Genomic DNA, 72,089 nt, shown 5'->3' on the forward strand with positions numbered 1-72,089 from the left:
TTCAAGAGATCCTATGTCTGCTAATGGTCCTTCAAGCTGGATAGATAGTTACTTTGAGGACAGTGCACCCCTGTACTCAGCAGGAGAGACATCCACCAGCCTACCTTAATGATTGTGAAGTTGGGTATCAATCAGAATTCCCAGACCTGTCAGGCCACAGCCAAGGCAAGTGCAACAGAAACTGTAGAAACTGTAGACACTGCTGGAGCTGGCAGATGCTCACTTTCCCAGTGGTCAGGTGCTGCCTCCCAGTGCAGCAGACCCAAGACAGGTGAGTGAGCATTCCTTATCAGGTCACTCCCCCACTGTAGGATTTCCAAGCAGCCATGTTGGAGGAGCAATTAAAACGTATTGTGACAGATTATCCAACTTTTCCTCTTTGCAAATCTGGTGTAGTTCCATAGAGGCCCATCAGACATTCACCTGCTCCTCACCATGCTCAAGACATCAGAGAGCGAGGCTCTCACCAACATGTCCCAGCTTATGGCCTCAGAGTGGTTTTGGGGAATCTTCAGTCTATATAACTTACTTGCTACAGTGGACCTTTATTCCAGCAAGATGATTCAGAGCTATTCTATCAGCTTCAAATGCAGCTGAGTTCGCTCTAGAACAATCAAAATTGCAATAACATTCCTACAGTCTGTAACTTGTTTTCTGTTCATTTGATCACTATCTGGAACAGCACCGGAAAAGATAAGATTAGCTTCTAGCAATTTATAAAACTTCTAATACTTTTTATGCTACTACTGTGCCTAGGTGAGGCAGAAGACAATTTTCAAGGCTTGCTTGAAGTTCTATTTTGTTCTATTATATTGTATTCTATTGTATTTTATATTGTAGTAGAACTTATTTGAATACTGTAAATTTTGTGGTAACATATTCAGTATATTACTTTGGCAGATTTCATGATTTGTGAAATTTTCTAATCAACATGATTTATAAACAAAGCCAAATTATTGTGAATGTTAAATATTACTTGGAATTTTTGTCATTTTTTTTTTTTTATTTTTCAATTTATACATTCAAGCGAATGCATATTTGACAAATATTGGGCCTTGTTTATAAACGGAATACACAAACAATTTGTATGAAAAGCGTTTATAAATTGCTGTCAACTTCATTTGTGCAATACGACCAAAAGGTTTGGATTTTCAAAACTCAGGGTATAGCTGTAACCTATGAAGTCCATATATGCTGTTTGCAAAATTTCATTGAGACATTGCATCAACTTTTCAGGTGAAATAGTGAAAAATAGGTTTTGCATAAAATTAAAAATGGCAAAAAAAGAAAAAAAAAACTATCATGGCATAAATGAATTGATTCTAGGCCTTGTTCAGGAGTTACTGTCCAAAATGTAAAGTTGCTTGTTATATCGCCACCATCTGGCCAATCAGTATAAAGTTTTTGCCTGAGTAGTGGGGGAGATTTGAAATCTATACCAAATGTCATTACTCTGCCGAGGTGAAGTGAAGGGGGGCATGTTAAATTACTAATGAAATGCAGCAATGGTCTCTGAGGTACAGATCATTTTAAGGCAGAAAAAGAAGTAGATTCTGGGGGTTCAGGCTCTAATGACTTCTATGCCCAATATGAGCTATAGGCCACACCTACATCACCAACTACCGCCAAATTTATGATTTTCACCAATGCTTCTGCCTTCAGCATATGTGACGCCCCCATTTGTGGATTTTAAAATCCCTGTGCAAACTTGGTTCAAAAACTGCTCTGAAGCTATGAACCAAGTTCCATGACAGGCTGGCTGGATAAACAATCGAGACATTATGACCAGTTTTGTACCAGGCCATACCTTTTTCCACATTGGTTGATGATGGCCATATTACAGTATGTATCTGATTTTGCTGGTTTTTACAAAGTGTATCTCAGCTCTCTCTTTAAGTTTGGTGCTGATAGGTCAAAAACTCAAAGTCTTAGAGAAAAAAATGTTTTTAAAATAATTCAAAATGGTGGAATTTCATTATGATGGACTTGATGGTCCAAGAGGCAAGTTTGTAGAGCAAGGACAGCTGGATCACTTTACCAAGTCTTTTGTTGATCTGACTTTCATCGCGTGAGATGTGACCTTTTGAATTTTGAAATGTCACTACAGTGCCCCATTCTGGCTAAGGTGCATGAAATTTCATACACATCTTTGAAATGCCTTTCCAGACAAGGCTGCAGAGTTTAATACCATTTTTTTAAAAGTCTCCTATTGACAGCCATCAGTCTCATAACTTCTTAATACATGCACTGGTCTATTCTAACAGCCAAATGGAGGCAGGAGGATCAGTCTCAGATGAGGGGAGACAGGCCAGCAGAGTTCAGGTGACTAAATCATGTAAAAGGTTATTATATTAATGAATGATATTTTGAGATGTTTTGAGTGACTTTTTTTGTCATGTCATGTTTCCTCTAGCAGGAGGAAGTTGAGGCAGTTTTGAGGGAAGTGGCAGAAAATATTAGTGAAAGCCATGCGTGATCACCTTCAAACGGGGAAATGCTAGTAAAATATGAAACAAATGAATTGTATTTTTTTAATGTTGTCCATTCTATCAATATCATAAGAAGAGATTCAGGGAGTCAGGGTCAGGGAGACAGCAGAGAGCAGCCACACCAAGCAAACCCCAAATACAGGCAGGACACTGCACCACCCATGACTTCACTACAGCCTTTTTTCTGTTTATTTTATGTATGCAGCTGTTAGTGCTAAGTGTGATGGAAATCTTCCATCAAATTATAATAATTATATAAAAGAACTCCACTCAAATATAATATAGAGGTATGTTATATGATCTTTAATTTGATCAATTTAAGATTCAAGTTAACAACTGTAGTGATATGTGCAGGGTACCTGTGGAAAGCTCTGTTTGGGGGTAATAAGGTCAAGGGTTAAATAATCACCTCTGGGAGAGCATGCCCCCGGACCCCCTAGGTGGGTTCCTCTAGTGAATTCTGGCCACTGACACCACTATCTATCACACTGACTATCACGTGAACCTCGGAAGTTGTGAGCTTGACTGTAGCTGTCAATTGTTTTGCACCAATGTTACAAAAATAAGATAAATTCCTTCACATTTATTTTACTTGAAAAATAATTGCTTCTAATAATGATGAGTGGAGGGAACAACATGATGCAATTCACTGAGCCAATCTACAGGCACATTAAATTACTTTTATTTTTAAATCCTCCATGTAATCCATCCATTTTCTCGCCCCCTATCTGGTCAGGGTTGTGCAACAGGGCAAGCAGAGCCCAGAGGTCCTTTTCCCCATCAGCCTCATCCAGCTCCTCATCAGCATCCCAAGACACTTTCAGGTCAGCTGGGAGATGTAATGCCTCCAGTGTGTCCTGGGTCTGCTCTGGGGTCTCCTTCCAGTCGGCCATGCCCGGTATACTTCGAACAGAAGGTGCCAGGCGGGCATCCTTACCAGGTCATTCCTGTAGCTCGGGCCACTGCCTTGTGGGCTCACCACCCACAAGATGAAGGGTAGAGGTCCAATGCAATGGCAAAGAGCAGGAGTGGAGTAGGCTTGGACATCATGCACCTCCATGTAATCCGATTGCCTAAATGTGTAATGAATGATTATATATATTGATTCTAAATGTGTCATGAGACATCTTATGACCATATTATGAATGTACTATGTAAACCCCTTGCGGGGTTTGAGTCTCAATACATTACTGATAATTTATGTTACATATGCATATCAACATTATACAGTAATTTTACAGTAAACGTATATATTCATACAAATGCAATACATAATGTATTTAATTAATAGGGTATCCTGGGGCAAAACAATTTGTTTTTGTGTAATTTATGCAGGACTTAATAAAGGAGATCCTGCACACTATAGGAGATGTTGACGTCCATTATTATCCCACACTTTTGTGCCCAGGTTGGGTCGGAGCAAAACTTATATAAGTGCTATTGAGTAATTGCTATTAGATGTATAAAGTCTATGTACCACTGTTCCCCGCCAAGGTGGATCGTCAGCACTAACACATTACCTCAAACAGAGTAGACAAGCAAATGGGAAGCCCCCCCACTGAATTCATCCTAAACTTGGCAGATTTTGTGTTAAGATGTCATGTTTGAGGAGGACTACTATCAATTGTTGTTCTATAGGCAGCACTGTAACGCCAAGCTATGCTAACTCATATGGTCTGTTTGAAGAAAGATTTATATGTAACCGCATTGAAAATCCATTTGAGAACAAAATCTTGAAACGGTATCACTACACTGATGATGTCTTCTGTCTGTTTCAGTTAAACAGAGAAGGACTGTGGCAATTCATGACTGCTAAATTAATTTGTTTACTATGGAATATGACATGACAAAAGTACATCTCCTTTTTTGTACAGAAAAAACATATAGGAACACTCCTAACCAGTAGTTGCCATCCAATGCTATTAAAAAGGTCTGCACTATAAGCTAAGTTTTTAGAATTCGACACGTCACACCACATCTGATAATATTTCGAAAACATCTGACATGAAAGGAGATTAATAGAACGGTGTTACCTCCTATATTGTGTCGAGGAAGCCTTTATGGCCTTGCCAAATATAGAGATAAGTTTGTTTAAAAAAAGTACTCCTAAAACTATAAGCAGCATTCATTCATGTTTAGCACAACTTACACTCCCAACTCTTTTAGATTGGGTCACATCATTAGGAAACACTGGCATATATTGTCGTCTGATCCAACAGTGACAAAAGAATTTAAAGATCCCCCTCAGATAGTTGAGGGCGTTAGGGTTATATGTGGTTATATGATAAAATGCTTTCTAACCACACTCATGCTGGTAAAAAATATTCCATTAATGATGTCATTACTTATTCCAGCTCACGTTATTTATATGATAAAATGTCCATATGGGTTAGCTTATATTGGCCAGACTTCACACCCTTTGAGACAGAGAATTAGTGAGCACAAGCACTCCATTGGGAGAAACTATCCAGTGGCAGTAGGTAGCATTTCAATGATTTCAAGTATGATATATCATTCATCATCAGCCACTGGAAAAATAACCATCCCAGACAGGGGAGGTAATATAGATAAAATCTTAAATAAAAGAGAAGTATATTGGATTTTTACCTTACAAACTCTGGGCATGAATGATGAAATTCCATGGCAAGTTATGCCATAACCAAAGGGGATTGGTATTCAGTAGATCAACTTATGATATGCTCTTCGACTCTATATACAAGAACGTCTATCTTTATTGTTGAGGATGTTTTAGGATGATTTATGAAAAGCTTTTAAAGCTGATGTTTTCATTCTGTAGTGGTGCAATATTTGTAAATAGTTTTGACACTAATTGTATTGGTTATTCAAATAGGGGGTGTTGACCGCCAATATTATTCCACACCTGTGTGCCGAGGCTGGGGCGGAGTATAATTTATATAAGACCCATTGTGCTATTGAGTACATACTCTGATGAAGGTCCTGGTGGATCTGAAACATTTGTACTAAATACGTTACCCTGATATGGGGTAAAAAAGCCCCCTATGGGAATCTTGGCCCACAGTGATATTTTGAATAACCTAGCCTATAGCTAATGTTTGATTTCTGAGGAAGTACAGTATCATACACCAAAATAACATAACAGCTATGGTAAGAAGTTTTCTGTCGAAAAAGCTAACTATGTTCAGAGAATATTGCAATAGCATAGCTGGCTAGGTACCTTGGATTTCTTTGCTACTGTAAGCATCCTGAGAGAAAAGAATGAGATAAGGCTTTGAATAATGATAATGATAATGATAATGATGATGATAATAATAATAATAATAATAATAATAATAATAATAATAATAATAATAGTCATCATAATAATAGTCATCATAATAATGATAATGAAATATGTCAGTATTTGAATATAAATATTTTCTTTATAAAATCCTCCAACTGTGATTTTTTTACAGACCAATCTTTTCAGAATTAATAGGTAATTATCAAACAATAAGGAAAACAAAGATTATTTTCTTATGTTAATGTTCTTTAGTGTTGATCTTAAACTAAGAGCAAGGTCAGAATTTGAAAATATGATTGATATTAACATAATCGGATGCATGAATATCAGGTTTGTATTTAAAACGTTATATTTATAGACTATTATAATTTAATCATCTTCTAAATGTTAAGCAAGCTTCTTGTGTACATATAATATTGATATTTATTAATGACGGAAAATGGGCACTGTTCTGAAGGGGGCGTCTTGCCGAGGCTTACCCGATTAAGTAATTTTCTGTTTCATATTTATAAATCGTATATCACTGATATCTCTTGTTAAGGAACTTTTGGGCTTGTTGAATTGTGCTTCTTTTACGGTAGTATTGCGGTGTCGCTTTAAAGGAAGGGGGAGTGTGGAAGAGGGACAGAGGAAAGAGATGAATAGAAGGCACTAGAAACAACCACCATGACCAAGTGCGCTGTAAATGTAGGACAAAAAATCGATTGGAATATAAACGGATCATCAAGCAATATATTCGAAGGAAAAATATGTGCCTTTCTTGATTCAAATATTTTTAAATATGGTATCACCTGCGCTCATGGGAACACAGGAAAAGTGTTTTTCCTCCCAAACATTTCTTGCATTTTGAAATGGAAAAGAAGAATGGCAGTAATCTCTCTTTTTAAATCTATTCCTCTTTTATTTCTCTCTGATTTTCAATGATAGGCATTGCATAATTCGCGTTTACCCATCGGAGCCATTTGGTTCCTTCTCCTTGGGAAGTGGGGGACGCCAGAAAAAACGACTACATTCAGTAGCTGCCTTCTTGGTGGTGCCTGCAATTGCTTAGCAATGCCCCGTTCTTTCTTGGGAAGGACTTGCAGACAGTAGCAGAAGAACAAGCAGGGGAAGGATGCATTTAAAGCTAGATGTGTGCTGCATTCAGGGAGATTCGGCAGTAATAGCAGCTAAAGCAGAAACAGCGAGTGCGGAGGGCCTGGGAAGCACCCACCCCCTCTCTCTCCTCTTTTTCCTCCCCCCCTGCAGGACCATGCTTGCGTGAGGGATGAGGCTGTGCACAGGGACACCAGGCCAGAGCTGCGGCCTACTTCTTCTCACAAGAGCCGGGCTCTCGACTGCAAGATCTGTGAACACATTGCCACCATCAAATCAGCATCTTTGGTAGGCAGCTCCCTCTCGCCACCGTTTGCATAAGAAATGTGTGTGTGTAGGTGTGTGTGCGTGTGTGTGTGTGTGTGTGTGTGTGTGTGTGTGTGTGTTGGGGGGGGGGGGGGGGTCTCTGTGTTCTCAGCTGTACATCTGTAGTCATGGCAACCAGATCCTGTTAATGGATGTCATTTTTTCCATCCTCTGTTTCCCTCTCTGCCTCTGCTTTATGTGTGTGCATTGCATTTATATGTATTCCATATAAATCTCTGCCTCTTGTGTTATTTTATGAAAAGATTTATTTTCTTTTTGTCATAGATTTTAAATTGTGCGCTTCCATACCTGTACCATTTCTAACCTTAGATAGTAGGCTTGCAGATTAGGCTGATAGGCTATATTGATAGTGATATCAGACAGATGTTACTTTCTCATCAAGAAATGTTAACCTAAAGGATTAGTATAATACTATATCACTTACTAATCTTCATCAAGTCTTTAGCTTATTATGGCTATATAGTAGCTAATCTGTATTTAGTTGTGTAAATTCATTTAGTACAGTCATAGTATTAGCATTTGTTATGAATTGTTGCTCAATTTGCTCAATAGCCACAGGGCCATGGCCCCTGACTTCACTTGCACAGTCTTCCTTCCAGTTTTTTGTCTCATCCTATGCTGCTGTTTCTCTCTGCCTGTTCTCTCACTTCCTGCTTCCTGTGTTCCTATGTCCAGGTCATCAGGTAGATCCAGGAGCATGAGCAGGACTTTGAGCTGCGGGAGCAGATGTCTGGGTATAAGCGCATGCGGCGGCAGCACCAGAAGCAGCTGATCGCCCTGGAGAACAGGCTAAAGGCCGAAATGGATGAGCATAGGCTCCGGCTGCAGAAGGAATTAGAGACACATGCTAACAACACTTACATTGAGCTGGAAAGACTGGCCAAACGCCACGCTGCTCAAACAGACAAAGAGGTATAGCCTCAATAGCAGGCCTTCTTCTTTTGCGGTCATAGCAAGATATTGATAGTAAATAGATAAAAAAAGAGTGCTAATTGAAATATTTTAATGTCCACTCACAGATGAAGTCAGCTGCAGCTGAGGAGAGGAGGATCCAGCAACAGATTGTTGCTCAGCAAAAGAAGGAGCTGACTACCTTCTTAGACAACCAGAAAAAGGAGTACAGGCATTGCAAAGATAAGATCAAAGAAGTAAATACAATGTTATGAACAAATACATCTATGTCTGCTAAGTTCTATACAATATTCAATATGCATTTTCTCAGACAATTGATGGGATTGTTTTCAGATACTACCCCCATTCATTCTGTTCATTCTGTTATGTTTGTGTTTGCTGTTTGTATGCGGGTGTGTTATAGGAGATGAATGAAGACCTTGATACACCCAAGGAGGAGAAGCAGGAACGTATGTCCAGGCACAAAGAAACAATGCAACGCTCTCAGGCTGAGGAGGAGGCCCATTTGCTGTCCCAGCAAAGGCTGGTCTACGACAGGAGTTGTAGGGCCCTCAAACGCCGGACATTGGTCAAGAGACATGAGTTTGAACAGGAACAAATGAGAGAGGTAATGTGCTTTTCTCACACACAATTATACAAAATGTAGAGAAACCAGACTAAGCAGACAGCCCTAAAAGAGATAATCCTATCATTTTAACCGTAACTAGAGCACCGATATGGAAATTCCAAATCAAATTAGATTCCACAGATATATTGATATATTGATTTATTTGTTCTATTGGGAAAGGCTCAGAGGAGTCGGCGAGTTAGTTGTTTGAGGTTCCCATTTGTATTGTTTTTTACAAAAGTATTATTCAGAGGCTAAACTAGTATATGTTGCTTACATTTCTATATGGTCATTTCAAATCAAATGTACTCCTTAAAATGCGTTTTCTTTATTTATAAAGTGCTTTGTCACAAAGTGCTGTAACTAATGTTAGACTAGCTAATTTAGACATGACAGTTGCCAAGTTTTGCTGGCTGAGTTTACTTGTTTAATATTGCCCTTGTGCGTTCAGGGGGTGTAATGTCACTTTTTTCGTACAGTTTTAACATACAAAATTTAAGCTATTCACTATTTGTTTGCATTATCCAAGTTTTAAATAAATAAAAAAACAAGTAAATAAACAAGTAGTCAGATAATTGTTTACATCCCTAGTCCATCTGTGTGTGTGTGTGTGTGTGTGTGTGTGTGTGTGTGTGTGTGTGTGTGTGTGTCCATGTGTGCATGTACCTATGTATGCACTGTATGTGTATGATGTGAGAGAATTCTGAGGCAACACACAGGATCTCAGATGGCCCATCTGTAGGGGAGGGATGGGAGGACAAAGTAATGGCTCGTAAGGTGGGAATTATGGTAGACCATATGCTGAATAAGCAGGTCTTGAGTCTGGACTTAAACATTGAGATTCCCTGAGCATGATTCCCTGACATTTACAGGAAGCTGGTTTTAAAGGGAGGAGTCCCGGTAAGAGAAAGCACTGCCCCAAGCTCATTTCTTTTAAATACCAAGTATTCATGAATCCTGTGAGTGGAGGGTTCAAGTGAATTCAAGGGAGTACGTAAATATGTTATATATTGTGGGGCAAGACCATGTAATGCCTTGTAAGTTAGAAATAGGTCTTTGTAATTAATTTGTTCTAAAACTGTGTGTTAATGAAGAGAGACTAAGACAAGGATAATGTGATCATGTTCACTGGTTTGCAAATTTGCAAGTCCTGGCCAAGTTGAGCAAGTTGAATGTTTTTGACTGTGAAGTTAAAAAAGCTAGACAATACCGCATTGCAGGAACCTATTTTAGATCAAATAAAAGCATGGATCAGTTTCTCTGAGTCAGAGGAGAAGGTAATGTTCTCGATCATGGGGAAGTCTATGAGATGAAAATGTTGTTATGGATATTACCTTGATATGAATTTCAGAAGGAAGGGAAAGATCAAAGATAACGTCAATATTTTTAATTGAATAATTTTACGTAACTGTACAACCAGTAAAATTGAGGAAGGGGTCTGATACATGAGTTCACTGGTGCTAAAATTATTATTTCAGTTGTGTCAGCATTTAGGCATAGAAAGTTAATTCTCATCCATCTTCTGGTATCTAGAATGCAGGATTCCATGTTTTTAACTGTGTTGTTTCACCAGGTTTTATTGCAATTTAAAGTTGTATGTCATCTGCATATGTGTGAAAGAGGACACCAAATTTACGGATAATATAACCAAAGGGAAGCATGTAAAGTGAAAAAAGAAGAGGACCTAAGACTGAACCTTGGGGGACACCAAAATGAACCTTAGAACGGGCAGAAGGATTTTCCATCAACTATGCCAAATTGGAATCTATCAGGGAGGTATGAACGGAACCAGTCAAGAGCTATACTGCACAGGCCAACAAGATTTTCTAAGCGGTCAAGAAGAATTTCATAATGAACTGTATCGAATGCAGCGCTCAGATCAACCAAAACAAGTACTGATTCAAGGCTCTGGTCGTTCATGCTTATTTTAACTGATACCAGTATCGTATCGGTGTCCACCACTAGTAGTAAATCATCCAGTAAGCCTTATAGAACGATGGAAAGCAGAATATGTGTGTGTTTGTCATTGAAATGGCGTTTAATAAAGATCCTGTCCCAGGAGCTGAACAAGAAGAGGACCCAGAAGGAGATGGAACATGCCCTGATGATCCGGCAGGATGAGTCCACCCAGGAGCTGGAGCGCAGGCAGCTGCAGACACTGCAGAGGCTACGTGTGGAACTCATCCGACTGCAGCACCAGACAGAGCTTGAAAACCAGGAGGAGTACAATGGCCGACGGCAGAGAGAACTACACAGGAAACACACTCTGGAGCAGCGGCAGCAGCCCAGAAACCTCAAGGTGCATGGAACTTTCACTTCGACTAGTCATTCAATTCTGCACATTACCATTGTCCTTAGACCACATTGAATGTAAGTTAGTGAGTCAATATCCAGTAAACCTCTTTATAAGAGGTTTTCAAAGCTTGTTTATAATAGGAACATGACATGTTTCATGACATTAAAGGACAACATTTACCAGGATTACATAATAAAATTAAAAAAATAAAAGTCCACCTCGACTAATACTTAAGTTAAAAATGTGCCTCTAGTGCCACTCTATTGGTACATCTGTTCACTCTACCTTTTTGTTCTTGTGACATTCATTTTGATGGAAATGTAAAGATTCTAAATTGCCCAATAGAAAAATATGATTATTAAGGAACATTAACATTATTACCTTATGTCACCACCAGAGTTGCTTCATCCAAAATATTCTCAAGCTATCCCATCTCAAACAAACTTCAATCTTCTCTGCTCCCTTCATCTATCTCACTTCATTTACTGAGAATATGTCTTATTTTGAGCTGCTGGCGAGAGAAGTGAATACTCACTTATGCAAACTGAAATGTTCAAAGGCATTGCAAACTCTTTTTAATACTGATATTCACTGAAATTCATATCCATTGAAAGAGTAGTCTGAGAACCAGGTGAAACTAAAATGCATAGTTTGGTTGAGTGATTGTGGCATATATTGTAATACAATTACTTTGGTCACATTTAAATCAACATAAATCAACAACAATTTGTTTTATTCCATGCAAGGATGACTTTGCCCAAAAATTTAAATATGTTGTCAATGCCCCTAAATTTTGCTGATGTTTGCATGATGATGACTAGAGAATCAAACCATGCATTCTAGTTTCACCTGGTTCGTGACTACTCTTGCAATGTACAAACATGAGATTTCCACTGAATATCAGTATTTAAATAGTTTGTCCATGCTATAGGTCAGCTCAGGTTCATTCTTTTAGTATAAGCACTGCCTACATTTTGTTGATGTTTGTATGGGTCTTTCCAAAGACCTAAACCATGCATTACATTTTCACATGGTTCTTAGACTACTCTTAGGCTAAAGAACCATCTGAATATAACATGAAAAAACAGGACATTAACATTTATTTCTGTTTTAACCCTCTGAAGATGCTGGAGATGCAGATTAAGAAACAGTTCCAGGATACATGCAAGGTGCAGAACAAGCAGTACAAAGCTCTTAGGAACCATCAGCTGGAGGTCTCTCCCAAAGGCGACCACAAGGCCATTCTGAAGACCCTAAAAGAGGAGCAGACACGCAAGCTGGCTGTGCTGGCTGAGCAGTATGAGCAGAGCATCAACGAGATGATGGCTTCACAAGCGGTACGAGGATCCTGAAGCACCTTGTAATGAATAGCAAAAGTGGGCCTCATTTATCAGTTTGTTTGTATATTGTATATTTGTGTGTAGAATACAGTTGCACTAAAAGCTTGCTCACATCAGCCTAACAGAAACAGTAGCAATATGTGTAAATGCTGTTGTCTTGTTAAATTTCAAATGTGTTTAAATGTGCATTCATGTGCACAACAAATTTATTGATATACATTAACATAACGTGCACTTATCTCGATATTGGGAATATATTGTGGGCACTTGAAATTGTTGTGATTGGTGGATAGTTCCCCTTTTGCGGATACTGCAGATAATTTAAGTTAATGCCATTACATTTCCTATAGGCCTACTGTGCAAATGTTTCAATAAAAACATCACTTTCAATGATGTATTACAAGAACATCTAGTTTCATGAAATCGTTACCACTTCAATAAGTAACTATAATTAAATAAAATTAAGACAATAATTAAACAGGAAAACTGCATAGGCCTACTTTTCAAGTTGAGTGCAAGGCCTAAATAGTCTTTAGAATATTCTGAAAGAATTAGCAATGGTTTACAGTTGGAGAGTAATACTGAAAATTGAATTCTCTCCTTTTGTTGGGATTGCAATGCTAAGCATATGAAGAAGTTGAGATTATATGCAAGTAATGTTGCCTATCTAGTCAGACATTCACAATTCATGCATTGAGAATGCTATTTTATGTTTATACATATTACAAAAATATACATGTAAATGTCATTAATGCTCGCATGTACTATGCAGTAACCTCTGAGTTTCCAACCCACGAGTCCATTGCCTGTCAGCACAATCAAAGACAGTGTTACCATTCAAGCTAATTCAAAAGCTGAAGGACTGTTTTTATTCCAGGGTAGCCTGTTTAACCAACTTCAGCTTCATTATATTTACCTCGCTAAACTCCAAACATCACAACAGCAGCTGAGAGGTCATAACCCAGTAGAGGGCAGGGCTCAGCATATAATGTGGGTCACAGCACCAATGCTACAGATGTCATTCATATTACTGTCAAAAAGACTATAGCTTCATCTCAGAGAAGGTTTTTATGGATTCCGGCATCCAGTAATCCTGTGTCTGGGGGCCTTGTAACCAATCAAGTTATTTCAAAGATGATCAAGCCAAAGGAGGATTAACTTCCAACTGTCTGCTCATCTCTCCCTGGAGATCAGAGGCTTAATTGTGAACCTATCTGAATCATTCAAGTTCCTGGGGACCACCATCACCAGCACCCTCAAATGGGATGAGAATATCTTCTGCTTAATCAAGAAAAACCGAAAGAGTATGTTCTTTCTGCAGTAAATGAGGAAGCTCAACATCTGGTCCAATTTTATAGATCAATAACCAAAACCACACTCACATCCTCTATCAGTGTGGTACAGTTCTGTCTTCTTCATTGGCTGTCAGCAGGCTTTTACCAAGAAGCTGCAAGAAACTGGGATGAATAAAAGGGCAGGAAGGATTTTCACCAACCCTGCCCACTCACAAAACCAACTGTTCTAAAAGCCTTCTTCTGGAAGATGGTACTGGTCCATTAAGATCAAGCCCACCAGTCACCTCAACAGCTTTTTCCCTGTCACCTGCTTCATATCTGGACATCTCACATTCCAATAGAATTTCTACACATTTACTGTTAATATATATTTCCATGCTATTATCACAGCCCACACAGCATTTTTATAATATTGCAAGACCCACAGTGTCCACACAACCCGGTGTAACTTAAGGCTGTAAACAAGGATGGCAGGAATATGTGTTCTCCAATGTTCATAATTTAACTGATTATATTCAGTATAACTTCACACAGTACACTGGACCAATGCACTACAGGACACTCCATACACTTCCCTCTACAGCTGAAACCAATCTGTATGCCATGCTGATTGAATCCAGATAGTAATTAATTTTTGACTGTTGCATGGGTATATGCATAATAGGTATATTCTACTATCTATAGAAGGTCTTGCACTGTATGTGACGTCATAATTTCCTTGCACCATATTTCTGTGCCACTGTTACAAAGAAAAACTCCTGTACATTTATTGTACTTGATGATTAAAGTGATTCTGTCCCTACCAGAGGAGTGAGTTGAACCAACTTCTTCAACTTCATCACACTCTCTAACAATCTCTCTTACAATCTCTACGAATTTGATAAATGCTATAATGCTTGTGTAAATCTTTTGTAAGGTGATTCAAGAAATGTTTGTATGTTGTTTGATAAATGAGGCCCAACATAGGCTTGTTGTTAATGTGTTGTGTAACTGCCTCTGTCTTGCCTGGTCTCTAGATACGTTTAGATGCAGAGCAGGAAACGGAGTGCCAAGCTCTGAAGCAGCAGCTGAAGCAAGAGATGGAGCTCCTGGACGCCTACCAGAGCAAAACCAAGTCACAGATGGAGACCCAACACGAGCGAGAGCAGCAGAAGCTTGAGCAGAAGGTCTCCATACGCAGAGCCCACCTTGAACAGAAGGTAGGTTTAAGATTGATGCCACACTTAAATAATTAAAATAAATGCCATACAGTGTCATATTGTATAAAATGACTTCAAGATAGGTTGGTAGGCAGATACAGATAGACAGACAAAAAATGACTTGAAGATAGATAGATATATAGACGGACACCTATATGATGACAAGAACAGATTGGGTAGCACAGTTTGTTGGAGTTTATACCGTTTAAAAAAGATGATCTTTCATTCTGTGACCATAATTTAACATAGTAAATGCCAAACAGTACATAATCCTTTTTCGATTATAGATTGAAGAGGAACTGGCCTCACTTCAGAAGGAACGTACTGAAAGGATCAAGCACCTGTTTGAACGCCAGGAGAGAGAAACGGATGGTTTTGATGCAGACAGTGCTAGGCTTGGGTTTGGAAGCTTGGGATCTCTGGACTTCCCCAAAGAGGACAACAGATGAAAGTGGATGTATCTTTAGAGGACAATGTACGGTACACATGTCCGTGCCCTTTCATGTCCACTTGATCATTGTCACATCCATGGTGACAAAGCTGGATAACTCTCTCTCTTGCTTTCTTCTCTCTTAGATATTGCATCTCAGAATCAAGGTGTTATGTGCAATGAGAACTTCTTTTGTGAAACTTGAAGGGGGAAAGCAAAACAAAATATTCTACAACATGTCAATAAAATCAAACCTAGTCAGTGTAACTCAAAACTTATGTGTTGGAAATAACAAATTTAACCACACAATTCTAACAGACTCTTTCCTCCATGCCATTTCCTCCTTTTGGTATGAATTGAATAAATCAGGAAATTTTAGTAAAAATGGGCACTTTGATATGTTTAAATATAAACCCATCATGTTCATATGATGCTTAATGCGTGTGTTACATTGAGGGACATTGTGGAATGTGAGCTGCGGACTCCCCCGTGGTGTTAAGCTGCTTTGTCAGTTTTTTTTTTTTTTTTCTCAGAATGTGAATAATAATGTACGGGGTCACTGGATAAAGTCAGAGCTTGTTCGTTTTTTGAGATTTTTTTTTTTGTCATACTTCCATATTGTGCTTATGCATACAGTATACTGTGGTCCCTCACTTTTTTAGGCAACAGTTCTTACCTTTTCATTATTTGGTATGTAGGATCAATTGGCATTAGTTTGATCAACCTGTTTATCTTATCACAATTCAAGATCCCACTTGGTAAAACTGCTTATTATTGCATGCACTTTAAGGACAAATTCAGGTTGTGAAGTGAAGCATGAATCTGTCAGAGATTTTAGCTGTTTGTAAATAAAAGTGGTCATAGCATTTTTGTTTTAAGCCTATGGATACTGGACATAAGCGCCATATTTGATATGATAATTTCACAAATGCCTTTATTTAAGTTGTGCCTATGAAGCAGATTTTAGTTATTTATGTGTTTTTTATACCTATATTTTATTTAACAAGGCCGGCACCATTTTTTTGTTCCATCTAAATTTGTGAATCATTTAATGTTCACTAATCAAAGTTCTTGTAAAGGAAAATGGTGAGAATTGTGCTGTATAACTTTTGATATGAATATTTGTACATGAGAATATAGCTAGAATATACAGAGACACTGGTCTACTACTGATAACAGAGCTTAATGATAAAGATTTTGCTTCATTTTTCTTTTGTTATAATATAGAGATATGGTCATACAATAGCTCAATATATTGCTAAGTCAAACCACTAGACTATCAGATTGTATAAATGCTGTTAAATGGAATCACAGACTTCCTATTAGTACACTGATCTTTTTAAGATCTGTGGTTATACAAAGTTAACCTAACAAGTGGTTGGTCTGGGTTGCATTCGAGTAATGTCTAATGATCAGATTTACATATTATTTGCAGTGTTCATTATTGTCATTGAACAGGTTGCACAATGTTTCCATTATACTGAATGGAAAGATAATTGTTTGGTGCTTAATTTCTAATACCACCTTTAGCCTTGTAGTTTTTTGTCTTGGAAAGAAGACTGGATTTTACAAAATGTAAAAGTGAAGCATTTTGAAACCCCTCTTGAGTCAAGTCAATACTATTACGTTTTTCAAACACTCGTGACATATTTAGAGTACCCCATGCAATGAATCCCTCTAAAAATGAAGTATATGTATAAAAAAAATAAATACTATTTTATCACGGGTCAGTTTGAAACATTGTTTAATGTGGTGGTCTTGAATGCAACCCTGTTACATTTGACAGGTGCCTCTTTACCTGCTCTTTTTTTATTTCAGAGATAGAACTTGTATCAGTGTTCAGTCATGCTCCTCATAGGGGTGAAAGATAGAGGATATAATGTCCCTTGAACAGAGAAGTTATTGAGACTGGAGCGATATTATAAAATTTTATTATATTTTCTGATGACGATAGAAACCAAACCCTCTCATTGTCCACTTATGTCACCATATACATCTGGGGTAGGGAGAAACCTAAATTCTGAAATTAATTGTTATGTTTACTGTTTTGACCGGAGCATGTACTGAAGTTGAATGGCTCCTCTAGATTTTTCAACCTTTCACCTCTTCACAAACCTTTTGAAATTTGGTGATACATTTTCTCATATGCAGTAAGGCCTTTCGTCTTGTCAGATATAACTGAAGCTTTGTGGACAAATGGTTCCATGACAGTGCTATTGGGGTGCTTCAGTGTGTTGAAAAGGGTTTGCTTGAGTTGGTTCATAACTGTTATGGACCTAACAATTTGTGTGATTTTAAGTTAATAGAAGGATGTATTTAGCTAGAATAAAGGGGACTTTCCTAAACAACCTTATTCACCATTTCCTGTGCAGTTCAAAGACAAAATAAAAGAGATTCTGTTGAAAAAAGGTGTCTTGATCAACATCCTGCATCCTATGACAATGCATTTCTCATTGTTTGTGGTTGAATTTTAGTCTCTTGTTATATGGGTCAGGACTGCTCACTTTTGGTTTTCCTTGGTACAGGAAAATGGTATGACCTCCATTGCCTACATTGTGTCAAATACATGCTATATATAATATTTTAGGTTGCATGCATACATGCAGGTCAAAGATAACTTGTGAAAACTCTAACCTTGAAAGGGAACAGTTTTCAGTAAATCTCCCTACTGCTGTGAGGGAAGTTACACTACTGAGCTTCCTGTGTTTCCTCGATTACTTTAGGTCTCCACAAGACTGTAAACTGCTTGATCTGGGTGTTGATTAGGGGCTTTTTTTATGTCTGTATATACTGGCAGGAATTCAACTCTAAGTTCCTTGAATTGTTGACAGTCTGCGGCACCATCTGCAGCAGTTGCCTATCTACCTCACCACAACCCCTCTATTATCCCCTGGGGCAACTGGAAAGCCCCGGGGGTTGGCAGAGGGGTGGTTAACCTTTACCTGAGATAGTGCTGACAGGGTTGTGGTACGTTGAGTTCCCCCTGACTTTTCTCAAGTAGTCAGTGGTTTCACAGCAACTCTGTATCTGGTGTGAATGTTTGAAACCAAAACACAATTACCATAAAAAATGGAAACATGGACAATGTGATTAGTGAGCTGTTTCACTTCCACAATGCAAAGCTGATCTTGTTGATCTTGTTTTACACATAGTAAAACAACAAAGCCTTTCATTAACCCATATGATACATTCGCTGTAGTATTGCTAGCTAAACACAGCACAGTATGTCTAAGCAGAAGTGACCATTGACCAAGTGATGATGATGATGATGATGATGATGATGATGATGATGATGATGATAGCGGGGGGTGGTGGTAGTAATCTGTGACATACCCTTCTGACACAAGTCAGCCCTCATGCCAATGGTACAGTCACATACTGTATGGCATGATGAAATGGGACATATTGTGACAAGGACTAATATGCCTCCTTTGTCAGTTGTTGAGTAAACCAAAAGTGAGTAAACCCAGTTTACATCAATACAGGATTCTCAAATACATAGTCTAGACTGGCTCCTCTTTGCATAGCTCCATAAATAATATTAGCTAATAGTGTTTCATGATGAAATCATCAGTCTTCGGGTAACATGAGCACAGCTTCTCAGTAGGCTAAGAGTAGTAGTCTAAAGTTGTGGTGTGATGACGTTGTCATATTGCCTACATTGGCTAAGCAGACCCACCCTTTACGCATTGGTAAAAGTCTCTGATTGAGAAATGTCTTTCCTGTGACCTTGCCAGCTTCCTGTAGCCCACATGAAAGTGTTTCTTCATGAGTCCAAAAAGACGCATGGTATAATAAGCAATTGTAACAGTTGCAATGTGAATTTTTTTGATTCTTCAGGAATGTTTATCAAAATCATGGGGTACATCAAAGATCTAGAGGGTGGCTATAAGAATCTTACCTTTCTCATTATGAAAAATTAGCTCTCAAAGAAGTCTTTAGGGGCGGATTCTTATAAACTCCCAACCACTGATTCAGGAACCCAGTTCTACTTTATAAATGCTTGCTGGGTAGAAATTACATATATGTGGCATGTTTTGATTGTTTTTAAGTTACATTAATTTACTCAAAAGTCATCTTTGTATGTGTTGATCATGTTTGGGTGAACATTGTAGTTTCACCATTATTGCATCTGGGCACCTATGGGCAAGGTTTTTGTAGGTGAGTTGTAACAATCCTATTCATTTTTGATCATTGTATTCTCAAAGAACATATGCCTCTTGTTTCAATTTAAAGAACCTTATAGATTCCTTGGAGTAGCTTTGCTTTTACAAATATCATCACTGTGCAGGTTTGTGCACTGTATAGAACTCACTTTTACTTTCCTGGCATCCACTAACTTCTCAGCTGCTCACTCATGCTCTCTAGAGGGCGATACAACAGCATTTCAGTGAATTGTGTCAGAGGGAAGGATGGCGTTAGTCAATAATCATCCTCATGTATTTCTGACTGGTTTGCTAAATTCACCAGGGTTATTTTCCTCAAGCAATTTACACGTACCAGATAAGTATATTTTTCCTTGCACAAATAAAAAGTAATAAATGCTAATGAAAATATTTTGTGTTACATGTTCATACTTATGCTATTAATTAGACTTGTTTTTCTGTGAACAGGGATGTAGGGGCATGCTTGTTGAATAAAAGAAGAGATGGAAAGAAAAAAAACACATCTGAAAAAAGGAGGAAATTCTGGGAAATTTGGTTGCCTCACAAAGTGCACGTCATTTCCTCCTATGACAAATGTGTGGTTTCAGTCTTTTAAAAAAAAGTTTTTAAGGAGTGTGATTATGACAAGTCTGTGCAATTGGCCTGTGACACTGTGTGGGGAATGAATGGTCATGTAAAGAATATGTATTTTCAACAGTCAATGGAATCAGCTACAAGTAAGTCTTTTTACTTCTACATTATCATGATATTTATTTTTCTAAAATATATGATAGCTTATAGTTAGCTTAAAGTATTACACCACTTTTTTGTCATTATGCATTTTAATATGGCTATTTTCAATGCCTCATATACAGCTGTTGTGAAACTGATCTGAGTGTATCAACTATTTCAGAGTGCTGCACATTTCCTGAACACACTCTAGTTTAGCAATGAAGAGAAACAAGTCCATGGCACTGTTCTCTCAGAAAAAGTTAATAAGCCTTTATTTTAGTGCCTATAATGCATGGCATTATAGCTTAAAAGTTGCATGGATGTGTTGTGGCACACATACTGTAGTTTTGTTCCACCACCATTGCAGTAAAATAAGTTGTAGTGAGAATGAAGCCAATATCATGAAAAAAACAACAACATAGAACATAGCCTAGATTTACAATGTCTAGTGGCATCTGTGTACCTGTACATACTGTAACTATATGACTATATAGAGTGCCTGGACTGACAATGTATAGCATAGAATTATTAAATACCTGGTGTCCACTTCTCTTCTTCTGCTTTGTACAATGCAATATTGCCTGAATGTTTGCCAATTGAAGCTATTTTTATCCTAGATTGTAAGACACCAAATGAAGTTCCCTTCATTGATGTGATGTGTGAGAACCTTAACTGACCAGTCCCTTTCTCCTCAGCATTACTCTCTCTTCTGCTGGTTATGGCTGTTGATTCAACAAGAACTGTCACAGTATGCAGAAACCAACAGTGTGGGAATTCTCTACAACAGACTTTGAAGCTAACCAGACTCATACATAAGGAATCTGTTGATCTAATCAGAATATATGTGAGTACAGACAAAGAACTGCAGTATTTCATTTTGCTGTGTTAAATCCTCATGCAATGTGGTTGTTCAGTATTTCAAAATCTTTAAGTATGTTACCATTTCTACTAATGCTGACTGTTAATGTCACTCTAAGAAATGTGCAGCTTAATTAGAATTTAATTGATTTTATTTTATCCTTTTTTTTTGCAGAAGGCCACACAAGGAGACATGTCGGAGCTTTTCTGCAAGACATCAATTAACAACGTCCCTGACCCCAACATCTCCGGTCTAGACCCATCAGAGAGGATAGCGAGCATTTACACACATGTTCAAGCTTTCTTCCCACATTTTAAAAGGGTATATGAGCAGCAGACAGACTTACAATTGCCCACAAGCACTCTGCTGACTGAGCTGACCCGTGTCAGCAATCGCAGCAGCAGCCTGGCCGCTCTAGTAAACTGCATTTATCAGAGCCTCTTCCCAAACCTGCCTGTACCAGAACCAGCAGGGGAGCCAACATCACTACCTCCATCTCAGAACATCTTCCAACAGAAGGTCTATGGCTGTGTGGTCCTGAAGAGGTTCAAGGAGTTACTGTCAAATGTTGCCCGAGAATTAAGGACTCTAAAGACTCAAGTGTGCAAAAAGAGGACACAAATGAATGTATTCAGATGAGGATGACCAAAGGCTGGTCTTATAAATTTCCATCAACACTTATGCTCACTGGGTTGCTAAATAAAGACTTAAAAGGATAAGTGAGTATCAAGGTGGCTGGCACATCAATGATTGTCTTTAGAGGAGTCTCTATTTATCTATTTAATATTTATTTTGTTGTCTGTTTCTGATAGAGGAATGCCTTGAATAGTGAAAGATTGTACAAGTTATGTGTCTAATATGTCTAATATGTAAAGTCCAATACACTGTTGATGAAAGCTTACTTGCTGTATAAAGAATCATTAAAAACATATACTTATTAACTGTAACTCTATATTTTCTTTTATTTCTTTGTGTGGTCGTATCAATAATGTACACATTCAGCAGCATGTCAGTGCCCTGCAGTGACAGTGTACTTTCCAAAAAAGTCAATTCCCATGCACTGGATATGTTATGTTGCATTTATATTTGTTCGGCTTAATCCCAGCACCATACATATGTATTTTTCCATACATTCGGTGATGTTTTCTAAAAATACATAGCTAACAAGATTTCGGAGCCAACATAGTTTTAGCTTGAAGCATCATGAGCTGTGTACTGCACAGAATTGGTCCCAACATGGGAGGTTAAAAGTAAATCAGGAAGCTGTTGAGACGCTGACTATGTGATATCAGCTCACAGTGACGCATGTCTTGAGGACAGGGCTGCATCAGATAGGAAAGATTTCGTGAAACAGGCGGGCTGTCTGGCCAGTCACAAGGTATGGGTGTGTGTGGGTCAGATAACTGTATGTGTAAACTGTGTATGGTGCTTATGCATGCATGTGTGTGCAAGGGGATGCAAGTGTGTGTAGGGGTGGGGTGGGGAAGACTGAAGGCAAATTGAGATTGAGGATAAACCTTCCATTTTTTTCAACAGAGGGATAACAGACATTGACTACCAGCATCATTTTTCCTATATTCAAAGTGTTTCCACTGAAATGAAGTAATGCAAACATATCTTCTTTAACTTTTCTGAGGTCACAAGCTTTCAGAAAACTGGAAGTTGATGAGGGATTCACTCTGGGTCATGAATCAAGTTCCCTGTTATAACTCAGCACTTGAGTTTTATTTAGAGCAGAAATACAGAGGGTATTTCAGGGCAACAGTGATTCTCCAGTCTACATTATTCATTCATTTTCACTACCCACTGAATGCTTTTCAGGATCATGGGGGGTTGGAGCCTATCCCAGTATACATTGGGCAAAAGGCAGGGAGACATCCTGGACAGGCCGCCAGATAGACAAACACAGATAGACAAACAACCATTTACACTCACATTCATAGTTATGTGCAATTTAGAGTCTCCAATCCACCTGACTGCATGTCTTTGGGGTGTGGGAGGGAACCGCCACACCCAGAAGAAAACTGCCCACTAGTCTGCTGCTCTAGTCTACTCACCCGACAATGTAAAATAGCATTGCAGACCCACTGTTATCCATCTTAACAGTTAAGTATCTTTTAGGCATGAAAAACACTTTTTAAACAGGAATTGTTATACAGTGGTGTATTATACATGATGGACACTGCATCCTGGCGCATTTGCAACATTTCTCTGATCAAGCAAAGAAAGATGGCCTGTGTTTCTAACTGAATAACAAAAGACATCATACACACAACATGATGTATGGCAATGAACAAAAGTATTTGCAATGATGGAATACTCATGCAGACATAAAGTGAACTTGTTTGAGAATCAACAAGCAACAAGATAAGCCCGCTAGGACAATCCAGTGCTGTAATATTGATTTGTAAATAGGCTGCAACAGGAATTTGGGTTAATATAAAGAGAAAATGCTGCTATTGAAAAAAAGGCTTAACAGTATAGACCTGTATTAGAACTTCCATAGACATATGGTAGAGATTAGCAACTGAATTCAAAGCATATTTCAAAATACCGTAATCAAAACAATTGACAACACTGTGCTGAGAAACAAACATTCAACAAAGTTCACCAAAATCAGGTAAGCCCCTGATAGTTCAATAGAAAAGTCTGACATGTTGATTTGATTGATTTATGTGGTTTCAGTGTGATGAGAACCCATTAAAAATGTATGAAACTGAAAAGATCCTGGATCAAGGGGAACAGAGTGAGCAGGCTCTATGGTTATAGACTTATAAATAATACTATATACTCTGCAAAAACAAAAACAGAAACATGAGCTTTGTTGTCATTTTTGATCAGATGCGACAATGTTCATAACAATTATAACTCTGAGCCACAATTACATTTGTATATTTTATTGCAAATGTGTACAGCTATACAAAATATACTGTATGCCTAAATGCCTATAAGGTGCACAATGTAATCATAGATTGTATGGGGGGTGACAAATATAATCATTCAAACTGACGTGCACCTGCAAAGAGATAATCAAAATGTACCATGTCGAAAAGCATTGCATAATACAATTCTCAATCTGTTACATAAAAACATCAAATGAATTAATCAAGTGTAAGTTCTATGTTATTTTACATGCTTTACATGTTTTGGTCTCTGGAGGGCAGTATACACCAATGACTGACTACATCCCCTATAGACTTGTAGTGAAGTATAAAGTGTAAGTACTAATGCATCAGCAACAGAAGGGCAGCTGAGTGTCTTTGGCATGTTTCGTGTTGCTGCAGAGTATGAAGTGTTAGTATACAAAACATTACTTTTTCTATTTTCAGCAGGAAGCACACAGTGTAAAGGGCCAAGTTCAAAACTATGTCTATACAGTAACACCAAAAGCTGGGGACAGAATAGTCTTTTTGAAATTTCTTGCTATGCCACTGGAAAGAAGCACAGTAGGCTATGAAGGCAATGCAGGCCAGTACAGCTAATTTGAATGCCACAGTGGCACTTTAGCATTCCTCACATTGATGAAAGGAATTTGTAGGAAGACTTTAAAAGCTTCAATCCTCCAAACAAACTATGTATTTATTATTCGCTCATACTACGTTTCACTCTGCTGCAAAGCGCTCTGTAACTGTGTTGCTACACTTGAAAAGTACTATATAACTAAAGATCACTATTGTTGCTGTGGTTGATATTAAACGTGTATATCTAAGTCAAAGCAAGAGATTGGAGTCATGGGACACAAGCATTTAACGTTTAAGATTTAAACTTCTAATATTTAGATCTAAGTTGAAACTATAAACAGCCTATGGTTTGAAGTGTAGGGGGCTATGAAAGCTAAAACTTCTGACCTTCTGAAGAAACACTGTCCCTCAAGATTATCTGTTTGCTTTCAACAAAGGGGATAGGGGAAGGTAAAATATTTTCTGTCTCTTACTTAAAAATCTACATAAATGCATTTAGCAGTGAGTAAATAATCAGGGTTGCCACATTCTCCAATACACCTTACATCACCCCCCCCCCACACACACACACACACACACACACAAATGCTAAGCTTAAAACACTGGCAGCCAGTATTTAAACATAAATGCTTTGTACAGTATACCAGTTATATCAAGTAAAATCCACACTCCTCCTTCTCTGGTTCACAAACAGTTTTTGAAGTTCAAGAAAAAATGTCATACCTATCTTTAAAGGTATAGGATTTCACAAAATAAAAAATGACTTAAGTTATTAAGAGATGTTCCCAAACATAATGTATTCCAAGGAGATGATATGCCACTGACCAAACAATTAAAAAGCTTATTCCTACAAGTCATTTGCACTCAGAGCAGCCCAACTTTTTTTCCATTCTTCCTGTAAATGCCCTATAAAGGGTAGAATGATACTTCTTAGGAAGCTTGGTGTGTTCTGCTGCATGCTTGTTTCCAAGGATCATGTTTACAAAGTGTTAGTTTGTCTCTACCACCAATTAGCATGCTAGTGATTTAAAACAGGCACAATACTTAGAGATAAAATGTATTTGTATTATGTCATGTGGTATATTTTATTACTGTATCTATGTTTAATAGTATATTGCCCTCTCTCCTCAAATATGGTGAAATCAGATGCTGCCTTTGAGCATTTGGCCAGCACCAACACCACTGTTATGTTCCTGCTCCCATTTTCTTTTTATCCGAACTACACATCATGAACTTAACTCAGATTTCTGTTTCATGGGGTCTTTAATTGTGCAAATGTAGTGTGCAAGAGCATGCAACCCTTTAAATATGTTGTAAAGTGTCATAGTTGTTAAGATGGATGAATAACAGTCATTTCAAATGACTGTCTTCAAGATATCAATACAAAACTTGTTTTTAAGACATAACTATATATCCCTGATTATTTAAGGTTATTGTTTAATGTCATTAACATTCTTAAAGGATCTTTGGGCATCCATGTTTGCATGCACAGAGCCTGTCTGTTACTCAGGACCTGGATACTTGATTATTGCTTTATCCAACTACTGACAGATTGATTGTTAGTGAACAGATTATTTCATACTATTGCTTATAATATCACATAAAGAGGTGATCATGCTAAATTCACAATATAGATACAAACCTTTGTATTTGCATAGTTATCCAAACATGAATCAAGGCATATATTCAATGCAAGCAAGAAAACTTGGTACAAGAGGCAACTAGAAACCAAATGCTACAAAAAAAGAAGTAGCAAAACCATAAATATGCTCCCTCAAGGTCCACTCAGAATCACTGCATAGATAAATAAATGTGTAGGCCTCACTTGCACAGGGTTGTCGTGTCCATATTCAAAAAGCGAATGTTCATTCTTGATTCAATATCAAAGCCCTTCAGTAACTGCAAAGGAGGTGTGTATTTCATTATTGATTAATTAATATTGGTAATGATATGGTAATCTTTGAAAGTGGTAATGTTCATTTATTATTTGAAGGTTTCCACATCCTAAAAAATGTGGGTCATCATAAAGTAATTAGAATTTCCACCAAATCATTCAATACCATCCATATTAAGCATATTCACGCATTTAAATACACTTTCAAAGTACAATAATTTGCTAAGAAAATAGTTGAAGCATACTACATCACATATATTTTGTGTACCAACCTTGAGGAAATGCTCAAACGTGATTCCCTCATAAAATTCATCAGGTTCCTGGGTGTGAAAAAGCAAATTACTGACATTGCCTGGACAAACAAACAAAGAGTCAAACTAAATATTATCTTGAGATAGCTACCATACCATGTGACCCATTGAAATACTGGCCACCTCCAACATGGCAGCATCAGCAATGCCTTTGGCTGTTTCCTTTCCCAGTGCCCCACTGCGAGATAACAGTTCCTCCACCACCTAGCCAGATGTGAACAGTAATGAAAACAAAATCAACATTAATGACACAGCAATGACGGCAATGAATGATCAGACTCAAACCCCTGGGCCAGAAACCTGGTGAAATTAAACACCCTCTCCCCTCCCTCATCAACTACCACTGAGGTATGTTTGAACAAGGCACTTAACCTCCAAGTGCTGGATGAAGCTGCCCAATAGCCAACAGTAGAAGACTGTGGGGCTATTTATAGAACACAATGGTTACTGCAATCCACCATGCAAAATCTGCAGCCCGTTAATTAGGATTAGTTAATTAGGGTTGATTTGTTAATTTACCATGGTGACAATTACTGTGACATAGTCTAAGAGTTGTTGCAGGGGAATGACAATGAAATTATTCTGAAAATTAAATGTTGCATATTTAACACATGCTCAACTGATTGCTCACGCATGTGTGCAGGTTCAGTGGACTACCTGTCACTACATGTTGGAATATCAAAGCAAGCCAAGGTTGCCAGTTGCAGTATTTTAAGAGAAGAGGCCATGGAAAATTAAGTCATATTAACGTTTGTTTTGGAGAAAGTGGTAATATTCCATCTGAGGAGCAGCTGGTATTTTTTGCATGTTTGTGTGTTTTTATGAATCTCTCTTGCAATGCTGATGAATATGATCAAATGGAGTGGTGGTGCTGATAAAAACCCACAGAAAGAGTAAAACAGACTTGGTAAACTTTCTATCATGGCATGCATGTGTATAACACTTCATCCCCTGGCAACAATTTCTCTCAGACTATTGCTGTGTTGTAATCTTGTCTGGTTATATGAAGACTAAAGCTTTGAAACTGTAATGTAAAGTGGAGTATTTTTGTCTGTAGATGTCGTCCTGAGCAGAGGCTTACGTGTCTGTATTCCTCAAGGGTTATTGTTCCATCATTGTCTGTGTCATGCATGTTGAATAAAACTGTAGAGAAAAATGAGAAACTATTACACAAATGCATTTTCCATCAGTGGCTGTACGAGACTACTGATACCAGTGTTACAGAGTGGTGGTATCACTACAGATTTCCAGAGATTTTATATAACCAAAGGAGGGATTTTTATGTGTTGTGAGTCAGCCATAGATAATGTCAAGCATGTGATAATTTGTCTTAAGACACACATCTCAGTTTCTCCCTCCTGATGCTCTCACGCTGCTCCTCGGTCATGTGCAGCGATGGGGGCCTGAAATGGGACATGACCACCAGGAACTCCTCAAAGCCGATCTCCTGAACCGTCCCCTCACCATTCCGTCGAAAGTTTCTTTAAAATATAGAAAGAGAAAATTCAAATCCGATCTACAAACTCTTACCAATTGTGCAGTTCTACCTATAATATGTATCCAATTCCTAAATTGTATCCCACACCATACTAAATTATGGAATAGCTGCTTGTGACCAAGCCAAGCAATACTACCCAGGGACTATACAGAGTATTCAATTTCTTGTTTTTTTTGTAGATTTTCTTGTGCTACAAAGATAGTGCAAGAGTAAATAAGTTACATTATTAACCTTTCAGTCAGGTAACTTGCAAAATGAGAATTAAGTATCATTATAGTAGCCTACCTTCTGTCAAAGAAGGCCTCTACGATTTGGGAACGGATGGGATTACATGCCAGATCTGGAATTGTGTTGAAATCATCTCTCCTTGAGGAATAAAGTAAAGGATTTTGAAATAAAGGATTTTAAGGAGTGGCACTGCTTCTCTTGGGTGTCAAGTATTGTTGGGAAGATATAAATGTTCAAACACAAAACCTGTCAAGCAGGTTTCAATTTCTAAAGAACGTTAATCATTCACGTATACCCAACACCCAGATTACATCCACTTGTTAAATGAAAATAATACATATGAAAATGGAAATAGAAAACTAATGTTGAGACTGAAAAGTATTTACTACAGCATATTTCCAGGCATTTGTATACATCAAGGTGTATTGACAACTCAATACTTAAAAATCAACTTACTGCAGAGTTTCTTCATTGTGGCTCAACTGCTTGAATCGTTTGTGTAGGACTCCAATCTGTTCAAGTGAAACTAAGAATGGAGAACAGGAACTATCTTAAGACAAACGTGGTGGTTTACAGGACCACATTAACATCCTCTGTTTAATTAAGCCTGTGCAGGCCAAGGCTAAGTCACAAGTGAATTCATGTGCATGCATAAGCAGCCTCTGAAATGTATCCAAAAACAGGAAGCAGAGCAACTACAACAAAATAGACATATGCTGAGTAAAAAAAACACTGCAAACCCATGGAGTATTAAGTATTTTGCCATTTTCAATGTTAATAAGTGGGATGTTTGTTGACAATCTGATGACAACAGATTTGTATGCTAAAAGCAATGATGAAAGTAGTGGCACTGGAAACTTTCACACCAGACAGATTTGGATATTCATATTTTATGTAAAACCCCTTGCTTACTACTCTGCCCTCTCTCTTGTCACTGCAACTATACATCACACATTTTCATAGGAGGCTATGGGTAAAATGAAAATAGCTATTTTGGCAAAGTAATGTCAGAGGCACATGGAGGTATAGAACAAGAAGAAAATATAAACAGCTATACTGGGCTAATCTCTTATTCCCTCTCAGCATGTGTTTTCTCAAAGCTCTACACAATGTCTCATCTATTATTAATTGTGACTTACTCTGTAAAGTTATATAAGCCATTGAGTAAAGTTGATATCCTTCATGCAACTTGCAGTGTAAATTATTAATTGCTACTGCACCAAAAGGCAGTTTTTCCTTAGATTTAAGAAGAGCTGGACATTTATTATTGTAATGTATCACGACTTTAGGCCTATAATGATCATCACTATGTTTAGGTTTACTGCTAAACATATTAGACATTATCTTGGAATGGTCGGTTTTCCCCCTAGACTGAATTAGAACTAGATAGCGGACAGTGCAGTAGCACTGACGCTCAATTTTCCAAATCTTACAGTGTCTGTCTGGTGTGATCTGAAAAACATATCTGACGCTTAAAGCCACAGTGTGATTTCCGCCTATGAGGACATTCAATACATGCCACTGCAGTGTCCCTGCAAACAAGCATAGTAATGATGCATGACTACTCACACCCCGTCTTTTCCGCCAGATCAAGGTATTCTGGTTCACCAGGTAGGGATTGTAATGCGCCCATACTACCAAAAACTGTCCCTCCGACCAATCCACACGCGACCCGAGACCGATTGGTATTAACGTAAACTATTGGAACTGAATCGATGTTGGTTCAGAGGATCATGTTTCGGTATCGTTCATCTCCACTCTAATGTTTCTTTAAAACAGATCTAAGCTCACACCTCCTTGCGTTTAGCTTCCCCCCCCCAGTCGCCAGGCAAGTCCTGACACTCATCCTCTGACTAGCGCGCACTTCCGCAACTACGGTTCTGACGACGCCACTGTGTTTGGAACAACAGGCTGCAGGTTGTATTATTCATGCAGACTTGTTTACTTATTCATTGATAGCGACCATTGACTGTGAAATGTGGGGGGGGGGGGGGGGGGGGGGGGGGGGGTTTATTTCACGGGGCAGGAAAGAAGTAAATTATTAAAGCTATGAAATAGCAATTTGCAGTCTATATTTGAGAATGGATAGAGAGATGGTAGGACTTGTCCAATCTTCCCTATTGGAAAGTAACACATTATAGGCTACTGTAGCAGAAGTATGGGACTGACCTGAAGATGAGAGAGATTATATCAGGAATATCCCTGTAATCTGCAATGTTCAAATTAAAGCATTTGTAGTGTGTACAAACAGGTTTGCCTCAGCAGAACCCCTCTTGGGAGATGATGAAATGACCTCAATTTACTGCTAAAATGCACAATGACAGTTAAAGATCACAAATCTGTAATGAAACAGTAAATCAAATTTACATGTAGCTCCATCTTTGGGAGGATGTAACCTTGGTAACCACCAGACTCTCCAGTGAACAAAATCCTGCATAATTTCACAATCAACACCTGGTACACGTAGGCCCCAGATGTTTCCCAGTTTATTGACATTAACAGCACCCAGAGTAAAATGCCCAGAAGGTATCCATAAGCAACAGAGCAATGGTTTTGGTTCTTTCAGTTAATATAGTCCTGTTGCCTAGTTTGCACTAGGCAACAGGACAAAGACGGTTGTCACACACATGAAGAAAAGGGATCACACACTACCCAATTGTGTCATTCAAAAATGTTTTCCCATTCATCCATAAAAGTACACTGTAAATACAGTGTATCACTTAACCCAAAAGCATCTTAGGCAATAATTATTAAGGACTTGTGTGTCAAGGCAGAATTTTTACAAGAGAGTCTAAACACGTAGGCTACTATCTTAAAATACTCAGGAACACAACAGAGTGTTATTCACAGAGAGCAAGCTGTGGCTTAGAGCCCTCATAGCCTATTTGAGGAATTGTAATGTGTTTAAGAAAAATCCACCCTAAAAGTGAATTCACATAAGCCTTTTCTATTAGCTTGAACAGTTCAGTCTATATCTCTGAAAACAAAGATCTGGCGGCTCCCAGAGCTGGAATCCAGAGATTGAAAGTGTGATTTTATTTTTAAAAAAAAAATACTGTGCTATAAACAATGAATGAAAAGTTGATTTTGTTGACTGTTTGAGTTTTCATCCTGAAATGAGCTTTAGTACATAGTTGCACTCAAAATTAATGTGAAAATGTAAACATATGCCTGGAAAATTACTCGAGATACTATCTAGTGTCAAAAAGTCGCTTTGACAACTTGTTTATGTACCCAAATATAGACTAAACTATTGACTATCAAAGAAATAACAAAGGTAAATTCAGTAAAAATGTCACATACTGGATGTTAGACCATATCTTACAAATGTGTAGTATTAAAGGTGCGCCACATGGTGGCAGCATTGTATCAATTCTACAGTTACTATAGCACCAATTTCTGATTATTGTGTGTGTGTGTGTGTGTGTGTGTGTGTGTGTGTGTGTGTGTGCACTTGTGGCATTGTTTAATAAATGTTTTACTTTAACAGATTTTCAATCAATTTATGATAACAGTTATAGCCATTTAGTTGTGTCTAATGTTAATCACAGTGATATAGTGCTCATCTCCAACACTTTACATGGGCGAATAGTAAATTGTCAAATACTACATCTTGTTCCTCTTCACTTTTAAGACACAATGCAGGTCTTAATAAAAATCTGATATGGGGATCCCAACCTACTTTGTAGCTGTCAAGCCCCACCCCCTGCAATTGTCGCAGCCACCTATCATAAGCCAGTTTTTCCACAGCTAATAATAAATGAATGAGTGAGTGTCACAGGTACACCTGCAAAATAGATTTCAAATCGTGGGCAAAATCATTGTAACCTACTAGCCACAGTACATGCAGGTCATTTCTGTGGTAACTGATAGCGACATGAAATGGAGATCACTTCCTGAAATCTCCTGTATCCCTTCTAGATTCCATTGTCCCGGTCGTCTCTGTCATGCATTGATAACATCACAAATAGGTCAAAGGAAAACCATGTAGAAGCTACATTTTTCTCTTTAGAATCAGATGCAGTTTTGTGTGTAGAACATTACCATAATGTTTACACCTGAGGATATTTTATAAGTATTATAGTGTTAGTATGAGTCAAATTCCTGTCTCTCTTTGGAAGTTCATCCTTTTAAAACCAGAGACCATCATCATCATCCTAATTTAATTATTGTTAACACAAAATTACAGATGTACTTACATGTTAAATTACCAGTAGATGTACCTGAAAATATTACTAAATAAAAAATGTATTTATATGGAAGAGTACTGTAGAGAAGTGTATTGCATTCACCTGGAAAAAAACATTCAGCCTGCTTTTGTTAATGAATGACATTTTTTCCTCATAATTCTAAGATAATGATCTCCATAAATCCGGGGCAGAGATGATGATGTGTGCTTGTAGAGGTGATTTTTTTATCTTCCAGATGAATGCAATACGCTTCCATAAATTTAACCTAAACTGCTTGTCTTTCACCTTACTTTTTCCTTATAGACAAATATACCAATACTGACTTGTAAATATCTGAATGACCTATTATATTATGACACTAATTAATTGATCCTTTATGTCTCCTTACAGTATGGTTTCAGAATAATGAACTGGGAAGAAATGAATTACAATAAGTAATTTAGGCTTATAACTGTCTTCTGATGCAAAGTAACCCTTCGTTATTATCTCATTTTGTTTCTTTAACAAGTAAACAAATCAGTAATTACTACTAAATGATCAAGTTGTTTACTATAATATGTTTCCTTAGCTTAATTATTGCATATTACTGTGTCCTTTATGTGAGGTTAGTGAAGCATTTCAGAATAATGAGCCGCAATGCCGTAGCCTGCCTCATTGAGGAAATAGGTTTTTTTAATCTTTAATTAATTTACCATAAAAGTAATGTTGTTTATATCGGTTGACATGTTGCATTTACATGTATGACAGCCATTCAATAAGCATTAGATGTTTATGTGGCCATTACCAGAGAACTGCAGCATGCGTTTCAGTCTCACGTTGGCAAACCAAACAAACCTCTCATCATCACATGAAAACAAACAAACAAATAAATGGTTATTTTCCACAAATGGATATGTTCTCAGTTGACTGACAGTATGTGACAGCTAAAATGGTGTACATATTTTTTTCATCTTCTCTTGCTCAGTACTGGTTTTGTAAAGCACTATAGTACAGACTGGTTTTGTATTTTTAAAGCTATATAAAGTTAACTTGACTTTTTGAGGCTGTAAAAGGTTGTTTATACTTTTTTATTTGTAAACATTTGATTAAAACCTATTCTAAAACCAAATATTTTGAGTTATGATGGGTTAAAGAAATTCAAAAAAAGCTTATTTTACATATAAGTCAAACTTGTAATACAGGAGTTACAAAAGCAGGGGGACGCACAGGGTCGAGAGAGCCGTATCTCTCAAAGAGTATATACTTTTTTGATTATTTAGCCACTACTAATGATAAATAAGTGACACCCATGAAAACATTTATATGGTACTGGAATGTTTTATTGTATGCTATGGTTGTAGGGTTCCAATGTTTAAACTATAAATATGAGTAGCCTGTCCAGCCTGCGTCAGTGTCACTTTGAATCGTGAAGCCCAGAAATGGTCTGACATGGTTTAATTCTCTGACAGCCAATGGCTTCTGACAGCTGAGGGTAGAGGAGAATGTTACAAGTGGCCACAAGAGGTCAACCAATTTAGGACATGTTCTTTAATTTCCTTGTGCTTGGGGGGCATCGATGCATCTAATACACAGTCAATTTGGTCTGAAAAACAATGCATTTTTGTTTCTGTAACAGTCTCTGACCTTGAAATGTTCTTTTCTGTAAAATTGTCTCGCTCGCTGCATAGTGTTTGTGTGTGTGTAATAATAACTCACCACACTATGTTTGATGGCTTGAAATGGATTTGAATAAAGACTCTGCTTCGGAGGGGGAGAAAATAAGGTGCTTGTTATATACAGAGATAAACAGAGGTGGTTAAGCATGGGCAAGGAGAGAGGGCAGCCAGTGCCTGTTTTGCATGCACAGGGACTTCTGTGGGAGAAGGAGTTGACAGGGCGCCGCAGTGCTGCCTCCAGCTCTCAGACAACAGCTGCTCAGAAAGAAGCAGACGTCCTGGGGGTGCTGAGACATGTCTCGCTCTTTCTCCATCTCTCTTTTCACCTGTCTGTCTCCCTCTTTCATCACAGACATACGGTAGACACACATGCGATACACAATGTCACTCCAACCACCCATCCCTACACACGCACACAAACTCTCTCTTTTTCTCTTATACAAAGATACACACGTACACACACACACACATACACACACATCAGGGTAGGTGGGCTGTGAGACCCATGACGAATGGGCTGATTGTCTGTGACACACACCTAGAATGAACCAGGTTTAACTGCATATGGCTCCCATAATTGAACTCAAATCTGTTATTTGTTCTGCTAGCTTGGAAAGATTTTTTTGAAGAATAATTATAAATAAAGGGAATGAAATGTTCCTCAACCAGAGTTGTCTGTACTGCTGTGGACAGAAATGTTCCAACACAGACACAGTTCCCTTATGTTAATATGTGACTTTGTATTGATATCAAAAAACACCAATTTGTTATTTGCCATGGTGTATCTTAGTAAGTGGGTGCGATAGCTTTCACATTCTTCTAACTTTTCCCCCCTGCAATGAATACGAAACCAGTTTCTGCTGAGTAATTTTTTCAACTGTAACCACAATTTTTATGCCTGTGATGCCTTTATATACTGTCACATTAAAATCAAGAGTGTTTGATGTGACAATTCAAATTTTAAAAATGTTACATGAAAAAAAAACAAAAAAAAACAAATAATATTGGAAAACTCATAAAAGGAGAAATCCTCTAGTGATAATGTATTAGCAGTCTATGTTACCTCAGAAGAGAGTATTGGTCTAAAATGGTTTGTCTCTGTACTGTAAAGTTAATCCAATTTAAAATCATGCTGTTTTTGAAGTCAAAGAAGTTAGTAATAAAATGTTGCATAATTAATTCATTACAGGTTTCTCAATGGTCACCTCAAATTTATAATGCATGCCATACATTTATATAATTTGATGTACCTTGTGAAATAACTGAACATTAATGACCAGTTTTTGCTTGGGTATCTATTGCTTTTACCAAAACAAAGGTTTCCCACTCCTACAATCAAAACCACAAGAAGGGGGGAACGAAAAGTAAAGACGTTGAGGATTGAGGGAGAAAAAATGTATCTTATGAGATGGACTCTAGCTGAAAATGCCCCTGCCTTTGTGGCTGAAGAGAAAAAATTGTATTTGATCAGAATCTTGGACTTAACAACCCAAAGTTCTGTGTCCAACTGTGATGAGGACCCATGGCCCTGGCCCCCCTGAGCTAAGCTTGACAATGCATCAACCTTCGTCTCAATGGTTTTACTCATTGAGGTGCAATAAATAAAAAAAAGCAATTTCACAGGTTTTTTGCTTTAGAGTTGACAATGAGCGATGTGCTTTTTTGCTTTTTGCTCTTGGTTTTTCAATATGGAAAAGGAGCATATCATGGAGGCCTGGTCCAGGAATGCTCGGATTTTCTGATTTTTTTAAACTGAGACAAAGTCTTGCTGTTTTCTGGATTTTTGGAGAGCCGCTAACCCATGTTCCTCATGGTTTTCCTCATGATTTAGTGATAGTATCCACAATATCCACATTCATGCTCATGCACCCAAAACATATGTCGTTATTACACACTTCCAAATAGCAGTCATATACAAGGACCTTCTCTAATATCACCGGCCTTGGTCCAATGAACCCTCACTTGAGGGGCAGAGAGAGGGAGGGGTGAGTGGGGCATATGCTGGTTTGTGTGTGTGTGTGTGTGTGTAAGGTAGAGGCAGAGGCCAACAAGGTGATCCATCATAAGGGCATGCTTAAGCCCTATGCCGTAGGCTATAAGCACACCTTTTTTTCCAAACATAAGGGTTACCCCATAAAGGTTACAAGTAGGGGCAGACCTGACAGTTAAACCCAGCTCAGCATCCTGTCTAGGCGTACATCTGATGGATGATGGAGGATGCTGTTAGTATTGGCAATAATATTACACAGAATATAAGGGGTCAAATTATCCACAGACTGAATTTCATTAGACAGTAAATAATGGCCACAGGGACCTTGATAAGGAATACCTGGAGCTTCTACAGGCTACAGGCTTTCCCCTATACTACTTGGGTACTGCACTGTATCCACTGTACTACTACTGACTTTAGCCAAAGATGTGCTGTGGCCCTGGTAGTAGGCTATAATGCATTTGATAGAGGTTATCGAAACAGGCTACAGCGACATACTGGAAAGGTGAAACCTATGTTTTGATATCAAAAACAAGGATAGCTGTCCAAGCCTTAAGAGGGAGTATTCCAGAGGACGGACATAAGATAAGATGAGATTGCACTTTATTGATCCCCTATGGGAAATTCGGGTGTCACAGCAGCAATTGGCAGAACAATATACAGTACATTGGCAGAACAAAGTACAGAAAAGGTAAAGAGGTAATACAGATAGTACAGGAGAGATATAAGGTAATATAAACAAATATAAAACAAGTAAGTGTCTAAAAATGGTGTTGAGCATCACAGAGGAGAGATCTTTTGGGGCAGTATATCGAGGGATAAGTTATCATGGGATGGAGCACAGGAGTATGAGTATGACTTATAGTCTTATGAGATTTGGGCCCAGTTCAGTGGGGTGTACGAGAATACTACACACTCGCTTTAAGTTGTGCTGCTCAGTTTCTATGCCATCTTAGCTATATACAATAATACAGCGAGTAAGTTGTGGTTTCCACTCAGTAACTTGCCATGCCATCCTCATGTCATCCTCCCCTGACAGAGGTATATCAACCACATAATGTAATTAATCTTAAATGTGATGAAAATGAAGACTTATCAAGGAACTTCAATGTAACTTATTCAGTGTTGGTTAAAAATGATGCAAATCATAGCCATCGTTGTCTTCATCCTAACCTATTCCAGCTTGTTGTGCTTGGCATGCTCCCTTGACACCTGGGACAGATGACACGTCATCTTCAGTTTTGACCAGTTCATCCCCAGCATCCTGTTCATTTTCATTCTTGCATGGAGAAATATAGTGGGGATATGAGAGCGAGAGATGCTTTGGAGTTATGAAGGGACACTGGTTAATGTTTCATATAAAGGGAAAAAAATGATCAGAAAGAAATGGCTATGCTTGGATAGACTGAGGAGTAGTTTCCATGTCCTTTTCTCTTCTAACTCCCCCTCTTCACCTCATTGAGGTTTGATGCTAGGGCAGGAAGAGATGCTGGAGGGACAGAGAGAGTGAGAATATGAACACAGTGGAGGCCCTGTCACTCACTCAGACACACTCAACTAGATACTCACTCACACACATGACATTCACAGACAGTCACAGAAAATGACATTCACAGTAACGCTAGCTTCCTAGCAGTAGTGGTGAACCCAAATGTTAAAAATAGCAATAGGCTAGCAAGATGCCTCGATTATTTCTGCCATCAGTAACAGTTAGACGGAAGGAAGGACCGCTGCAACCACAGCTGGTTCTGCGACCACAAGCGACCCCACGTCTACTGCAAAGCCAGGAAGTTTGAAAGAGCTTGTGGTCGCAGAGCCAGCTGTGGCTAAGAACTGAAGAGTGTCTCAGTTCAAATCAGTAGGGATCATCCAGCCTACACCCTGTATGTTTAGGCTATATTTTGGTGGTAAATTGCCCAAGGAACAGCTACATGGCCTTAAAAATAAAACATTGCATTAAATCATACTTAACATTACCTGCCACTTAGAAGTGACAGTAGCTTAGCTTGGTGAAATTTTCTTATCTTCCCTGTGTAGGCCTAGTGCCCTTCGCAGGTCCAGGCTGATGGGCAATGAGCCTGAGCCTCTGTCATTGTTTTCCATGCAGTCTGACAGAAATTAAGATAATAAAAATATATATATACAGTATATATAACTGAACTGTAATGGGAACTATGCAGGCAGCTAATCAGTTAACATTTCAGTTAACATCCTACTCCTTTTCTGTATTGACAACCATCAAACAGCAAAAAAAAAAAAAAAAGCGTATCTCTTTCTTTTTATGTGGTGTCAACTCAAAAGCAAAAAAGCAATTCAATTGCTTTTTTATTTAGTGCACTTCAGTGAGTAAAGCCATTGAGATTAAGGTATATGCATTCTTGGTTGGAATGTGCTTTATCATACCACTAATGTTATCTCTTGATAGAGATTTTTTGATACACAGAGCACAGAGTATGTTGTAGTATTTTGTTGTAGGTTTACAATATTGTAGGTATACAATACTGTCGTAAAAATTGCAATTTAATTATGATATTCCGATGCAAAAGATCACACAAAGGCAAGCACTATTCAGTGCATCCCCCAACCTAATGTCTGTTATTTGTAGGCAGCAGCTTGCCCTCTGTTGCTCCTTCACAGCAAAGGAAAGTAAATAAGAAAGGAAAATCAAAAGCCAGTTGGTTTATTGTGTAGACATGTGGCTCAGTTCTGCTCGGTTTGTTGCTCAGCCAAACAGGGTGACAGAGAGGGATTCCATCAATACTGACAGGCATGTTCTCCAGCAGCTTGTGTATACCTCACCTTGCAATCTACAGATGGATTTACACTTTCTGTGAACAAGCTAGGTCTCTTAGTGGCATATTTCATTACACGAGTCATGCACAATTAGTTATTTTTCTCAGGTTGAAGAGGGATTCTTTCAGACCTGGAGAAGCATGACTTGGAAAAAAAAAAGAGAAACTTCTTTTCCATTAGAATTAGCAATGCTTTGTTGGCCAGGCTAATTCAATTTGGGCAGGATGGGATTTTCCCTGTAAAATGCTGGCAATTGCATCATGAAATCAATGAGAATGGCATCATTTATCTCCATAACCAGACACACTGAGGATATGTCACATCAACAGAAGCACTTATTTGGCCATCTGACTCTGTTTGTCTTTAAATGTAAAATATAGTTAATGCTGAAACTTCTCTGCTGTCTACTGTACTGTAACCAAATGAAAAACACCCAGTCAGGAAATGCTGATTAATGGAAGCACTGCATATTCACTTGGCTTGGGGATTAAGCAGAAACTCAGTGTTAAAAAAGACAGTTTCATTCTACTAATGCAAATAGTTTTCTCCCTGTTTTCTTTTCCTATTGGTTAGTTAGCTAATTGAATGCATTGTGATGCCCGCACCACAATTAAGTTTGATTTTGTGGAAAGGAAGGTGACTTCTTGGAGCCCATAACATGGACAATCCCACATGCCATTTCTTGCTTGGCAAAAACAGCTTATGTCTCTGTTCTTGATGATGCCAGATGTTTTGCTGACAACTTGGTGGATTTTCAAGGTCCCCTTTATTCTGACAAAAGGCACCTCCAGCATTGTCTGTGCCATGCTCTCCACATCCTGGTCACTTACATAGAACAGCTTCACCACCGTTCCTGATTCCTTCAACTCCCTGAAAAAGGATTTTGCATCAAGGATATCTCTCCCCTGGTGGACCAAGGTATCAGCCATCTTAGCCACTTTCCATGACTACAGATCAGGTAAAAAATCCCTTCTGCCCATACTAAGTGGCATGGCCATCGCTGAAGAAATGGAGATTGTGCATTTCAGGATACTGAGCTTTCACCATGTCCAGGATGGGGTTAAGGTGTGCCCAAATCGCTGCAAGATCACGGCTTCTGTTTTGGGAGATGGTGCATATTAAGGACATGGGGGGCTGATCCTTCACACAGAGAACACCTTTAGGGGGTGTTGCTTGCTTATGTGACCCACCCAAATGCACAGATTGTATTTCACTTCCATATTTAAAGTTGTACTTTTCACTAAAGTCTATGTGTATAAGACTATAAGTCATTGGAAGTCAAATTTTCTCAGAGCATCCGGTAGCACCGAATGTTAAAGATGTGCCTCCTGAATTTGTACATTCTGTCATGGAATTGCGAAACAGGGTCTTCCACAGTGGAAGACCCTGTTTCATAGTCAAATCTTTTTTTTTTTAAAATTTATGCTCCCTTTTTATTTATTAGGTATGGAGCTTATCTTCTCTTCGAATTAACCTGAATTTGTGTGGTCAGTCTTTTCCAGACACCACAGTGATACAGTTGATCCTCATTTGATAGTTGTTTAGCAAGAATGCAAGTTTTGTGGTCACATTCCCAATAGAAACACTCCTTTGAATTACTACAAACAGCATTTTCAACCATTGCATCCAAATTTTTGTAATCTGTGAGGACAATTTTATACAGTTAATCTGCCATAAACTGAAGGTTCTCATGTGTTTTACATTGGCATGTTTCTCTGACACGCTCAGTTGGTGCTACAACCCAAAGGGCGTCTCCCTGCAGAAACTGGCATAAGATGTCACTTCCATTCTCAGCAACAAATCTTCGGTGGAGATTCATTAGGAAGTTATTTTTTGTAGAGTGATGGTGTTCTTTCCAGTAGTCAATCTGTTTACATCATCTCTCAGGTACAATTCTTTCACCTTTTTTATTGCAAAGCAAACAAAGCTTGACTGATATTTGATGTTGTGTGATCCTCTTTTGTTTGAAAATCCAATGCCTTGCTGGCACAGTAACAAGTTTTTGAACATATAGTTTGACTCTTTTCTTTGGCAGCTTTGTACTGAAAGTTCTGAGGTGTTTTTTTACTAGTGAGGAAACACAAACCTTGAAGAATGTCTCTCATCTTTTGTGCTGGGCTTTCAGGGTTATACTCTTTATCATGCAAGCGGTAGTACTGTTTCTTGAATCTTTTGCATTTTCTTGTATTATTCTCAATCTCCTACTTTTCTTTGTTGATACCCATGTGCCTCTCATATGCGGGCTCTGTGTCCTCGGATTTGTTGTTATAACAATAACTTACTATTCCATTCCAAATACAGGATGTTCTCAGACAAAGTGAGGAATTAAAATATAATTCATAATCCTAATTCAAATGCCAGCATAAATCCAGGATCAGTCCAAGTCCTTATCTGAGAAACCAGACTATTTTCTGATTCAAAACTTTTCTTCCATATCACAGTTCTATAAACATGTACTTGACATACATTACTATTTGGAGTTACATTTACTGATCTTGAATGCAACTTTGTTCTCATCCTCTTGAGTACAAGGGGTCTCAATACTGTCTCTTCTGTGATCAATTTTGCGCTGTGCCGTGCCTGGTTTACCCTCCATCTCATGTACTGCATTCTCTGTTCTCTCTTTGCGAGGTCATTTATCCTCTTTTTTTTCTATTATTTACATCATTTAGATATTTTTGCTGCTTCTGTTGAAGATAAGCTGCTCTGCGCATAGGGTCTGCATCCCTACGTTGCCTTTATAGCCCCTGTCTCTCAGTGTTTTTCCATATTTTTCAAAGATGGAGGCCTCATGATGTTAAATCACTTCAGGCAGTATTCAGCAGTGGAACTGAACTTGCTACCAATCCTACCTGTGCAACGTTAGATTTGCTATTGCATATGTAGGCCTAAGGTAGACACAGAGTAGAAACTTCTAGCTAATGTTGTCTAGCAAAACAGAGATAAGCTATGACATGATTAGTCACTAATCATATCACTATGATTAGTGATATGATTAGGAGTGATGATTTTGGTGGAGATGTAGAACTGGGTGTCATCGGCGTAACAATGAAACTGTAGTCCATGACGGCATATGATGTGACCTAAGCACCGAGCCTTGGGGGACATCATGGGTGACTGGGGTGGTGGCGGATTTGCAGTTGCTGATGGAGATAAAGTGGAGTCTGTCAGAAAGGTATGATTTGAACACATGAGGGCTGAACCAGTTATGCCAATGTAGGACTGCAGGCAACTGAGGAGGATGGAGTGGTTGATGGTGTCAAAGGCTGCACTGAGGTTGATGTTGAAGGAGCCGGAGGAGAGTAGGAGGTCTTTGGAGACTTTGAGCATAGCAGTTTCTGCACTGTGATGTGTTCTAAAGCATGATTGGAATGTTTCATATAAATGGTTGGTGTGGCGATATTGTTTGAGTAGCGATGACATGTTCCAGTATTTTTGAGACAAATGGGAGGTTTGAAATCAGTCTGAAGTTGTTTTGGGGGGTTTTCAGAGTCCAGGCCAGGATTCTTTAAGATGGGTGTGAGGGCAGCAAGCTTGAGGGGAGAGGGTACAGTGCCAGAGGTGAAGGAGGAGTTTATTATGTCAGAGATGAGGGGGCTACGAGAAGCTTTGACAAGGGTGGAGGGGATGGGGTCCAGGGGGCAGGTGGAGGACTTGATGTGAGTATTTGAGTGAGGTCAGATACAGTCATGGGGGAGAAGTGGGAAAGGCTATGGTCTGTTGGTGGCGGAGGCACAGGCTTGGGGTCAGTGGGAGTGGGAGAGGAGGTCGCTAGCTGATTGTGTATAGTTTTTACATTTTGGAGTGAAAGAATGACAGGAAGTCTTGTTTATTTTTCAGATCAGTGTATTAGGGTTGGAAGAGTGTATGATGATGCCGCAGTAGAAGGTGGAGTGGGCTGTGTTGGGTGCAGACTTGTAATGATGGATGTGCTCTTTGTAGGGCAGGGCATGTACGATGAGTCCAGTTTTCTTGTGTAGTCGTTCCAGTTGTCTTCCATGTTGTTTAAGGTTCCGTAGTTCGGGAGTGTACCAGGGGGCAGAATGAGTGAATGTGACAGTTTTTGTTTATATGGGGGCAAGCTGGTCAAGGCAGGTAGACAGCATTTGTTTGTAGAAGTTGACAAGGTCTGTGGGGGCTGGGTTTACAGAGAGAGTGAAGTTGGACATGGTGTTGGGCATACAGGTGGAGAGGGAAATGGGACAGATAGACTTGAGATTGTGGAAAGTTATTGTGCAATTGTGTTTGGTCTGGGGGGTGGGAATGTCAATGTCCAGGATAATGGCCAAGTGGTCGGAGATGGTGAGATCCATGGTGCTGGAGAGATTATTAATGTTGAGGCCAGGCAGAGTAGACCAGGTCTAGAATGTGTCCACAGCTGTGGGTGGGAAAATTGGCATGCTGTGTGAAATTACAACCAGAGTATATCCAAAATAAATGTTTTTTTACTGTCACTTTTGCAGTCTGGGGAGTCAATGTGTATGTTACAGTAAAGTCATCCAGGAGCAACAGATGGTTTCTAAGAGGTCCGAGAGAAAAGAGGGGTTGGGTTTAGGAGGGTGGATAACAGCAGTGACTTATGGTTTGGGGTAAGGGAGTTTAAATGCCAGGTGTTCAGAAGATGGTGCAGCAGGGATGGAGAGTGGTCTGGGGTTTATGTCTTGGCAGTGTATTGCGGCAATTCCTCCTCCTCAATCCTCAGAGCATGGGTTGTCTATATATGAGTGTCCAGCAGCGTGGTTTGATTTAGAGCCAGGTAGTCCAGGGTTTTTTCTGCCAAGTTTCAGTATGACAGAGTGAATCAAGCTTATTGTCTGTGAAGAATTTATTTATTATTTGAGATATGGTATGATATGGTATTGAACAGGGTGATATTCAGGGACTTTTGTTTTGCAATTGGTGTGGAGATCTTGGGTTTGGGGCAGAGATTGATTGCATTCAAATGGAGTTTACTGTGATGACGTAGTGTGGTCATGTGTTGATTGTTTTAATTGCTGTGATAAATTCCAAAGCATGAGGAGTTTGGTGATTTAGTTGGAGGAGTTCCATGGTTGTGTAGCACAGAGCCACAACCAAAATATACCAAATTGACCAAAATAATCTTTATTGGTCTCCTCAGAGAAATTTGTCTTGGAAGATCAAGTGGTGCTGTTACTCTCATGCTACACATAGAGACAGACACACTTCTACAGTCAGACTGGCAGACACTAGAAGACAATTCAGTTACCTACTTGACAATGGAAACAGAGAGGGGAAGCAGCCAGGCACCCCTCTGCCTGTATTTGGTCTAGGCCACTCAGTTTGGAAGTCTTTTGCCAAGAGGACCAGAAGGCTCACAGAGCGGCAGTGAACATATTAAAGATTTTTTCCCCAAATCCAAATACCATATTCGGCACAGCATGAATAAGCATGAATACAGCATTTGACACAAACATTTTTCTCCTTTCCTAATTTTTGAAATATTGTTTGGATTTTTTAAGAGCATGTCTTTGTAAAGAAAACATATTGAGCTAAATATAACTTACTTGATTGGAGGAGGGGGCATAGTTTGTTTCTGTTTCTCAGTCAGTCTGCCTGCTTCATACATGGAGCTGCAACAGAGAGAGAGAGAGAGAGAGAGAGAGAGATACAGAGTTACTTGTTAGTAAATTTTTTTGTTTGCTCCGGAAATAGTCTAATTATATCGATTACTAATTTAGCATTAGTTAGGCCAATTTTTCTCTTTTCCTTGTCCTGTTCGCAAACGTGTTAAATGTAAGTTTTCAGGCTATTTTCGTGGCCTCATTCAAATGAATGGGAAGTAAAAATCTGAACGCTACAAACATTTTTTTCTGTATATAATTGATTGTTTAGTGTTCCCCAGTGATGCAGTACATACTAGCATACAATAAGTTCAGGGTGGAAATTTTCTTCCTGTTTTTATGTTTATGGTTACATAACATTTTGGTTGGTTTGTTTGTTAAATACAGCTTTAAAAAACAAACTATCTGCTTTTATACTTTATTATTATTGATAGGTCATTGTTTAATGCTTTAATATCTCAACAATAGATACATTCTTGTCATCCTCTTAATGGACCAAAGTACAGATAAATTAATTTATTAATTGTACTTCCACCCACGTTATATACTGTATATGCTCAAATGCCCTTGTGGCCTGGTGTATGTGGGTCAGACTAAGCGTGCACTCAAGGTGGGAACTGCAGACCACAAATCCGCATACGCAACAAAAACCTTGACTACCGTATTTCCTCTAATAGTGGCCGGTAGTCAATTAAAAGCTGGGTCTCCGATAATGGCCGGGGCCGTGGTCGACACGAACAAATAAAGGCCGGCCCCAAATACAGGCCGTGGAAAAAAACAAAGGAAAAAACAACGGTGGATACCGGTAAACTCCTGGTGCCTGTTTGTAACTGTAGTTTGTAGTAACGTACAAGTGCCACAAGACGGCTCGGCCGGCGGAAGTCTCTGGAGCGTGCCGTCATCGATTACCGTAATTATCGTAATGCATTACAGTAACAAAAAAACGGCTACCTAACGAACCCCAACAGAAGCAGATCAGAAAACAAGGAGGCTTCGTACTAAAATATGAGCAAATATACTTACATATATATATACTATCAAACAGAGGGAATTAGAAATAAAGGCCTGTCTCTAATATAAGCCTGCTTCCAATAAAGGCCTCTGCAGTTGAGGTAAATAAAGGCCCGGGCCAATATTAGAGGAAATACGGTATGCTATGGTGCGACACTGTTGAAGCCATGATTCGGTTTCTTCCCTAAAATAGACATAAAAGGCATAGAAAAGGCCAAGTCGATTGAATAGTTCCAGTTAATAATCTATATTATCAAATTCTACAGCCACAAAATGTTTCTCACATATAGTGGCCCCAATTCAGTAATGTTTCATGTAGGTATGAAGCTCTTGTTTAGGTATTATGAATGGTGAACCTGGTTTGTGTACAGTATAGCCACAGATGTTGCTCCCTGTATTAAAGGCAGTCTATGAGATGCAGGGTTTGCTCAAAGAATTCAATATTGAGTTCATTGTTTATTCAGCTCCTCTCTTGACTTTTCATCTGTTTATTCTCTCTGCTCTCTGGTGGATCTGTTATCTCTGGTACATGCTTCTGGACAAGGACTGTTTCTGATAAGACACTGGCCATTGGTACCCATGGCCACTGGACCCCATCCACTGAAAAACTCTGATCAGAGATTGCTGCCAACAGGCAGGTTTGTGTGATACAGTGTTGTTGTAGATCCCAGCAGCCTGTGTCGTGGTTCAGTGGGTCTGTGGCCAGATGTCAACCTCAATGTCAGTACTGCTATGTGGATTGGTGGTTATACCACTGTAAATTATTGAATACAGAAATATCCTCAATGCAGATTGAAATACCCAAGGCTGGAGACACACTACAGGATTATCAAGCCATTTTACACCAAATTTGCCTGTCCCAGCAATGGTGGTGGTGGTGATGTTGTCCAGATCCATGGTGTCAGCAAAGATTGTGTGAGGGGTTTACAGATTTAATCTTAATCTTCCCGACTGACTCGCACACTGATCTGTGCTGCCCCAATAATAGCAAACATGTTTGATTGATACTATAATGTTTGAGAGCCGAGCTTACACTAAGGTGAAGTGGAAGTGTTCTATAAAAAGTTATATTAAATGTAATAATGATAGTAATGCAGGGATAATCATTTGGGAACTACAATGAATGCAAATTCCACAATTGCACTGAATGCAAAAGGCCGATATTTACCCTATTACCTCCGACAGATCCTTGTTTTTTAAAGTGTGAACAGTCTCCCGCTTTGGGCCTCCACTAGAGGAAGTTGGGAGCAGTGTACACTCGCACAGAGTATTCTTTTATTGTTTTTTAAGATTATTTTTGGGCATTTTACCTTTATTTGACAGTTTTAACAGTGAAGAGAGACAGGAACAATGGGGAAGACAGAGGGGGATAATATGCGACATTGCGACAAAGGTCACAGGCCAGATTCAAACCCAGGACGTTGGGTTACATGGGTTACCTGGCCTCATGCATCATTTAATTTATTTTTTCTACTTTTGGAAAAAAAGTCTTACCCTTATGTTTAGTCTTTCAACTTCAGCCTACAGTAGTTAGCTAACTAGCTTGCTAGACAAAGCAAACATAGGCTAGTGTAACCCAGTTGTTCTGTAGCAGTTAGGTTAGGTAGCTAGCTAGCTACTGTTAGAAGCTCTACGTAAAAAATGTAAATCATTCAAGAGACCAGCACAAAGTGAAAGCTTTTAGGATGAAACTAGGCCTACTTACTAAAGCTGTCTTGTTCAGAGAAGTAATCTGCCACACAGGAATCTGCACACTTGTTCATCACGTTACCGACGTGGGAGATTTAAACTGCGTTCAGTGAAACTCAGAAATTTGGAACATTTGTGGAGGTTTATACAGTATGCTACATTCTTTTGGAAATTTGGGTTTTATCTGATAATGTTACATGATGTAATGTGACAGGTAACGTGACCCCCCATAAGAGAAAAGGGACCCCAGCTCCCCCCAAATTTACCCCGCTTGCACCATCAGCCCCAAGCTGTGCCCATGATGTTTTTTTCTAATTATGCTCATCTTATTCCACTGTCATCGAATTAAATCGCAATTTCAGGCCTTGAGAATGTTGCTTGGATAAGAAACCTCTCTTAATCCAGGCATGCAATTCTATGAATAACAATGGTGAAGCTCGATTTAGGATACCCCATCACATCTGTCTCTTCATGTCTTGTCTTGTCTTTCTCTCTGTCTCCGCCCTCCCCATGACAGCCTTCCATCTGCTCACAGTGTTATACATTTGCTTCTCTTATCTCCATGTTTATCATATCTTTTTCTAACTTGAGCATTCAATGCCAAAAGTATTTCCTCAGTCACATAGCTTACCCACCCCACAGCACTGCAAACAATGTGTGCTTTTCACTGTGCGACCTGCAGGTGATTACATTCTCTCCATACTGCCCTGCCAATTAAGATGTGACATTGTTCTATTGAAGTAGGAAGATTTATGAGCAGACAGCAGCTGTCTGATTTAGATATATCAGGGCTATTAAAACACTCCTCATGAATAGCCTGGTCTTTCGATGCAATTGCCATATTAATCTCCTCTATGCACATTATCTCTGTGCCTGTTCACCAGGCATCACAGGCCTTGTCTTGCATGCAGAGGGAGATTAGTTTCCAGGAGTGGCTGCTCTTCTCATAATCTTCCTGTTCGCTGTCTCCCTGACTGCTACAGTAGTTGTGTGTGTGTGTGTAGCAGGATTCTCTCTGTGTTGTGTTTTGTGTGTGAATCAGGACAAGGTGACAACCAGATTGGCTACTTGAGGTTACTTTTATTTCTCCACCAGCTAGTCTCTTCTCTGCATGAAAGTGGTAGGAAACAATGATGTTGAATGTTCAGGAGGGTCTCTAACAAGTGCTCATGCCTTCTCTCAAGGAATGCAAAACCGAAGAGATAGGGTCAGTATTGTGCGCAAGCACACTTTGCACACACTATTATTTGTATAAAGGAAATAAAATGCAAACAATCTAAATAAAAAATGTAATTGTGCAAAACCAAAATATTTAATTCTCCTTAAATCAGGTTAAATTAATTAAAATTACAATGCACCATTACGTACCAACATGAAAGAGGTGGGAAACAATAATGTTGAATGTTCAGGAGGGTCTCTCTCTAGTAAGTCCTCTTACTTTATCCCTGTTAAGCAACAACAGTTTAAATGCATGACAGAGACTGACATCTAGGCAACACTGCTCCGTTGCGCTAGAGACTGTACCGCAGCCTCTACACACGTGCCTTGGCAAAATCGCACGGGAGATTAAATGAACTAATGGAAGCATTGCAACCCTGTAGCATTAACAATTTACAAGAAACATGTATATCAACAGTGGTATACGAAAATACGTTTTACTTAGTAACAAAACCAAAAAGTAGCACAGCAGAGGAATGCATGCCTTCTCTCAAAAAATATAAAAACAAAGAGGAGTGGAATTTCAACCCAAAGTGAGCATGAGCGTGATAAAAACTTTCTTTCCGCATCAGTTTACATGCAAAAATAGTAAATGAACTTGGTGTCAAAATGAATGCAGAAAAACATTAAAAATAAAAATCATGAAGTAATCTTCACAATAAAGGCCCTTGTTCATAATCTAGTGTAACAACATTGCTCTGCTACATCTGGTTCACCTGTGTGTCCCGGTTGGACCAGCACTGCAGCACATAGCTGTCATGAGTTCCCATCCTGTTATAATGTGGTAATTGAAATTGTGCAGGTGTCAGGCTCACTGCTCGGGGACTTCATTAGTAAAGAGAGATTTTACCTGACCCACTTTCAGAAGACCCTGTGAGCTAAGAGGACTTATTTGACATTCCAACTGCTGTTTTGACATAGAGAAGAGGGGTGATTAATTTGTTGCCATGGCGCGTTAAACCATGGAGAATTATCATATGTCCTATGGGTCATTTCCAGAGCTTGAGTCCTGGAGGTCAGTAAGGCTATGGTCTACCTTGCTGGTGATCCATCTTAATTGTTCCTCTTTTACCCAAAATCAAATTCACAAAGTGAATTGAATGTTTGTCCAAAGTGTTCAATGCTCTCATTTTCTGAACTTGGCTAATGAAATGACTTTTGTTTGTTATACAAAAATAGCATACGGGTGTACAATTGGAAAAATCAGGGCTTTGGTTGATTTTGTTGTCTTTGCTGTTCCAGTAAGCTCCCACACATGTTGATATTTGTAAGACCATATCTGCTGATAGACTGATGCAAGAAAGCATTGAATTGTCTAGTTTGGAAATGTCTCTGCCTTGGAGCTGACTCTCCACTTACTGGAAGGAAGCAGAGAGGCATGAGTGGAATATCAAGTGTCACACCGATGGCACTCCCTGTGACTAGTGCAAGATGTACACCCTACTAAATTAATCACAAGCCATTCATTAGGAAACTTCTTTGCAATTCAAATTCATTAACTGCATAAAAACTAGATCAAGATTTCATTAACTGGGTAAGAGTTACTGCTTCACCTACACCAAGGAAATGTGGCAACTGACAATGACCTTGTGATGGTGTGTTTGTTTTATGCAGAGGACAGATCTGGTTCATACAGTACAGCTTGGGGAGGCGATACATTAGGTGATACGTTTTAATAATTCCTCATATATATTGCTCATATGTAACAAGAAGAATCTAGAACCATATCTCACCGAATTGCTCCCCTGATAACGATTTTGTCTGTCATTTAGCATTGTCAGTATGTCCCAATATAATCACATTAGTTCTGAAATAAAATGATCATTGTTTTTTTTGCAGTATTCAAGTATTGTTGTTACCTGCAAACACAATAACTCCACAAATCAATGCATATTTCATTATTCAGAGAATGCATTCTGAGACAGTCTCATTATTCAGAGAATGCACAATGAGACACAATTCCAGCATCAAATAGTGTTTCTGAGGTGCACTTCATTCTTTATTGGCTAAAATCTTTGGTTAATATGAGTAACTGTGATGTTCCAGTTGAAACAATTTATGACAACATGGAGCATTTTGAGTTTGACAGTGAGTGTATGATTGTAGGCTTATCAAGCTATGATTAATTGTAGTGGGGGGATTGCCTTGCTTAAAAGCCTCTCAATCTTAATATGGGAAAAAGAGGAGTTCACATCTATATTCCATACAGAAATGTTGTTTGAAAATCATCCTTTTCTAGGCAGCAACTGTCAACTGGGACCAAAGAAATAACTTTTAAAGCCTGTCGCTTGTTTTGGTAAGCCATGATTATGATGCTCTTTCCTCTCTAATAAAATTGTCTCGGAGTTGTGTCCAATCTTTAATGAGTCTGGAGTCTGCAACTGGCACAGATGTAATGGGTCATGAAAAGCTTATTTCACTCGGTGTCAACTAGGGAGACAGATTTTGATTCATCCCAAATCTGCATACTCAATTTACATTTCAAAAGGAAGCGATCCTTTTAATTTCCATGAAATTGGGTGTCTATTAGGGGGTGAGTTAGACACATGGAATAAGACAATCAGTCCAATATGATTCTCACTTGGAGGACATTACACATGGGAAATAACCATGCAGATTATTGACGTGTTAACCTCCCCTCATGAGTTTTTGCTCAAATAACATTAAGCAGTATTGCCATCTAAGTCTCCATAACCAATAGCGTATCTGCCAAATAAAATATTTAAATACCCTGATCCTTGATATTGCTCCCATAAATAGTCTTTTGGTTACATGGTAGCGCAGAGCTTTCTGCTGTAGAGTTGAAAGAAAACTTCACTCTTATTAGGTAAGGATCAATCACCTTTTCCATATCCATCACGTCATGCCTTTGCGCAATGAAATGCCTTCAGTTTTATTGCCTTGCTTACAGTTTTCATGGTAGCTGAAGTGTCACTGCCTCTCACTTTTATTGCCCTGTGACAGAGTCAAAACTACGTAACTCCCTATTCTGCTCTGGAGGATTGTCCTCTGACATTTCCTGGGCAAGACAAGAAGCTTTTCTTGACCTAATTATCCAAATACAATGAACAATTCGAACTTTGTTTAAGCTTCTTCGACTTCCCAGTAAACTTGTGAACCAGGTCAGAACACATAATGAATTCAATCATATAACCAACCTTTAAGGCAAAGTGTTTCCATCCATAAAATAAAAATAACACAGAATTGTATATGGAGTATTAAGTTCCATGTATGTTTATCTATGTATCTATGTATCTATCTATGTATCTATGTATTTATCTATCTATGTATCTGTATGTATGTATGTATGTATGTATGTACTGTATGTAAGTATGTATGTATGTACGTACGTCTATCTGTCTATCTATCTACAGTATAGAATTCAAGAATATCAAAACCGTGATATCAGTCTAGCCTGAAGTCTGATGTGTGCCTTTATTTGAACTTTGTGGCACGAGTCAGCATTATTCTGAAACACCACATGAAAATGGACTTTAACTTGGAAGTAACCAAATCACATTTACAAAAGCAGCCACACAGGTGAGTCATATTAAGTTGAATGACAATTAGCAATATACTGTATGTCAGCTTTGAAAGTGGTGTGACAATCACTATTTATATATGCAAGTTTTCAAAGCAACATGAGGCAACTAACACAATTCTGACTTGTTGGTGCTCAAAAACTGAAAAATTAAATGTGTCAATGGGGACAGCTGTGAGATGAAAAGCTACCACACACCTGGCTTAAAATAGTGTAAAATTAGAGACAGGTGCAAAGGGATTAAGAACCAGCCTTAGAAAAATTGGAAAACAAGTCCTGCACACTGCCTTAACTTGCAAGAATTACTTTATTCCAAAAAATGCATACAATGTTTTGGTCTATAAGACCTTCCTCAGGTATACGGGGGACAACTGTGAAAATCATGAAAACACATGCCAAACAAGGACAAACCAGCAAAAAGGAAAGTGAAAATTGAAGCTCACCGACAGGGACTGACTGAAACTTACCAGGATAGTTAAGTGGAGTTCCTTGTTTGATTATGTATTATGTATTGTATGTATTATGTATTATTATTGTATTACCCAAATGCTTTCTACAGTGTATTGCATTGGTATATGGCATCCCAAGAGAGTGAGACAAGACAGTGGTCCAGAGGAGGTGGTCTCCAGCCAAGAATCAACTTCCCTCTGTCGCTAATGGTCAAGGTAAGGGGAAGAAATGCACCAGGAGAGAGTGGTCAGAGCCGAGCTGAGTTTATGACCCACTTATAGAACTCAGAGGCAGATGGAGGAGATGTGTTAAACCATAGAAAATATGGCTGTACAACTCCAGGTTGTTGAACTACAGGGTGGGTGGAATCAGGGCCCCTCTCCAAACACTTCCATCCTGATGCCATGTCTCTTGTAGTGTTGGATAGCCTTGATAAACCCGATGGCTCAGTCCACGGCTCTCCACGACATGACAATGATGCAGGTGATGCTGAGGCCAATTTCCAAGGGGCCTGTGATTTGTCTGTTAAAGCATTGGTCTCACGCGCTGCAGCAGTTGCTGGCATCCCTGGTCCGTCATCCCCTCCCAGGGCAAAAAGGCAGAGGCAGTCCCCCTTGTCTGTATTTCCAGATTTTGTCAAACACATTCATGAGTCTTGGTCAAAACCTAAAGAGGCTGACTTTGCAGTTGACTGCCACAGCCTCAAGGCTGGCCAACACCAGTACTGTTGTTGGTGTACCTGAAGCGTCTGATAAGAGACTTTGACTCAAAAGGCACTGCAGACCTGATGATGGAGATGCTCAGGATCATTGATGTGGTAATCCAGGGGGGCAGCACGCAGGTCAGGGTCTTGGGCAACTAACCGGCCTAGTTGACACTGGCTCAGAGGCACACCTGGATGAGCCAGTCTGGCCTGGCAGACACTGACCGGGCGGCAGTGCTGGAGGCCAGTATAACCCTTGGCAAGGTTTTTGGGCCCTCAGCAGAGGCTGCATTGGATGAGGTTCAGAAGGCCAAGGCAAGGACGTAGGCTATTTGTCAGCCCACGCGGTCAACAACCCCAATTTGGCGGTCCCAGGGTAGGCGCGCCAGCCTGCAGCAAACTCACTTGTGGAGCATGCAGGACCGCTCCCAGGGTTCTGGGAGTCCTAGTCAGGCTATTCCCCCACAGCAGAGGCAGGCTTACTAGCATCCCCACCCCCACTCTCGGGACCGCTCATCCTCTAAGCAGGAGCACCATACCTTATGGTGCGCAGCCTCTGACATCAACCTCCTCCGCTGCTCACCTTTCAGTTTGGCGTCAATGCACATCATGCCCATGGATACAGTTACAGTTCAGAACCAAGCCCCCTTGTTTCTAGGGCATTTTCGAGACCAAGGTGGGAGACAAGTCTCGCTCAGTGGCTTTGGCCAATAAGATTTCTGCCTTCCTGGAGAAAGGAACAGTAAGACCCCTGTCTCAAGAAGAGGTGGGACAGGTGTTCTACTCAAGATAGTTACTTGTTCCAAAGTGGGGCGTGGGGGTTTCGCCCAATTCAAAACTTGAAGAGGTTGAGCAAGTTCCTGAAGGTACTCCCTTTCAGAATGATCAGGCTCAAGACACTTTTTCAGGGCAGGCGATTGGTTCACTGCTGTGGACCTTTTGTGATGCTTACTTTCACATCTCCATTGTCTGGATCACAGGCAATTTCTCCAATTTGCATTCCAGGGGAGAATGCATTCTACTTTCATGGCTACATTAAACTTAAACTTTATTTTTATAGCACTTTTCATACAGAAAATGTAGCTAAGTGTTTTCCATTCATTGAAAGTCATTTCTTGTCCTAAGCCTCAAGCAAGGGCCACAAGGGGGAAACAGCAGCATGTTCTTTTTTTTTTTTTGTTAAACACACTACTCCACATTGTTGGGGCTTGTTTGAATTATAGGTGACACAATTGACAATATTATAGGAGGCATCCAACTGGAACAGGAAGAATGTGTGCTTTTCTGGACTAACAAAAAAGGGGTTAAGAAATTAAGATAGCCTTTTCGCCGGAGGTGAGAGAGCAGACAAGCTTCATTTCATGCCCTGCCTGTTAGATAATTTGCACCCACTTGGATATTGGGCTTGACATTAAGCTTGTTGAGGTACTTGTCCGAAGGACAAGGGAAATTATTTTGTACTAAAAGTACTAAAAGCATAAATCACTTGTCCAAAACTGCAAATTACCAGTGCACATCACAGTGCTGAATCAATAAAACAAGAGCTGTCTTTTACAATGACATTTAATAGCAAAATAGTGTGTTTCGCAATCAACAAAATACCTGAGACATGGTCATTTTATGATTTGATGGTGCCTCTGACAAACAGCACTTGCTAACTGAAGGTAAATTTAGGTAAGTGGGTAATGTGTGTGCGTCGCTGTGTGTGTGCTCAATCCTCAATCTTCATGCTCTGCCAGCATTCTACAACCGAACTCACTACTAGACAGATTCAGGTATTTACGCAATCTGATAAGATTCTTGACAGACCTGACAGACTTGACCTCCTGGGGAAGAACTGAAAATACTGTCTAAACCCGCAATGGCAACAGCCATTTTGGTTTGAAGCTAAATGTTATAATGGTTACAGACATTATTTACAGCCATCCTGACATCAGGGGAGTCGGGAGTGGAGTGATTCAAACCCAATTATTTCACTTATCCGGTTGGACAACTGGAGACAACATCAACTTGTCTGACCAAAATTTCCACTTGTCCCGGACAAGTGGACAAGCGTTGATGTCGAGCCCTGACTGAGTAGTCTTCCCTAACTAAATTGTCATGTTGTACTTTACGACTCAAGCAGAATTATTAACTACAACATTATTGCCAACCGGACCTATATATTCCTCTTTGTTAATGTTTCTAACTAGAAATGTTTCAAAAGCCACTGTTTCCCCAATACATTACCATCAAGGATTCTCAACCTAATTCTCCAAAACTACAAACATTAGCATTAGTCTGCCTAGCTATTACACCAGCGTTGTGAGTTAACCACAGTCAACGTTTGTGTTGCAGGTTGAGGTTGAGCAAGCCCATGGGTGCATGCACAGCTCCACTTGAGGGCAGTGGAGAGAAGAGGGGTGGGGAGGGGGGAGGGGGGATGGCGGTGTGACGGGTTTCAGCTCATCACAGATGAAGTGTTTACTAAAGCTTCTGTTTCATTTTTTTTTCTTTTTCTTCAAAGCATTTCTGTATATTGTTAAAGCAACATTTTTAAGAGGCTCCACATAAGGCCAAAGGCCAAAAGTGGAGTAATTCAAAGAAATCTCCAGTTGTTTTCTGTAAATCAAATCAAAAAAGCAAATACTTTTCAATGTTATCCTTAGAAGGATAGTTGAGTAATAATAATAATAATAATAATAATAATAATAATGATGATGTTGTTTATACCAGTTTAACAAACCTGCAATCAGTTGTTCGGGCTATGGCCTAGTAGCCTTCACCATCTCCCAGTGACATCCCGATTTCTTCTCATGGAAGAAACTTTGTGGCAAGTAGCCAATGTCTTGCACTAAATCAGCATTAGTGCAAGACATTGGAGTGCTGATTAATACATGCTGATTTAACAGATGATTAATTCAACAGAAATGCATCTATACACTAATACTAGATATATGCTACATATAAATAAGTTCACTGGGTAATTCTTTAAAATAGCCTTGGTAACCATGAAGAACAAAAAATTACAGCACTCTTCCTCTATCAAAAAATTTAAAATGGCTTTATTACGTAGCCATATGAACAAGGAAATCTAAAAACTGGTGTGTGACCAAGGCAGTTCTGGTCAGAGTATATACAGTATATACTGTAGTGGAGTGATCAAGCAGTCATGATTGTCAACAGGAGTGAATGAAATTGATCATAAGAAAAAAAAACAGAAGAAAAGAAAAGAAAACCAGAAAACTGGGGCCTGTCTCATGAAGCAAGTTCAACATAGGGAGCTTATGTTCCACACAAATGCCAGCAATATGGGCATATTGCTGCAGCTTGTAAGGACAGACAAAGGTGTGGCAGGTGTGGAGGGAACCACAAATATGGAGAATGTGGAGATGATGTGGAAATCAAATGCTGTAATTGTGGGGGAGCACATAGTGTGACTTATGGAGGGTGTGAAGTTAGGAAGAAGGCAAAGGAAAGTGGATAATATCTTATGCAGAGGCAGTAAAGATGTAGGGAAACAGTAGTGGAAAGGAAAGGATCTGTGATAGATGTTCAAGCTTCAGTGGCAAGGATGGGACAGGTAAATAAGCCAGTGTTAGGCTTGAGCATGGATAAATTCATCTTATTTATGGCATTTTATTCACATATGTGAATAAAGGGGCAGCAATGTTTTTGGATGTTAAGGGGCTTTCTTTGGAACAAATTCAAGCAGACTTGAATCAGGTACTTAATCAAGAGGCAGATTCATAAAGATTCTCTTGATGTTGATCCTCCAGTGAAATGCTAGAAGCCTAATCGCAAATGGAGAAGAGTTTAAGGGATTTGTCGAGGATATGCGACTGAAACCAGATGTGATATGTATAGAAGAGACTTGGCTTAGACCAATACTGGGTTTTGTAAGTAAAGGATATGAGAATATTCAAAGGGATAAGGGATTACAGTAAAGAGAATTGGGAAAACTGTATATAGTAGTTAAAGTTTGTGCAGAGAGAGGAAAGTTGAAAATAGTGAATTTCTATAACTCATGCAGGAGTTTAGAATTGCATTTAGATACATTTAGAGGGAAACATAGTTTGGTGTGGAGATTTTAATGCACACAGTACAATATGGGGAGATCATAATGACACAAATGGCTTGGTAATTGAAGAACTAATGGAAATTAAAAGTTTAGTTTGTGTAAATGACGAAAGTGAAACGACAATAAGTTTTAGGATGGGTACTGAGTCAGCAATAGATCTCACTTTAGTCTCTGAGTCACTAGCAGGGAGGTGCTCATGGGAAGTTTTAAGGGAATCTACTGTGGGTAGTGATGATCACTATCCAATATTATTTAAAGTACGGTTGAGAATGGAAAGAGAGCCACCAGAGAGGTTCTATTTTTAATTGGCTAAGGTTATATTTTGCTGGTTTATGTTTCCTCAGAAACACAAGTGACATAATCACAGAAATGATGATAGTCAGTAGACCGTGGAGGCACAGCAACACACACGCACACACACACACACACACACACACGCACACACACACACACACACACACACACACAATAATACATGGGAGGGGATGGAATTATTTTTCTGAAATGTTGGTTAATTGATAATTAATCTCTTGTTACATGCTTTGGCAATATTGTTTGTTTGTGAACTGTCATGCCAATAAAGCACCTTGAATTGAAAATTGAATTGAATTGATTGGAAAGATGAATTTTTAAAATGTCAGATTAGGCTAAATGTGAGGAATTCAGTGATCAAGAAATTATGAAAATTAATATTATTAAGATATTGAAAGTTTAAATCGTAAGATATGTGAGGTAATAGTGGAAGCAGCAAAACAATCAATTCCAAGGAAATGTGGTAGTGTAAAAGGAAAATTGTACCTTGGTGGGCAAAAGAATATCATAAAACAGAATTTGGAAAAGAATTAATAATTTTCAGAATTTAATTGAGTATAAAAAGATGCAAGCTATTTTGATGAAAACTGTTCAGACAGCTAAGAGACACTAGGAAATGTTATCATTCCATTGGTACAAGTAACCCAACCGAAGAGAATACAAATATCCAGTTTTAGATAATGGGGAAAGTACAGCTGTGACTGATAGGGAGAAAGCTGAAATGCTTGCACAAACATTTGTTGAAGTTCACAGCTCAGACAGCGTTAGTGAAGAAGGTAAGGGGTCGTGAGACAGCAATGGCAGAAAATGCAGAGAAGAAAGAGGAGATAAATGACTATTCTATACTTTTCACTTGAGTCAAGCTTAATCATTTAGGAAGGCAGGGCCAACATCACCGGGTAAAGATCAGGTTTGTTATGTGATGTTAAATTAGTGAAGAAAAATATGTTTTTGTTTGAGTTAATAATAAAATATGGGAGGTAGGAAGATTACCATAGTAGTTGGAAAGAGGCAGTAGTTGTTCCCATTTGAAAACCAGGGAAAGATTCCACTAATTATAGACCTATTGCCTTAACTTCCCACAGGAAGAATGATAACATATTATATACAAACTAGAGGTTTAATGTCACTCTATCAAAGTGGGTTTTGGAAAGGTAGGGTAACTATGGACCTAACCAGTCTTTTGATGTAGAAAAAGCTTATGATATGATGTGGAAGGACAGATTATTGAAGTTAAATAAATTAGGACTTGGGGGAAGAATGTTTAGGTGGATCAAATAATTTTTATTTGGTGTCTATTCAAGTAGTAGGAAAGTAGTATTGAAGGTTATGTTGTGAAAAATGGCACACCGCCAGGAAGCATCATTAGCTCATTATTGTTTTCTATTATGGTAAATTATGTGTTTTGAAGTATAGATAGAAACATTGGTCTCTCTCTTTTTGCGGGTGATGGCCCAGTGTGGAAAAGAGGAAGAAATGTAGAATTGATAGTGAAGAAACTACAAGAAGCTATTGCCGAAGTGAAAGAATGATCATTGAAATGGGACACACAGAATATAACACATAAATGTAAAAAAGTATTAATGAGGTGTTTGATAGGAAGTGAATGGGGTGCAGAAAGAACATCAATCAAGGCTAAATATAGGTTTCGATCAGTCTTTGATTATGGATGTGTAATATATGGATCAGCTGCAAGCAGATGTAGTACCAAGCACTGAGACTATGTTGTGGTGCAGTTACAACTCCAGTTGCAGCATTACAAGTTCAGATGGAAGAGAACCCATTGGAATCGAGTTTAAGGCCTTTGTGAGAGATATGGTATCAAGGTCAATCAGATTCTGTTCTTACATTTTATAGGCAGTTTCCTCCCTGTCTTAGCCAGGTCTCTGAATCTTAAGTGGACTTCCTGGTTAAATGAAAGGTCAAATTAAAAAATGTAATTAAATTGAGAAGAGCTTATTTTATTAGTGGGTGAGGGACATAATATGGACATAATATGTCTCATCCTACTCAAAGTATTTAGGAGCCTGACAAAAGGACAAAAAGCAGACAGAGTTTTGGATGGATTATTGAAGAGAAGGCAAGAGAGATATACGTAAGTGAGCAAAATAAAAGTCCAACCCTTTCCTGCAGTTCTTCGTTGGTTATTTCCTGAGCTACTCGATTTTGATTTACTAGACAGGATTAATTAAGATAAAGACTTGAACATTTGTGCAAATTTAGTGAATTCATATATAGATAACAAGTATTATAGTCATATGGGCAGATGCATCAAAGAGTATCACTAATAGAGTACATTTAGGCAATTTTTGGAGGTTTTTGTTAAAGATAGCAAAATAATAAATTATAATTTGTGTTTATTTAGGGGAGATGATTGCAATTTTATTGGCTTTGCAGTGGGTGGATTAAGTAAGGCCACTCAGAGTGATCTTGTGCTCTGATTCAAGTTCATCCCTGATGAGTTGCAAATTTCCTCATTCAGAGAGCAGACAAGACATTGTGTTTGAAATTCAGCAGACTGTTTAGAATTCAAATGATGAGGCTAAGTATTTGTTTTTTATGGATACCAGCACATGTGGGAGTCAAATGAAATGAATTAGCTGATAAATATGCTAAAGAAGCAGCTAAGACGGCTTGGGTAAACATGAATATAACTATCAGTGGGGCAGAATTGAAGAGTTTGATTAAGAATGAAATGAAGAAAACATGTTAAAAGCATTGGGATGAGGAAATGACAGGACAACAATTTTAAAAAAATCAAAGGAGATTGGGACATATGAGAAATGCAGGAAAGAGCTGAAGGGAAGAAACAATAATATTGAGATTTGGAATTACAGATCAACATAATAGTGGGAGATGTGATCAAGATGAGACGTTGAGTAGTAGAAGATGAGTAGTTATTTTGCCCAAAATATAATTTAGATAGAGAAAACCTTATTTCAAGTCTAAATGGTAAAAGATTACAATATGATATGAGATAAATTTTACAAAGAAGTTCAGGCGATCCGTGTTATTCTTTTTCATTTCAGTTTTTAAGTGGAAGAGCAAAACTTCTGCACACTTAGATCCATGCAAGTTTCTTAATTGAACCAAGCTTTCGGTCAAGTAGACCTTCTTCAGGGTCAAGTAAAGGAAAGCTTGGACCAAGCTTTCGGTCAAGTAGCCCGTCATGCCCTGAAGAAGGTCTACTTGACCGAAAGCTTGGTTCAATAAAGAAACTTGCACGGATCTAAGTGTGCAGAAGCATAAGAACGGGAGAGAATAACAAAAGGCTTTGAAGACAGGTGGAATTTTCCCCATTATCTAGGTGCGTAAATGTTGTATTGCATTGACTTGGTTTAGTGACAGAATGTTATTTTATATAATTTTTGTCATAGTGCAATAAAACAACTGCACTTTAAATAGGCCGGGCAGGGGGCAGGGCAGGCTTAAGCCGTGTGATTGGCTATAGGACAGGAAGTTGGTGATAGGGCCGCCTTATCTGTGACCGACACAGACTTTTATGACAATGGAGGGAAACAGCTGTCCCTATTATGTGCACTTCTCCTTCTCGCATCTATCCTCCCTTCCTTTTCTTGTCCTCCATGTTACTTCCAGATAGGAGACGAGTGTGAGGGAGCAGAGGAAATGAGCTGTAGTGAAGACAAACGGGACACACACAAAGTCTATGAACATTGTCGCCCAAAATCTTCCGCCTTATGGACAAACCAACATATAGAAGCTCTCCATCTTGTGGCAAGCTGTAAAAGTTTACCATTGGGTTAGCTCTACAGAGAGAACAGAATATGCAGCAGTGAAGAGGATTTTAGAGAACAGTCTAAAAATATGCTTGATAGATTCAGAGAGAGGGGTTATCCTGAAAATTGGCTTAATGAGGCATATATGAAAGTAAATGATAAGTCAAGAGAACAGCTTCTTCGAAACTCTCAAAGGCCTAAGAAACCCTTTCCTGTGAACTGTGCATTCATCTTTAATCCATTCTCGTCAACATTCAGTAAATTATAATGACTCTCTGGCACACATTGGCATCTGACAGAACTCTGAATAAAATGTTGAATGAATGAAATGAAATGAATTCTCCCATGTTTACTCACAAACGCTCAAGGATGTACATGCAGCGAGGAACCAAGTGTTTACCCCAGGTTGATATCCTTGTAGGAATTAAGTATCATAAACTCATTGTTTGCACTAAGGACTTGGAGCACAGGCAAATAATATGAGATCAAACTTTGTGTAACATGCAACTCTACCTATGTTATATATTTATTGTCATATCCCTGTAATCTGTATTATGTAAGTAAAACAATCAGAAAACTCAAAATATGATTATCAGAGCACAGAAGCAACATAAGAAAGGGTGTCATAAAGTCTCCTGTAGCACAACATTTCATTGATAAGGGGCACTGAGTCAATGATCTCAAATATACAGGTACATTGCCAAATCGAAGAGGGTGTAAATTTGAAAATGAATCATTAAGACTTGAAGCTAAATAGATGTACACACTAAATAGTCTACGATAATGTTAGCTAAGATGTATCATTGCAAAAGTGGTGCCAAAAAATGAAAAAGACAAAAAAAATGAGGTAGGGTGGAAGGTTGCAAAACTGTCCAAGTTAGATAAATTCATACGGAAAGCTTTTTCAGATCTGTCTGTTGCCGGGGAGGAGCAGCAGAAGGACATTTTGAAGTTAATGCTAGCAACCCCTCGCTCTGTGGCTGCTAGCATCACCTCACCACCTGGTTTATTGACTCAAAGCCCTCAGCCTGACTCCAAGTAAAAAAGTCTATAGCCAGTGTGCCTGAGATAATAATTATTTATGTTATTATACTGATACAGTTTCAACAACCTTGCAATGAATTATAGTCAAGTTAATGTTAGTGCTACTGCAATTTTCTGCTGCATGTTAGCTATTGTAACTATTCTCCCTCGTCCATCCATGCAACACCGTTGTATCTGGACATATTTTTTATGCAATAAATGAATGCTACATGTCATTCACTTCATATCAGTCCTGATCGTAGGCTTGCCAGATGCCCGGTTTCCAGACTTTCCAGGTTTTCAGATGCATTGCACAAGGGTCGACCGGACATAATTCACTAATTCTAGGCCTGACGATATTTCCCTATCATGGGTAGGTATTTGTTGCTTTAACAAGCTAAAAGCATTTTGATAGGCTCATGACTAGAGCAGGGGTGATCGCCACCAATCACAAGTGACCATTTCACCATTGTGTTTTATTGCGTGGCCTGTGTAAGCGCATAGCACAAAGTTTTGAATAGATTACATTATCATCAGACCTATATGATGGAGATAAAAAGGTAAGAGAAGCAAGCATCTGTCTGTCTCGCTCGCTCTCTCTCTCTCTCTCTCTCATTTGCGGTGGGGTTTCTCCCCACGTTAGCCACGTTGGCCAAGAAACACATACTGTAAGTCTTTTTTCTTCTCTTCTTCCTTCTCTCACAATATTTAGTTGGCTAAGTAATGTTTGCTCATCTTAGTCTGTTGACAGTGCTTACTGGGCTCACTTTGATTTAGCTACACGCAGCACTGATAAGACTAAGTGCTCCGCCTGAGGATGAGTGTATAGGTCGACGGAAAATCATACAGGAAAGCAAGGTCTCCAGAGGTTATCAATAAATTCAATGTCGAATGTAATAATGAACAGGCATAGAAAGTATAATATTGTTGCTGAATGATAGCCTACTGATAAAACTGAATTACATTTAGGTTACCCAGGTTTGAGCTCTACACACTCACATACGCGCACACAATGTCTGGGAACTCTGGCAATGTCTGACAAATCTGGCGACCCTAATCAGATGAGATCTGAGAAGTGCTGCTTAATGGATGGTGGCTTTTTTTATGAAGGCAAAGGTGGGTGTAGCAAGTAGATCTGTTTGTGCAGATAAATGGGAGCATACTGCACTGTTTAGAAGTATTTTTCAGAGGCACTTGTGTTAAAACTTTACAACTTAAAAATTTACATTTAAAGTAAAGTCTAATAGTGTAAAATAGGAACTAATTATTCATAAAATTAAATTGCATTCAGTCCATTTTATGACGTGGGTAAGTTGGGATACAGGGGCATGCTGGGGTAGGGGGGGTCTTAGCAATTCTTGCAACCTGGCCCCTTGTGAAGCTCTTACACCAGCACCATCTAGAAGTCCTTACCCGCTTCAAATCACCTTCCTTTTTGTGGCCTTTGTGAGACAGGATTTCTCGCCTCAGTTACTCCAGGCCTGTGTTTCACGGACCTCAGTCATAATGAACATCTCTGAGCGCCTGGCTCTGCTCTGTCTGAAATGTGTCACAGACTTGATACTTGATCCTCTGCAGTTTGTCTTCAAGACAAATGAGTCAGTGCATGATGAAGTCAATATGGACCTACACTTTGTCCTGCCTCCTATGCTGGGATCATGTCTGTTGACCTCAGTTCCACATTCAAAACCATCACCCTGGAAAGGAACCTTGGTAAACTATTCCAACTGAATGGCACCCCCTCAATCTGCTGGTATATATTGGACATCCTGACAGGAAGAGTGTGGCTTTCTAGGATCTACCAACCCACTCAAATTGCGAGAGAACATTTGCTGGTTAATTAAGAAAGCCTAACAGAGGATGATCTTTCAGCGAAAATAAAGACGCCACTGTCTTAAACTGCCCAATTTTACAAAATCACAATCAAAAGCATCCTCACATCTTGGATCACAGTCTGCTTTTGCTTCACCTCCTCCATTTCCAAGGACAAACTCCAGCATGTTGTCTGCACTGCTAAGTGGGTGATTGGCTGTCAGCTACCTCCACAAAAGAACTGCGTGACACCAGGGCAAAGAGGAGAGCAGGAAGGATGGCCACCGACCCTGCACACCAAAGCAACCATCTGTTCCCAAAACCGTCCTTTCAGAGACAGCACTGGTCCATTAAGATCAAAACCACATGATTTTTCTGAAGAGTTGGCACCCAACACAACCAGCCCTCTTAAGATTCTCCTTAAGATTCTGATTATTTCTTGGTTGCACTGCTTTTTGGGTTTTAAATCACACTTGTGACGTTTGAATTAATCTCTTCTAACGGTGGGATCCAAGGGCTGATTTTAACCAACTGTATTAGGCAAAGACAAAACAAAGCAACAAGCAACAAAAGTAAAGTATGTTTGCCCAAGAGTGAATGTCAGCCAAAAGTTAACTTGCAGTTTGACTTAACTACAACTTGTTGAATTTTGGTCTGAAGATCCAGCCTGAATTCTGTATGTATGTATGTCTTCTGCATCTTATCTGTGCTTCTGCTCAAAACGGACCATAATGATACAGTTCATACACCTCAGACATAACAGAATGCTGACATGCCTGTAGGATCATCAAACACATTACCTCAATATTGCCTTCATTGGTACTACAGCAAAGACTAAAGCCTCTCGGAAGAAAACAGCTTCATTACTCCAGAGGCAACCAGCCCATAGAACTGTAAAATTGGTCACAGAAATGGTATTGATCTGGCCCCTCAAAGCACTGCTGTGACTGGACTTGTAATACTCCTCTGTAAATGTCCTCTTTTTTCTCTGGCTTTCTCTCAACCTACCAGCCACTAGTGTTATTATTCAGACACACTTTGTGGGACTGTAACTATTGTTGGATAGTGATTGAATGGCAAACAGAGATTTCATCAGTATAATTTCTTTCTTTTATTCATAAAGGATTAAAAAGCTAATCTTCAGGCTTCCTGGTGGCTCAGTGGTCTGAAGTGCTCTAATCTTAAACCTCTGAAAATGATAAAAATGTAATAAATTCTTAACAGGCTGTAAGCAATCCATTGGAGTGACAACATGGGAATAAAGAGTACAGAACATCTTAGAAACACAAGAAAACCAGCTGAGGGGAATATTGAGAACATTGAAATCAACACTGAATGTGTTAGAAATAGCCTAAATTGTAACGGCCATGAGAAAAAACAACCAATCACACCACTGCAAAGCTTGTTAGCAATGGAGATCTCTCTACGAGGATTTAATGTTTCCATAATTAATACTGAGTTGTGTAATTGTAAATATACATGGGCCTTTCCATTCACAGTGCAGATGTCTTTGTAGGGTCACCTTGTCAAAATGGGAATGGTCTTTACACAGATCCCCACCTAGGCTGCAATGGAATGGAATGGGAGATGAGTAGGATGAGCCAGACAGTGCAACCAGCTTGTGCAGACAATGACTGATTGTCTGGGGAATGCTACCTAACATAATGCATTACTGCTACATAATTGACTTTAGTGGCAGACAAGATTCCCAAGGGCTAACGGTTTAGCCTCAAGGTCACAGTTTTGCGCAGGAAACAACATATGTATGAGGAGGTTCATGTCAAGATGTCTGAATACGTGGCCAAAAGAAGGAAAAAAAATAAATCCATTATCCATGACCTTGCTTACCGGCTGCATCTATGAAACAGTAGGGCTCTCTGTTCTGCAGCCCACCCCTCAACACTAACTCTAGATCGAAACATCTAACCTCCTTGGACAAGTCAAGAGCTTTTACTGAGTAGTAATAATCCTGTATTCCTTGGAATTCAATCAGTCTTTTACTATATGATTAAACAGGACTCCTGATAGATTTGTTTCTACAAAAACACTAAGATTTCTGTGAAATGCAGTATTATGTTCAATTTAATATATATTGTCTATGTTTGTTTTGTCTTGCTGTATTTATAAATACTATATATTGTATTCCCGCCATTATTCCATCAGGGAAAGTGAAGATATACAAATGGAACCGGTGGAAGCTGTGCTTGTCTGTTTGAAGAGGCTGGCTGATTGAGTCTGGCTTCTGTCCCTGGCCCAATGACAGCGTATTTAGTGTCAGCACCCATCAAGCATCTGTCAGTCCGCTGTGCCTCTTACCTTGATTGATGGTCACACCCTGGTGTCTAGTGAACACCAAGCCAGCCAACAACCATGTCACTATATGTGGTTAATGACCCTCTCGAAGGCTTCCATGACTGAACAGAGGGCAAAAGTTAGCTGCATGTCTATGCTGACAAACATGACCACTGCACTGGAACACACACACACACACACACACACACACACACAAAAAGAGAGAAAGAACGAGTGAGAAAGACAGAGTGTGAGACAGAGACACTTGCAGTAACATAAATGCTCACACACACAAACACATACACATTAACAGAGGTAAATAACCGGTATCATATGATAATTACAGGACACAGTACATAATACTGATGGTATAAAGCAGTTATATTACTAAGCATTTTAGTAAGGAATTTATAGCCCATGAATAATAATATCATCCATGACATATAACTGAAGAGGGAATAATTTATTGTTTACTGTATATATGACAATTTTGAGATTTTATCCCAGGGTGCCACTGTGGCACAATAAACCTAGCAGCTGGCATGATGATTTATTTAAAGGTTTTTTGTTCTGTGAAAGCCATAGTGCACAGAGCCTGTAATTAATACACACTTGATGCTTAATCTTGGTGAAGGTCATTGACTGCTATTAATTTTAAGTTTCATTGCTATGTGCAGTAGATTATTAACATTACAGATGAACTGGAAATACAGACATTCAAGTCAATAGATCTTCTTGGTGTTTCCTAATCTGTTCAATGATTTGCTGTTTTGTGGGACAAAGACACTCACACACCTTAGCAGAGGTCCATTATAAATGATGAGGCATTTGATGAAGCAAGGGTTTTCATACAGTACTAATGTTTCAGGTACTGTCTTGCATGCTTGCTGTGGCTGATTGTAACATTGAAAGTTTCACCAGCAAGGGGCATACAGACATCTGGCAGGGCATCTGTGAAATCAGCTAAAATCTGTAATCTCCATAGGTTGAGCACTCTATCTCCTCTCTATCTCTCTAGGGATACACAGCAGAACCTTTCCCTGGACTTCACATCAAAGGTAAAAAAAAAAACAAACAAACAAAAAACAAGAATTGGCAGGTGGTGATTTTCCCTCACACTTCCATTACACCTAACCCATGTTGACTTGGAGCCTGGACAGTGAGACTTTTTTAGCAGCAGGCACAGAAGAAATAAATTGTTATTCATGTGAAGATACTGTTCCTCTTTTTGTTCATACAATAAATATCAATTAAATCGTATCCTTGAATGTATCACAAGCAAGCACACACACATGCACACGCTCTCTCTCTCTCTCTCTCTCTCTCTCTCTCTCGCTCTCTCTCACTCTCTCTCTAACACACATAAAAATACTCACACGCGGTCATTATAAGAAGTTCTTGTTTGTTTCATTAATAGCTGTTGGTGTGTTATAAACACGAAATAGGTGAACACAAGAAAAAGATGGCAAATCCTCACAGTGAGCTTTCTTTTTCCAGAAAACAAAAAAAATGTGTATTGTTTTCAGTACAATATGGTCCTGAAGGAAAACACCCTCAGAGCAGTGGTCAAAACAAAATAAATAATAAAAAAAAGACCTTTGATGGATTAGTAGGGGCAGGTCCTACGCACTGGGCTGAAATACCTGATAAGTAATTTTCTGCTATTTACTCTTACTTGGTCTAACTTTAATCATTGTACCTATATTACGAATTCAACTGAATAGCAGTTTTAAAAATATAAATTGGAATCACGTGTATGTTATTGGGAAAAGAGTAAAAGAAATCCTTCCTTTTCCCAGTCATACTCTCCAAATGTTTCCCAAGAGACCAGTCTTCCATGAGAGCCTTGCTATTGAACATGAAGGGTCCCCTTAGAGCTCTTTTCCACCTGTCAGGATGTTTTCATGTCTGCTGTGGTGGCAGCGGCCATGTCCTCCTGATTGTGGGATTAAATGGACAGGGTAGGGATAGTAGGCTAGAGATAGCATTGCCACCGTATCCTGCAGACAACATGGTGGCAGCTGTGCCATTGCATGTGTGAGGTGATGGTCTGAACTGATCTCTGTAACATATTGATTGGACAGAACTAAGTCCCCTCTCTTATAATCCTTCCAATCTCCCATTCCAACAACAGCTACAAAGACAGCAAGCTATAATGGATTCACATTACAAACTCATTTTCTCAGTTTCGTGCAATTTAATTGTGTGTCATAGATGCCAGTACCCATACAATCGAACAGATAGCTGATTAAGACTGACTTAACTAACAGATCCTCGTCTGGCATGTGTCTACAGCATGTGTGAGAACTGGTTGAAAAAGTTATTTGCTTCCATGAGAAGGGTTCCAATACATAACCTTGTATGGATTATCAGAGAAACCCATTACAATCAGTGATATGTGAGACTGACAGGATCTTTAAATCTCACTTATCTTATGACACACACAAACCTGACAGCATGCGATGCACAAGGGATGACAGAGATCTCCTATAATTCCATGTAGCTCCATCCAACAAATGCTTCACCGACTTTAAATTATCCTATTTAAAACAACCCTGTCAAAACATTGAAGTGATGGTCTTAAAGCACATGTAAAAAAAAAAAGATTTTTAGCAGAGATAAAGGGATTCATCTCAAGAAAAAATGACATCCAGATCAAAGTCAATGCGCACGTTTCACTCACTATTAAAAGAGTAACTCTACACTAAAACACTTTTTTTGAGCTGTAAACTGGTATTTAGTGCTATGAAACATCTTTGTTTCAATATTGAAACAAAGATATTTCAATAAGCAAAACTCCTATCTGCTATACTTGGTGAGTGGTGTCTTTTCTTCAGTATGACTATTGAAACTGTTATGATTGGTTCAATCAGGCCATCAATCAAAAAAAAGAGGAGGCGGGCCAATTTGAAATGTCAAGCGGGACCGTGACGGGCAGAGCTGCATTGTCAAAGACAGAGGTAAAATGTTTTTTAATTGTAGGTATTTCATTCACAATTTATTAACTTTCCTGTTAAATAGAAAGAGAGTGCTCAGGTGTAACAGTTTGCTGACTATGTAAACAAGTTAGCTGTTAGCTAGTAGTTACTAACGTTAGCTGGTATGGTCACGGCGATAGAGACCAGTTAGACATAGCCAGCTACATATTCTTTGGTCACGGCTTGTGTGCTAGCTAACGTTAGCTGGCTACATAGTATAGTTAGTTTTATTTAACTTGTTTTAGGCAGAAATAAACACCTTCACCTTGCTTTTCCTCCGATGTGTTGGCAGTCTTGTCCTATCTGCCCTGAGCACAGTAGGCTATAAGACTCAGATGTACTCATGCCTGTTCTGGGGCAGATTTATTTACAGTAGGTTATAAGACTCTGAGTTTCCAAGTTACGACGTAATTGTGACCTTTAACCTTCACAACAAGGCAAAAAAAAATAGCTGCAGGATGTCTGTGTTTGTTTGTCTTCCGGGTTTGATTTTCCGACTTGGAAGTCCCGGATGTCGGTCCTTAACCACCAGCACATGAACACACAATTACTCTTTAAGGCAAGGCACTCCAGGTAAGTAGTAAATGTTAAATATGGACACAAATACAAACCCTTTTAGTATCATGACTTTCATTTATTTTGTTATTAGGCCAGAAAAAATGCACAAATTTGCATATCATTTAGAACACTTTTTTTCTTCTGATGAATAATTAAGTAGTTTGGGGCTCATTCGTAAAACTAGTCACGAGTCACACTGCGGCTGTGTTATCCGCAGCTGTAGCCCGAGTGACAGCCAATCAAAACCATCATTTACATATTTAACACCTTGTCCACGTCTGTGTGTGCAATGGACCACATAGATGTGTCAGAACAGCAGAGAAAACCACCCTTCTCCTCATGCATTCCTGCTGCTGTAATTGCAGTGTTGGTCATGATAAATCGAATCATATCAGTTGGAAATTGACTTTTATATCAATCAGAACAATCAGAGTGGTAATTAATAATTGCAAAGCCAGTGTGTGAGTCATATTTATTAAACATTTTCATGTGTTTCCAATGATAATTAATTCCTTGGGACTCAATGTAACTTTACCGATTTTTTAAGAATTTAAATTTATTTTCATTAGTTAACATTAACTTCTACAAATACCGTCTGACTAGAGCAGATGGCATTTTTTGCGCTACGGTGTGCTTTTATGAATCGCTTTCACAATATGCAAATGATCAAAAGGGGTGGGAGTATGACGGAAATGTTAACACTAATAACTAGCCGGTATTTCACATTTATAAATAATAAAACACCCTACCGTGACAGTATCTGCCCCTAACGACACGTTAAACCTGTTGGTAAGTTTTATGAATAAGCCCCTATGTATATGAGTCGTCGTTTTGTTCATGTCAAATAAATAAAAAGTAAAAGAAATAAAAGAAATGACACAAGATATCAACAAAGCCTCCATGAACTATCAGCTGTTTTTGTTAAGCTGAAGAAAAGTGTTTTGCATACAGGGAATGTCATTTTGAGAAAATGGTCATTGGTTTGTTTTTTTTAGTTAATTTTGTACAGCTGGTATAAAAACGTATAAACTATGTGTTGTAGTCAGTGATGAGTCCATGACTTTAAATGCATGTGGGTTTATTTTATAACTTGCAGTGATCAACTATCGGAATACACAGCCATGTAGGCAACAGGCATACTGAGAGAGGAAAAACACATTACCCACAAGTAACCTACTGCCCATGCCCAGTAGCGCACTTCCTGAAGTACGGTGTCTCAAAGTGTCCACACATAGCAGCGATGGTCACCAACAATAGTCATTCACTAGAATGATCTACACTATGTATAGTCGATGATCATTGTTTTTGTATATTTTATAAAACAAAAGTACTTATAAAAGCAAAATATTATATCTCATAAATGAAAAACCCAGCCAAAGTCACCAACCTTAAAGTAGCTTAGTGGGGTAATCAGGCAGACACAGATGTTGATGATGATGTGTACAGCAGTTGATGCCCTTGTCATATTTTAATACATCACTTAAATGCATGATGATGTAAATATTCAATAAGCACTCTTTGGCGCTCTTTGCCTTTGCCTTATCTGGCCCTCATTAGTGCAATTAGACATGAATTGTATTTCTATTGGTCATGAAGATTCATGATGAATATTTAATCAGGGTGCCAGGGAATTCTCAGAATTGCTGTTAATGAAAAAGCATGCCATCTGCTACAGCAACAGGTAATTTACAGAATCCATCATCATATTTTATCACAGACTTAAAAAGAGAATGGTAGCACTGCTAGCAAGTTACCTAAAATAGCAAATGCCCAAATGTTTGAAAGCATAGGCTTATATATTCTTACTGCAGCAAGCACAAGGGTGATGTACATGAAATTAAAATTGTGCATTCACTTACATTCAAACATCAGGGAAGCAAACACAACAATCTGGTTGCATTTTACCTATAAACTAGCAATAAGCTTACTTTTTGAGCTGAGTATGTGAAGCTCTCTCACACACCTCAGAATAAATTAGCAATCTATTTTTTATATTGATGTTCCTGGAGAGGTGTTTAAGTTTATTTCTCAACCTTGTGGAGTCTGCAATGTGAGACACATTAGATAATGAAGTTTGCATTAAAAATAACTCACAATGACCCCAATCTCATACTA

At 38.9% G+C, this 72,089-nt stretch overlaps 3 protein-coding genes across 3 annotated transcripts; 2 read left to right on the top strand and 1 right to left on the bottom strand.

The window, feature by feature from the left end:
• The first annotated feature begins 7,899 nt into the window (after positions 1–7,899).
• taok3b (TAO kinase 3b) lies at positions 7,900–15,271 on the top strand. Its single transcript, XM_071902610.1, has 7 exons — positions 7,900–8,085; positions 8,193–8,321; positions 8,489–8,692; positions 10,752–10,991; positions 12,113–12,325; positions 14,640–14,822; positions 15,110–15,271. The coding sequence occupies exons 1-7, from the start codon at positions 7,900–7,902 to the stop codon at positions 15,269–15,271; spliced, it is 1,317 nt and encodes a 438-aa protein (XP_071758711.1).
• A 4,796-nt stretch (positions 15,272–20,067) lies between these two features.
• m17 (IL-6 subfamily cytokine M17) lies at positions 20,068–21,929 on the top strand. Its single transcript, XM_071902629.2, has 3 exons — positions 20,068–20,134; positions 20,825–20,973; positions 21,163–21,929. Exons 1-3 carry the CDS (start codon positions 20,080–20,082, stop codon positions 21,625–21,627), a joined length of 669 nt encoding a protein of 222 aa, XP_071758730.1. The 5' UTR covers positions 20,068–20,079; the 3' UTR covers positions 21,628–21,929.
• Positions 21,930–25,878: 3,949 nt separating this feature from the next.
• On the bottom strand, positions 25,879–30,192 carry tescb (tescalcin b). The gene is made up of 8 exons (XM_071902598.2): positions 29,950–30,192; positions 28,837–28,906; positions 28,438–28,518; positions 27,996–28,135; positions 27,736–27,797; positions 26,751–26,858; positions 26,616–26,663; positions 25,879–26,348 (listed from the first exon to the last, which is right to left on the bottom strand). The coding sequence occupies exons 1-8, from the start codon at positions 30,011–30,013 to the stop codon at positions 26,271–26,273; spliced, it is 651 nt and encodes a 216-aa protein (XP_071758699.1). The 5' UTR covers positions 30,014–30,192; the 3' UTR covers positions 25,879–26,270.
• Positions 30,193–72,089: the final 41,897 nt, after the last annotated feature.

Source organism: Centroberyx gerrardi, chromosome 2 (genome assembly GCF_048128805.1).
Source record: "Centroberyx gerrardi isolate f3 chromosome 2, fCenGer3.hap1.cur.20231027, whole genome shotgun sequence".
Classification (NCBI taxonomy): Eukaryota; Metazoa; Chordata; class Actinopteri; order Beryciformes; family Berycidae; genus Centroberyx; species Centroberyx gerrardi.

Bases quoted from the DNA above. Each gene is read 5' to 3' on its own strand.
- taok3b (XM_071902610.1), top strand. From the start codon at position 7,900: ATGTCTGGGTATAAGCGCATGCGGCGGCAGCACCAGAAGCAGCTGATC. The intron at 8,322-8,488 runs GTAAATACAATG...GGTGTGTTATAG, and splicing joins GCAAAGATAAGATCAAAGAA to GAGATGAATGAAGACCTTGA. The intron at 12,326-14,639 runs GTACGAGGATCC...CCTGGTCTCTAG, and splicing joins AGATGATGGCTTCACAAGCG to ATACGTTTAGATGCAGAGCA.
- m17 (XM_071902629.2), top strand. From the start codon at position 20,080: ATGAATGGTCATGTAAAGAATATGTATTTTCAACAGTCAATGGAATCA. The intron at 20,135-20,824 runs GTAAGTCTTTTT...CTTTCTCCTCAG, and splicing joins GTCAATGGAATCAGCTACAA to CATTACTCTCTCTTCTGCTG. The intron at 20,974-21,162 runs GTGAGTACAGAC...TTTTTTTTGCAG, and splicing joins TTGATCTAATCAGAATATAT to AAGGCCACACAAGGAGACAT.
- tescb (XM_071902598.2), bottom strand. From the start codon at position 30,013: ATGGGCGCATTACAATCCCTACCTGGTGAACCAGAATACCTTGATCTG. The intron at 28,907-29,949 runs GTGAGTAGTCAT...CTCCATTCTTAG, and splicing joins TCTGGCGGAAAAGACGGGGT to TTTCACTTGAACAGATTGGA. The intron at 26,859-27,735 runs GTAAGCCTCTGC...ACATCTGGCTAG, and splicing joins CCCTTGAGGAATACAGACAC to GTGGTGGAGGAACTGTTATC.